The sequence below is a fragment of the Lagopus leucura genome, unplaced genomic scaffold, assembly GCF_019238085.1.
Source record: "Lagopus leucura isolate 7727_CA_CO unplaced genomic scaffold, USGS_WTPT01 Super-Scaffold_100001, whole genome shotgun sequence".
Lineage (NCBI taxonomy): Eukaryota > Metazoa > Chordata > Aves > Galliformes > Phasianidae > Lagopus > Lagopus leucura.
In genome coordinates, this window is record NW_024962262.1 from 49,026,501 (window position 1) to 49,098,307 (window position 71,807).

General features: G+C 43.2%; 2 protein-coding genes across 3 annotated transcripts in view; both read left to right on the top strand.

The window, feature by feature from the left end:
• Positions 1 to 1,472: 1,472 nt before the first annotated feature.
• Positions 1,473 to 52,888, top strand: GABRA5 (gamma-aminobutyric acid type A receptor subunit alpha5). 2 transcript variants are annotated; one of them, XM_042867385.1, is made up of 9 exons: positions 1,473 to 1,558; positions 9,108 to 9,229; positions 10,725 to 10,792; positions 10,869 to 11,089; positions 25,765 to 25,847; positions 44,346 to 44,489; positions 50,078 to 50,230; positions 51,961 to 52,172; positions 52,583 to 52,888. In XM_042867385.1, exons 1-9 carry the CDS (start codon positions 1,473 to 1,475, stop codon positions 52,886 to 52,888), a joined length of 1,395 nt encoding a protein of 464 aa, XP_042723319.1. The 2 variants fall into 2 exon arrangements, with proteins under 2 accessions (XP_042723319.1, XP_042723320.1); XM_042867386.1 differs by having other exon boundaries at positions 52,586 to 52,888.
• A 6,569-nt stretch (positions 52,889 to 59,457) lies between these two features.
• Positions 59,458 to 71,807, top strand: part of GABRG3 (gamma-aminobutyric acid type A receptor subunit gamma3) — a 289,358-nt gene continuing 277,008 nt past the window's right edge. The window contains exons 1-2 of the mRNA XM_042867479.1: positions 59,458 to 59,510; positions 62,118 to 62,266. Of these exons, the coding sequence (XP_042723413.1) occupies positions 59,458 to 59,510; positions 62,118 to 62,266 (202 nt within the window). The remainder of the gene's footprint in view (positions 59,511 to 62,117; positions 62,267 to 71,807) is intronic.

Here is a 71,807-nt window from a genome sequence, read left to right on the forward strand (position 1 = left end):
CAACAGGCCTAGAACGGCGTAGCCCAGGTGCTCTGCCTACAGAAGACGAGTAAGCTCACGGTGTCTATGCCCATCCACACGCCCATAAGCCCGCATCCAGGTGTGTGCGGGAGGACGAGGAGTCCCGCCCCGCCCACGCCTTCACTGTCCGCAGCCCCGGGCCGTGCCGTGCCGTGCCGAGACCCCCGGGGTCGGGCGCGCCCCGTGCACCCACCGCGCTCCCGCTGCCGGGCTGCGCGCGGGGGCGGCGCGGGCGCGGCGCTGCGGCGGGGCCGCGCCTAGCAGCGGCGGGAGAGGCAGCGGCGCCGCTCCCGCTCCGCGCCGCAACTTTCAGGCCAACGCCACCCCCTCGCCCTCGAACCTCGCGGGTAAGCGGCGGGACCCGAGTCCGGCCCGGGAGAAGCGGACGGACCCTCACAGAGCGGCCGCAAACTTTGGGAACGCGGGGAAGGGGCGCGTCGTGCGGGCAGGTGCGGGCGGGCCGGGGCTGAAGCGACTGCGGGGAGCAGCTATCCAGGACCCCGGTGCGGTGCGGTGCGGTGCGGTGCGGAGGCAGCAGGACGCGGCGCGGGGCAGCGGCGCGGGGGTGGCTGTGCGTTCGGGCCGGGGGAGCAAGTTGTGGAGCGGGGGTATGGTGTGGTATAGGGAGCGGGTGGCAATGGCATGCGGTTCCTTCCGGGATTTAGTGGGGAGTGAGGGGGTCTTTGGGTTTGGTTTTTATTTTTGCCTTTTTTTTTTTTTTTTTAAATAATAATAGGGCACAGAGGAAAACGGTAGCACACGATGCTGAGATCGGTGGTGTGGTGGCTGAGGCAGGTACCCGAGGAGCAGCAGGCACTGGAGCAGCTTCGGTGATAGCAGGAGGTTCCCGTGCCTTTGCGAGGAAGGTCACTTTTGACACCCCCTACCCCCCCCCCCCCCCCCCCCCCCCCCCATTTTTTTGCGAAGCCGTGCATCAGCAGCGTGGATTCCAAGAAGCAGTAGGTGTTTCTTGGCATTTTCACTGGGATTTTGGAAAGGGAAGCCGGGTAGTTAATGGGAAAAGATTGCGACGGAGCACGGGGATGCGGAGGCTGCATACAGCCCTGGGTTTGCAGACGTGGGGAAGTTGTCGAGATGGGGAAAGGGTCGGAAGCGGCACATGGAAAATGGTGACTATGCCTTCTGTGACGAACGAATGGAAAGCAAAAGTGGGCCACCAAGAATTTTCCCTGTTTTGCAGTTTGCTGTCAGCAGAAGGTAAAGCATGTCCTTGCCAGTATAGAATTTTACATAAACAGCTGATGTTTACATAAGCCTCCATAAGTTTGTGAGAAACACAGGGAGCAGAAGACATGGTGTTGGCTGAGCCCGGCCGTCCTGCTGCTCCGACCTGTGATAATTTCTCCTTTTTGCATTGTTGCAGAGTGAGACCAAAGTGAGCAGCTGCACCTTCCCCCAAGCAACCACCTGCGTTACGCATCTCCTCTGGAATGGACAATGGAACGGTCTCTGGCTTTATCATGATCAAAAACTTCTTCCTCTTCTGCGTCTCCATGAGTTTAGCCGGCCGCTTCGGGTAAGTTGCCAATTATGTTTGGATTTTTGCTGTGGCTTTTGGAAGGAAATGAAAAGCTTTGGCTCCATGCGGTGTGGAGCAGCAGAACAAAACAAGCCAGCTTTGCGTTTGATCTGAACGTTGCGGTGTTGCGAGAAGAGGGGTGGGTTGCTTTCCTGCTCCACCTCAGCATCTCATACTGCTTCTGTAGGAGGGCTTCTGTAGGGGGGGACGTGGAGAGCTTGGACGGGGCCTGGGTGATCTGAGCAGGGCACAGCACAGGCAGTGCTGCGCAGCAGGACACAGGGTGTGCTCTCGGCTGGGTCAGACTCCAGCACTGGGACATCTCGGAGGGACAGCTGAGTTGGAAACTTGCTGAGATAACCAGAAATTGCACTTCTCAGAAGCGTGTAACAAGGAATTCCGTTTCCTGATTTTGCTGTAGATGCTGTCTTGACGGTGACATTCAGAAATACTATTGTGAAATACTCCTACGATTGTTCTTCAATAAACAGAAAAGCAGAAACCCCCTAGCTATCCATTTCCCCTAAACCTAGAGATCCTATGGACTTCTCAAAATAAGAATGTGCCACTGAGAAGCATTTAGCAAGTGCCCTGGAAACGTAGGTTGGTTCTTTTTTTTTTTTTTTGTGGAGGAGAACAATTATTTATGATTTCACTAGAAGAAAGAAATGAATCCTCCCCGTGTGCTGATTCACAAGCATGCCCATCAGTGCCTTGCTAGAAGGTACAAAATGGAGATGCAAATCAGCTTCTGGTTTCAATTAAAATGTTTTTTTTCCAGATTGGAACTGGAAGAAAGACCAGAATTTGAAAGATGTCTGTCTGTACTGTAAACAGGACTGAGCCCTCTCTTCAGTGTATGCCTTGTGCAGTCCTACAGTGAGCACAGTGCCGTGTCTGAGCAGCTGCAGACCTGCACACCGCAGGGAGGGCAAAGAGCTGCAGTCCACTGTGGGCATCTTGGAATAGCTGGAGTGTGCTTTCACTGCAGCCTAGGGCAAAACTCCCACTGGGCTTTCTAGCAGAAATGGAGAGGACTAAGATGGTGTGGGACTGGTTGTCCCTTGTCTTGGCATGGCAGGGATTTAATAAAGTATTCTCACATTGAGAAAACTGTACGGGCTGTAACCCTTCCTGACCTTCCTTCATCCCAGCAGAAGGTTTCAACTGCAGTAGTTTGGCAAGACATTTTTGGTGCGGGGTTTGTCTACCTTGTAACTGCATTACTCCTCTAAGAGAAGAACAGATATGCAGTACTGCAGAACAGAGGGCCTAACTCTCCCTTTCAACTTCAGGTAAACACTGAATCCCAGTCCTAAGTAGGTATCCTCACGGCCCATAACCTGCCAGAGGACAGCTAGAGGAATCTAGGACATTTGTTTTTGTGAGTTATCCAAAAGCTGCTGTGCACTAAAATGAGATCATCATGTAACTGCCCTCCCACCCCCCAATTTCTGATCTCGTAATTTTAGTCGGGGCCTGCAGAGATAAGCAGCTCCAATTCACTGCACCACTCACACGCTGCCTTAGGGCTGAATTTTGACCCTTCTCAAAAGACAGAGGATGCTCCAGCGCTTCTGTTTCGGAGGCAGAAGCAGTTTCAGAGTGTAATTTGCTAAGTGCTTTGGGACTGACTCTTCAGGACAGAGCGGTACAATTTGCATGTAGGCTGCTTTATTAACTGCTACCATCCAAAATCTAATACTGATAATACTTGCTGTTGCTATCAGATTATTTTTTATTAGCTTCATCCACGTTTGAATTGCCCTGCTACATTTCAGTGCTTTTAGCAGTGTGCTAAACAAAAGTGATTGGTCAAATGGCCACAAATTAGACACAAAATACAGTAGGGCATTACAGATGAGGGCAGAGATTTGTTTACAGTTCTCTGTAGTCATTCCATGATTATATTAAATCATAAATACAGTGTTTGCTGACATAGCCAAAGCCACCTTTGGGGATTCTGATGCACGATGCCTGGTAAAATAAACAGGAATTATGTATCTCAGTCTCCTAGGCTACTTCAGAAATCTCAGCAAAAGTCTGTGATTAACGGTTAACATAAATGTGGAATGACTACTGAGTGCTATCCCCATCAGTAGGCTGTAGAGAAAGAAAGACTGTAGGCATTGTTGTAAAAGTTATTTAAAGAAAAGTCACTGAATCAAACTTTCAAGACATAGGTTAAAGGAGAAGAGTATGCGACCCCCACTATTCTTGTTGCCTAACAATTTTACGACCCCACTCTGCGTAACAAGTCCAGCACAGGTTGAGGCTTTTTCAGGCTTCTGTGATTTCAGCCTGGAGTTGCATAATGTTGTGAGGAGCTAAGATATGCTACTGAAGTATTTCAAGATAGTTGTCTTGAAGGTGAATATTTGGAATACAGTAGACCAGACTAAACTAGAATACAATAGAATAGCTCAGATGGAAAGGACCTACAAAGATCATCAAGTCCCACTGCCTGACCAGGGCTAACCAAAAGTTAAAGCATATAGCACTTAGGCAGTAATTTGAATCATTAGAAATAAATTATAATTGTGAAGAATGTTTTCAGATGAGATGAGAATCTGATTTCTTCCATCTGTTTGACATGAAGGGTTGCATTGAATTCAGTCGTGTTTCATGTCTGCAAGGTAGGATCATACTGCCAATAGCAAGCAGGAGGTGGGTGCTCTCCTGCCATCAGGTCAGAGGAAAAACAGAATATTTGGATTTGAGTTTCTGCAAGATTACTGTGGTGATGTGGTGATTCGTGGTGAGGCAGAGCACCTTGGGTTGAGCACCCCATGGGTAGGATCCTGTCCTGGCAGAGGGGTGCAGTGACACTGCTGAGCACCCTGCCCTGTGTGGGCTGTCAGGATAGGTGACTGCTGTGGATGAGCAGGAAGATGTCCCACATGCCTGGCCCTGTGCCGGCCCTCCCTGCTGCACACTGGCTCTTCGTTGCCAGCCCCAGGCTGCCCATGGACATCCCTCTTGACGTGCTGGCAGCACGCTCTCCCTGCGCATGCTTGCATTTTGTCATGCAGTTTCAGGAATCTGTCCGAGAGCTGAACCAGCAGGGACGGATGTTGTTGGTGTAACCACAGATCAGCTACCATCTGCTAATAATATTTGCAATTGTAGAAACATGGGAAGCAGAAGATTGCAATTAAACGTAGCTGTAGCCAACGCAACACGTCTCTGCTCGTGGTGAGACTCTTGCTGTGGCAGCTTGGTGGTTTCACATACTTTCCCATTAGCTCACTGCCCTTATCACTGAGAACATAATCCTACTATTTAGGCTAAGCATACCTCCCCTTCAGCTCGTGGCATTTACTTCACATTGGTCTCTGCAGCACTGAGCAGCTAGTTCTGCTGGTTTACGCTTGCTGAGTAGTCACAGATGCTAGGGAGCTCTTCCTCATATTTTTAAGACTAATTTTCTGTAAATTATCATATGCTTACATGGTTGTGCTCATCCATTTATGTTTTGTATCCTGTTTTTTCTTTCTTCAGTGGCTCCAGATAACTTTATGAACCCATCAGCCCAATTCAACAAATGGAAAAACGGGTTTGCTAGAAATGCTGAGAGGAGGCAGGTGGAGGTTCACCCTTCTGCCCATCAGAAAGCTGCCCGTGAGCCTGCATTTTGGCAGCCTGGAAGCACAGGGGGTGTTGGGAGGTGCTGAAATGGATGTTAAGGTGCCAGGGGGTGAAGGTGATAAAATGTTACCCCATGGGAAACAGGCTTTCATCACAATGCTCACAGAAGGCTTGTACTTAGAAGGCTGTGAAGTACAGCTCTTGGTGAATAAAAAAACGTCATTATTCTTAAAGAATCTCTAGGGACCATTGAAGTTTCATTATTTTCAGTCAGTCCTCTCCCATATTCTGATCTTTTGTGGAAGAATTGAGGTTTTGGTGCACAAATTCACAAAACAATATTGGCATTTTCAGATCTCAAGAATCGGTGACAAAGGGATGGTGAGATGCTCACTTAGAGAAATGAATCTATTTCCTTTGATATCTGGCCAGCTGACAGTATCCAGAAGTGTGCAAATGGATTCTCCACCATCTTCTACATAAACTGCTGATTTGTCTTGAGGCCTGGTATAATTCCTAATCCTATTGAAGCAAGTTCTTGTAAACTTTATTCTTAGAGAGAAAAAAATGCAGCTTTCAATCGCAAAGTACTCCTCAGTTATTTCTTTAGTGTCTCTCACTTAAAAAAAAATGTTTTGGAAAAATTGTGAAGTGTCTGTAGTCTGTTTTCCTCTTATTACAACAGAACTATGAATAGAACATGACACGATTTTGACTAGATGGCAAAAAAGGCAATGATTAAAATGGTAAGCGATGAACTCATCAGAAGAGGTAGCTGAGCATTTTTAGAGTTAGTGGATTTTACTCTGATGGCTCTTTCTGTAGCTCTGATGGCTCTTTCTGTAGCGTATGATTTTTTCAGTCACCCTGAAACTGCAATATTAAATAAATGTAATGAGAAGTATTCCTGGTTGGTTTAGTTTATGTTCAATACCGAGCTTTAAATTTAATTATCTTTGAATATTCTTAGCATCTTCGAAGGTTCTTTCCTAGGTTTATTTTTACTCCATAACTGCAAACATTCCCTTAAAAACATTTTTGGTTGCAACAAGAAGATAATGTGCTTAGCTACCAATTTTTATGATAAAACCTAGTCTTCATGCATGTGGAAATAATTGGTTTAAGATATCACCTGTGTTCTCACTACTCGTAGAGCTACAGTATCTAATATAAAACAACGTATGTAACTTTGCCAGTACAGTCTTAAAGCTCTTACGTTGTAAAAGGCAACTTCAGCATTTACATCGAAATGAGAATTGCTATTTTATAAGCAATCTCAGGAATACACACAAAATGCTAACTTTTCTGTGAAATAAAAAGCAACATTTGCATTAATGGCAAACAGTAATCCATCTACAGACAGAACTTCACACAATACTGACATTTCTCTGAAAGTCAGCATCAGATGCCGTCTTTTTCGGGTAAAGTGATCTGCCAAATCTAAATTGGATTGCTGTTTTGCAGATGAAGTGCTGACTTTTTATGAGTCTTCATCCTAGTCACTTCCCCAGCTTTTTTTATCTATTAATTAGATTTTTCTGTGAGCTATACAAAACTATACACATATTTCAGTACTTAGGGTGTGTATAGTGTTGTGGTGAAATGTCTATAGCCAAGACAGAACAAAGCACCATCAATTACTTGTATTATTGGAGAGGTTATGAGAGCTAGTTGTATTTTGTCCCATCCCTACGAAAATAGTTCAATGGAAATCTTCTCTCTGAGCTGAATTGGTGTTGAATTCAGATGTGAGCACTAAAAATAACAAGCTTTTTCAAGAGCAGAGAAACTAGTGAAGCTTTGTATGCTACGTGCCTGGCACTGTACCTTTACAATAATCCCTGCTCCATATTTGCCATCCCTTGTTCCCATCGCCCATTGCACCACCTGTCTTTTACCTCTGCAGTCCATTTCTCCCTGTATCTTTCCTAATTGCCTGCAAATCTCCTCTGTATCTCTTAATTAGCAGAGAGGAGGTGGGCTGATTTTGCTGAGGCTGTTTTTGAGCTACATACGTGCTGACTGGCCCAGTCAGCAAGCCAGAGGGAATAGATGGCTGCTGACCTCCCATTTTTACTTAATGAGGCATTAATTTAGATCGCTCTCCCCTTGTCTAGTCACTGCTTCTCGTGAAACTTGTGGAAATGAAATGAAGTTTGATCTCTCTGCCTCTCTGTCACGTGCATTGGAAAGTGGGAATGGATTCCTACGTTGATGCGGTGGAACAGGCAGACAGCATGATGCATGTCTCTTTCTCTTGAGAAAAAGGCTAAAAAGAAATGAGAAAAGTTTTAAACAGTGCTTTTACCAAAGCATTAATTATGATAGCTGGAGAATCTGTGATAGTTTCATCTCCTGTCCTTTTTTGTTAGACTGTCGCTTGTAACACTCAGTAGTGAGCTCATTCGATTATGATTGACAAACAGTGTAGTATTTGTCTTGAATGGCTTGGCATATCAGGCAGGATGTCTAATGTGTCTTTAATCATAGAATCATTAAGGTTGAGAAAGACCATTAAGATCATCTACTCCAACCATCAACATCCCTACCATTCCCACTGACCAAGTCCCTCAGTGCCACATCCACATGGTTCTTGAACACCTCCAGGAACAGTGACCATCACCTCCCTGTGCCACTGCCTCACCGCTCTTTCTGAGAATAAATTTTTCCTTAATAGCCAGCCTGAACTTCCCCTGCTGCAACTTAAAGCCATTTCCTCAGTGCCAACATCCCCTGTGCTGTGAGGATCACTTCTGGTCAAGTGTTTCCTCATGATTTGGTGTTTTTAGAAATCATACTAGCTCCTTGCTCCCCTTTCCTGAGAGGCTTTGCAATCCTTTCTTTTTTCAGCAGAAGCACACAAGATGTATTGGGGGACAGATGCACGACTGGGTCTGACTGGGAGGGGCTGTGTGACCACCAGCATGAGGCAGACCTTGTGTCCCCAAACAGTCTGCACCAAGAGTGATGTGGGTGTCAGCAAGGTCCTGTTAGTGTAAGCCTTGTGAAGGGAAAACCAGGTTGAAGTCCTTTATTTTTCTTCTTATAAATCCAGTTTTGCTAGGTAAGTATAATGCATATTTTACAAATGTTCTGCAAGGCAATGTATTCAGAGGAGTGCTTTGAGACTCTCTACTTAATTATAGATTTATTTCCCTGCTGACTATTAGTAAATAAACACAGATTTTATTTATTTTGTAAACTCTGGGTCACTCGGTCACAATGAGTTCAGATTGAGTGTAAGTGATCTCTGTCCCTTGACAGGGTGCTTAAGATGGTGTGTGGTTATCAGCAGAGTGATGTGCCCTTTGTAGCAGATGAAACATTTGTTGGCAATTTCAGTAGAGACTTAAACTTGAATCAAACACTGAGTCTGAGCAAGCTTTCCATCTGAAGCACTCATTGCTTGCTGCAGGTGAAGTATTTTTATTGATAAACTTGAGGTAAGCAAAACCATTAGTAACCACAGGATTCTCTTGAATGAAAATAAAATGGTGCTAGAAGTGCAAGTTCCAGTTGTGCTGTGGGAATCCTTGTAGGTGCTTTTCTGTAAGCCAGCTTCAGATCTGAGCCATGACACCTGAGCAGACAAGTTATGAATTAAACATGGTAATATTTTTCTGGCTTGAAGGTCAATATCTGAAACACTTCTTTCTGTAACTCACTGAAATAAAGAATTCAGATCAAGAGCAGAAGAAAACAAACCTGGCCGAAACCTTATGGAATGAGGCCCACTACATGCTGTTATTATTTGCGTACTACAAGGAGGGAAACTAAATAATGCAGAGGAGAGATGAGGAATGAAGAACTGTGGGTTTCATTCTGCAGTATTCCTTTCAGGAAAAAACAAGGAGCAGGTGAAATGAGAGGGGAGGCAGACTCTTGTCATGAAGTTTCCACATGACGCCCCATGATGTTAACAGCTTTTGATGAGTCTCTTTTCTTTCGCATGAAACAGCTTATCTCAAACGCCAACAGCACCAGGAAAAGAGGACACCAATGATAACATTACCATCTTCACCAGGATCTTGGATGGCCTGTTGGATGGCTACGACAACCGGCTGCGCCCAGGACTAGGAGGTAGCAGAGCTGGGTGGCTGTGGCAGTGAACGTGCAAGCGGTGGTCATTGACCCCTTGCCACCCTCCCACAGAATCACAGAATCATGGAATCATTGAGGTTGGAAAAGACCTCTTAAATCATCTAGTCAACTATCCCTGTGCCAACCGTATTGCCCACAAAACTATGTCTCTGAGCAGGGCACCTGCTATCAGCAGAGCCTTGACAAGGGGGATGGGTTTCATTAACCAAACAGGGCCCAGAAAGTAGACTTGTCTTTGGACAGGCAGAGCTCTGTGCAAGAATAACTGAAGGCTTTTTCTGTTGGTCGTGTGAATCATTTAAGTTGAGTGAGGAGAGCATGTATGATGCCTGCTTTCTGTGACTGAATACAGTTTGGATTTCTTTTCTCTCTCTTTTAAGGTGAGCGAGACAGGGTGCTATCAGGTTGCTGCAGGGTTCCCTAGCTGGTCAGCATGTATAAAATTATGCCAGTGACAAGAACCTCTGTTAAAAACAGAACCCCAGACCTCCTGTATTTAGACAGCTACAGCAAAGCTCTATTGATACATCATTTCAATAACCTCTACAGCAGCTATTTTAAAGCTGTAACATGTGAGTAGTTACTTGCCATCCTAACCCTGTTGAGCCCTCTCTCAGCACTCTTTCCTCCAGATTTCTCTCATCTTCTACTCATGTGTAAACCATCTGTTATGTTTCTTCCTCGCCCTTTTTTAATCCAACTACCCCCACCCCTTCCTCTTATGAGACCAACACATTGCTTTCATTCCTTTCTCTCCTTTTCCTCTCACTTTACACGGAGATGCTTGAAAATAGGGCTCAGTGCTCCCATCTTATGTAATGAACTTCTGAAATTTCTAGGAAGCTATGCCTATAGTTCTCTAGGTCTCCCTTTGGGCCTCTGCCCTGCGGACTCTTAGGCTGTCTCTTGGCATTCCTCTAGCAGCATGCTTGGCCTCGGAGTCTAAAGATTTCTTTGTCAGCTTTGTGACCAATATGCCTTTTGGCCTTTAGTTCAGGCCTCCCTCTAGATCTCTAAGGCTCTATACCAGCCTCTAGGTGTCTTGGCCTCGAAGCCTCAAGGCGCTCCTCTGGGCTTCAGGCTTGAGTCTTGAAAATCTGGGCAGTAGAACTAATTCCACCTAACTTTGAACAACTGTAGTACAGATGTCTGCCATCAAGCAAACCAGCCCGGTAACTGGAGGGAAAAAGCCTTTCCAAGGTATACTTACCCTATGGCCAATGTTGAAAGTGAGGTCAGGGGAACTGCAACCTTGAAGGGCCCGTTTCATTCCAGTGATCATAGGGAAAGAGCCTGGGCTCTCAACGGTTGATATTTGCATTTGATCAGGGATGAAATGTCTCTTTAAACATTTTCTTAATTTCAAGCGTTTGGGGATTTTGGAGTGATTCAGAAGTTGTTAAAAGAGAAATGCATCAGAAGCACGAACTGCATCTTAAAGCAATTACTGACTCAGAGTCTATATTTGTTGCAGAGAGAATAACTCAGGTGAAAACAGACATCTATGTTACCAGTTTTGGCCCGGTGTCAGACACAGAGATGGTAAGTTCTAGCACATGGCTTCCGACTCACTTGTGTTTACTGACCCTATGGTAACCTGCTTGTTTCTTTGTGCAAGGAATACACCATAGATGTGTTTTTCCGACAAAGCTGGAAGGACGAAAGGCTTCGATTCAAAGGACCTATGCAGCGTCTCCCTCTCAACAACCTGCTTGCCAGCAAAATCTGGACGCCAGACACTTTTTTCCACAACGGCAAGAAGTCTATTGCTCACAACATGACAACACCAAACAAACTTCTGCGCCTTGAGGATGATGGCACTCTGCTGTACACAATGAGGTAACACCCTGGATTCACTTATTCTTATGCAGTTTCCCGGGTAGATCTGCAAATTCAGGAGGGAAGCGTGGCACTTGCCCCACCCACAGCAGAGCCATGCAACCAGTCATTCGCAGATATTAATATGAATATCAAGAAAAGAGGAAAACGTAATCACTGCCTACAAGTACCAATTAATTTGTAGCTTCTGAATACTGCTGGTGCTTAGATATTTCCTTTGATTAAGTGAAAAACATACTCTCAACAGATTCGATGATTCTGTTCATCTTTTTTAGTGCAGATCTGTTCCCTCTTACTGTTTGTGTTTGTAGCTGCAGTGCTAATTGCAGAACTGTCCGAAAGGCCACACAGACTGGCATCTTGTTCTGGGGCACTACAGTTTGAACCCTTGAAGCTTTTGTTATTACTTTCTCTATTTCACTAATTGTTCTAAAAGGCAAATCATCACAGGGATAAATGAAGTATGCTAGAAGCGCTGAGGAGCTGTTTTAGCAAGTATTTTCCTGAAAACAAAGCTGGCAGTACACTGTCAGAGGACAAATTTGCATCTGAGTTCTTCAGGGTTCTTCAGGTTGACTAGAGGATACTGTCAGGCTTCATCATTGCATAACCTAGATATTATATATAATATCAGTGACATTAGAGGATTGTCTGAAGTTCTTCTCAGGCCAAATCCCATGTCAGTATATGGCGATTTGCTCATTAAAAGTAATTAGGCTGTAGTAATTAAGACTTTCATGTACCTTCAGCAAAGTCTTCTCTGAGAGTGTAGTCATATAGAGAACACTTGAAAAGAGATGAAAGAAAAAACCTACTACTCTAAGCTTGTCTGATAGGAGGCCTGTAGTCTGATAGGAGCACGAGTTCCATCAGAGTGTCTGGGGAGCTGGCATTAGGTCCTGGGGTGCCTAGAAATGAGGATTTTGAGAACTTGCCCCCCAGTGAAGGTAAGCACTCCTATCCTGGCTGTGGGGCTGGCTGTTTAGGGCTAGTAGAGTTTTGGGGGGCTTTAAGTTGTTAATGTTTGTTTGGTTCAGGAATTACATTTCTGTATGGAGGCACCTAAATGTTCTTAAGGTTTATTTCAGATGTTTTGGTCCTGATTATTTACTTATTTGTTATTTGACCCTATTGTTAAATCCCTTCCCTTGAATGGAACAGAGGAAAAGAGATACAGGAGATGTAAGGTATCCTTAAGTACATCCTTACAGCTTTAGATAATCACATTTGTAACTGCTCAACTGCTGAAAAAGCTAAGAGGTGATACAGGTCACATTAAAAAGAAGGAAAAAAGAGCTCACTTTCTCTTCTGCTATACATATTGCTGTTTTTTCTCATGGTTTTTGCTGAATTAGTGATCGCTGCAATAGAATCATAGGACCACTAAGGTTGGAAAAGGCCTTTCAGATCATCTAGTCCAACCATCAGCCCACCCCCACCATGCCCACTGACCATGTCCCTCAGTGCCACATCCACACAGTTCTTCAACACCTCCAGGGACGGTGACTGCACCACCTCCCTGTGCAGCCTGTGCCACTGCCTCACTGCTCTTTCTGAGAAGAAATTCTCCCTAATATCAAACCTGAACCTCCTCTGGCACAAGTTGAGGCCATTACTTCTTTTCCTATCACTGTTACCTGGGAGAAGAACCAATCCCCACCTTGCCACAACCTCCTTTCAGGTCACTGTTGAGAGCAATAAACTCCTGAATCTACATGAGGATATGCATACATGTTTAGATTAATGAAAGTCAAAATTACTATAAGAGAAACCTGTTTCAAAAAAAAAGTTGGTAACTCTTGCCTTAAAAGCAGCCCCACTGCAGCCAGGGCTCCCTTTGTGCACCCCCAAAGACTGCCACTGATGCGTTTCCTGATGATTTTTAAGCAAGTAACAGAGACACCTAAAGAAACAGAACAAGACCTGAGCAAGCTGCCGTTGCCTCTCAGCTGCTCTGTGGAAGTAGCTCTGTCAGGGAGTGGTAAAACCAGAGCCATAGGCTGTGTGCGTACCAGAGAGAAGGCTGCCCTGCTCCAGCAACATTTGGACTTGGTTCAGATGTTTTTGTTGTCCTGCTACATGTCTTTACCAAGCAACCTCGTTTTATTGGCTCATAACCCAGGAGGCAGCAAAAGAGATGAGGAGGCCTCAGGCAGCCTTACCCCCCCTTCTATGAAGAGCCTGGGGATTTGTGTCGCAGACACTCTCAAAATGTTAGGTTAGGGCTTCTTGAGATTTGTGTTTTTTGTAGGCTACAGGAAGATGCAGAATACTTTTGTAGCCTAAAAAACATGAGACAATTTTATTTTTTTTCTTTTTGTGTAGAGTATTCAGTGTGGGTGTGCATGTGTATGGAAATAAATTCCAACTAACCATGCTGTATGTGATAAGAAATGGAGCGCAAAGCTTTTTAAATAGCTTCCTTTCCACTATTGCAAGTAATAACTTTTTAAAAATAAAAGAGTTTACATCCTATTCTGTTCAAACTCACACTGAGAGGCTGCTGTGATAAGATGTGGGGAGCTGTGCTGCCTTCAGGATCATGGTCTGTCTTGGTGGGCAGTTCATCAGCAGTAGTGGTGCTGTGCCAGGAGGCAGTGGAAGAGCCTGACCTGACTGTGCAGCATGGCTGTGACCTGTGCTTAGCCCCTCAAGCAGATCTTGACAGAGATATGGCTGCTCAGTGCTGCCAGAATGGCATTTCTTGAGAAATTAGAATGCGGGGCGCAGGGCTTCTTGTCTTAGCAGCAGTGCGCTGGTGAAGGATGCTGGACCTCAGCTGGGGCATGAGCCTTGTGTTCTGCAGGTCCCACCCCACTCACTTGGCTCACAGGATCTGGAGATGTGGAGACAGCCCTCCGTTAGCTCTTCATCCCCCTCATTTCCAAGGAGGAATTGTGAGCTTCCCAGACTGTACGTAGGAGTAATCTGTGCCGGGAGGATTGGACCCTCTGTCATTGACAAAGATGCCTGAATTGCTTTTGCAACCTCGCATCTGGCTGCCTGAATGAAGAGGAGGAGAGCAGCTGAGCCAATGTTGACCCTCCTCTTATTTGACTTCCAAATATACGAGTTTGATCAGCTGAGCAAACTTTCAGCTCTAGCACTTGGCAGTACATATATTTTCATGATAAATGTGTTTACTTATAAAGAGAACTGATTTTTTTTGCATGTTGCATTCCATGATTTGTAGTCTAGGTCAGGAATTGGTAGGATATATTTTGCTGTAGAACCGCAATAAATATGCTTCTGTAACGTACAGTTTTAAAACTCTTCTGCCTGAACATAAGAACACAATGTGCTCTTTAGATAGATTTCATAAACAGCAATATTATCTGCGGAGAATAGCTTAATAGTTCTGATTGTCTTTGATTTTGGTAGGCCTTATCTCTTCTATTTTGTTGGTTTACAAATGATATGCCACTGAATTGAGTGTTGCAAATTCTTTCTCTGCCCCTAGAGGGGAGTGTTGTCTGCAGCTCCGTTTTCAATCATCTATTCCGTAAGAGCGCTGTGGTAAAGGGTCCGTATTTCACTCATCTGTATAGAAAATGGCTTTGTGAAGGCAGGCAAAAATGTTATTCTTCTGTTCCTTCAAATGCTTGAAAAATATTTAGATTATCTGAGTCGGGAAATAAATGCTATTAAAAGCATAAAGCTCATTTGTTCCTTAAAACTACTCTGTTTCAAGGACAGTGGTTTAAGCAGACCTTTCAAGCTAAGAGAATTCAACTGTCTCAGTGAGCAGCTTTTCTGTACTCAATGGGGGATGACTGTAAAAATTTCAGCTTTGATAAACTTTGCTGTAGAACACTGGAAGAATGCCTTTTTTTTTTTTTTTTTTTTTTGGCCAGAAATTGTGTGGAGCAGATGATGTTTGCCTTTGGAACATAACTGAGCTTTTGGCCAGTAGTTGATAGACAACTGAACTTGATTTTTTTTTCAGCTTTTAGATGCTGAACACTCTTTTAATCTCATGATAAGGGCTAAGCTCCTTGGAGTCCAATTCTTACGTTCAGTTTGAATGGAACCAGGCCACCTTTGCTACCTCTAGGTATCTAAACATCTGCCATAATTTGGAATTTTAACTGTCACATGGTCGTGTGTGTGATGTATGTGCAAATAGATTTCCTCTTTATTATTACAACAATTGAAGGCTGCCAGAGATTCTAGCTGTGGTTACATTTATATCATGGAATTATGGAATCACAGAATAGCTTGGATTGAGGGGGACTTTAAAATCCACTTGGCTCCAACCCCTGCCCTGGGCTGGGGTTGGTCCCACCCAACTCAGGCTGCCCAGGTCAGCCTGGCCTTGAGTGCTTCCAGGAATATGTTGCATTAAGCTGCATCTGCATAATTTACTGGCTTGAGACCGCAGACATTTGTCTGTATGGTTAAGAAACTACCAAAATCTTTTGTATGGCTCCAAAATTCATTTATCTTTACTGTTTGTGGAAGTCATTTAAAATTCAGTGTTGTGTAGATGAGCCACTTGATGGCAGCATCAGCATGCTGCTGGGCATTCTGAGTGGATGCATAGTTTGCCTAGCTGGAATTGCTAGTTCCTGTGTTAGCACTCAGCATTAAAATTGCATGTGCAAGTTTACACGTGTTCTGGATGTGTGTTAGCACACAGTCTGCTCTTCTATGAAACATTTCCATAGCAAGCTGGTAATTTCATACTGTAGATCTCTTGACTATAACATCAACTAACAGGAAGATGCAGTGCTGTTTTCAAGGCTTACATTGGGAAAGTCAGGTTTTGTTTGCTTGTTTTGATTTTTTATTTTTAGGGAAAAATAGTCATGTGAGAAATATGTGGGTTTGCAAGCACTGGTGGTGCCAGAAAGTGCCCTTTCCCAGATGGAGATTTGCTTGCATGGCCCTGAGTGAGGAGTGACCAAAAAATCTATACTTTAAAAAGAGATGCTAATCTTCAGTCAGCCTTCTAGATGAGAACATTTCTGTTCAAATTGTGCGTGTTGTTCTTACTTCAGAAGGAAGGTCTCATTTTTGCATCCATTTATATTTACAGAAAAGGATCTGGCAATGCTTTGGGCATTGTATAAATATTACTAAACTAATTGAGAGCTATTACAAATGTACATTTCCTTTCAGTGTATTAAAGACCTGCTGCCTCTGCTTTCCTATTCAAACTTCAAAAAGCCTGAAGCTCGAAGAAAAAAAAAAATAATTTCTTCACTTTGGGCTGAAGCTTGCAGAGTGGTGAAAAACAACTATGATGCCATGGACTCTCAGCTGCTTATCATCAATTCAGATTTTGACAGAGGAAGAGAAAATCGGGATATACAAAGTGAAAGGCCCTCCCCTGAGGACAGTGTATCAGCAGGATTCTTGTTTTAAGACCACATATATCAATTCTAGTTTCTCTGTTTTTAATGCACATTGCCCCATTTCTCAAAAGTTGTTCTTCAAGGAACTGAGATTTTTTGTTGCTTCAAAAATCCAGAGGTGAAATTACCCGCAGGGAGGGAAGGGCACAGGAGGAGGCTGTGATGTAACATGTTAAAAATGAGAAATTATTATCTGCTCAAATATAGTCCCTATGAAGAGTGTAGGACAGTAGCCTATTCTGCTGATAACAGAGGTGGGCAGAGCCCTTCTGAGGCCTTCATCACAGAGACACAAACTCTCACAGCAAGGGTAACATTGATTAAAAGACAAAACCCAAACTGGACCCAGTCCATCTTTGGATAAGGGAGATGTGTGGCTGGACTTTGAGGGGTTACAAAAGATCTAGCTTCAGTTTTAGCTCTGTATTGAGCACAGGAGCCATTCTATCTTTCTGTTGGGGGCAGCAGGTACAGTTTCTGTCCAATTTCTAATTTTTAACAAAGAATCAGGACAAATATCAGTTGTTTCTGCAGACAGGGTGACCTGAAACTATGTCTGTGGGTGGAAAGGAGGGGATGACGTAACAGAGGAAGGAGTGGAGTCATGCCCTTATGGCTATCCTCCAGGTATTCACAGCTTCATTGGTGACCCTGTCTTTGCCCAAATCGTTGGACAGGTCACAGGTTCTGTGAGCAGAGCTTTGGGAGTACCTGATAGGTGTGGAGGAATTGCTTTGGTTACTCTTGTCTTTTTTATCACCAAGAGAGCAAAACATTGCAGTGAACTCTCTCATCATTTCACTTAAGCTGAAATTAAAATCTTCATCTGCCAAAGTGGAAATACCATCCCCTGAAGTACAGTTATGTTTGCACTGAAGCTGCCAGTGAGCGATCTGTAACACAGAGTGGCAGTGCACGGTTGGGATCCTCCTCAGCTAATTTCATTCGTCTGTAATGTTGATGGCTGCAGCTGAGTCTCTTGGCTCAGAATTGCTCCCAGCACAAAGAAGGGAAATTTGAAAGAAGTTGGTTGTCTCCACTGTTGTAGATATTTCCTTCAGTGTGAAAGATGCTTATTTCTCTCCACTCTTTGAGGGGGTTTCTATTTTTTTCATAGCTTCAAAAAAAAAGGATCCTGGGAATGCTACTGTTGGTATCTATGATTAGTCACATGAATCCCATCTTATCTGCTTATTTCCACTGGTGTTTTCCACCCTCATGCTCATGTAGTCTGGAGGTTGGCACTGTGTAAGCTGAGAAAAGCTATGGAATGTTCTGGGCAGCAGCTGATCCTCTAGCTGTGTTGTGAAGAACTTGCAGTTTCCTCTTCATGCAACATAAAGCTGAAGGCTGTGCAAGTACAGAACATGTGAGCACACTTAAATTGGGTTCACTCCTCCACTTTTGTCTAGGTGGGTGTAGGAGGGAATATATTATACCTTAGGAAGAATAAAAGAAATCCCCATAAATTGCAATCCTGCCTTTGGTAGTTTAGATGAAGGGAAAAGACTTTGTATGTATGATAAGAGGAGAGCTGGTGAGGAGAAGGCTATCTAGCAAGGGATGCCAGAGGTCTTGCCTTAGCTAAGAGCTGGGGATCAGGAAGATGCATTTGAGAGTTTGCATATTGTATGGTTTTGGAGAAAATAAGTGTTGAAGGATTTTGAGAATGAGGGTGTTTGGTATTGATAGTCACTCAGAAATAAATGGGAAGTATTGCAAGTTGAGATGAAAGCTTCTTAGGTATAACGTGCTTCAGAATATTTTAGCAGATGAACATATTAGGGTGGAGGAAAAGATGATTCCCGAAGCAACACAATTAACATGTAGGAAATTGATAGTAATTTGCCCTTCTCTGAAGACTTCATCAAATTACTAACACGTATATCAGAATAAAATAATGCAGTAGGCTGGTTTCCTTGTGTAATGTTTCGGAGCTCTAGATGGTTTGTCTGAACCATGGAAGGTAATCAAAGATTTCAGCTTTGTGTTCAGGGCTGCCAAATCATAATCCCTCCTATCTTACCATGTGCATATCAGTCTAGATGTAAGAGAGTCCAAACACGCTGGTACTGCCCATCTGGTCTACCTCATCCCTTATTACTTTCTAAATCTGGCTCATTTGTCTATATAGAAAACAGTGCCTGTATTTTAGTACCTGTCTGTATAAATACAAGTGCTGTGTGATCTGGGAGGAAAGAACATAATGGTTGTGCATCCAGATGACCCAGATCCAAGGGAGGAATGTGTGCCATACTTACAGACAGAAATAGAAGAAATAAAGCCCCTTTGGCCAGTTAGAAAATCTGCACTGATCAAACTGTTTAATTGCCAGTATCAAAATCGGAGGGTGGGTGCACTGTGCCATGTCCATCTTAGTCCTTAGCTTCCGTCTCCTCTGGCATGTGCCACAGTTTCCTGTGCTCTCTTCCTACTCATGTACTTGGATCTTCTACTGAAGGAGGGGCCAGACAATCCCATGTGCAAACCAGGCACTGCTGTCCTTTGCTTGTTCTGTCACCAAATGGGATGATTTTTCCTTGAGAGGTAGTGAGAAGCCAGTACACAACACTACAAAAACAGTTGTATTTCTCTCAGTTAGCACTGGGCCAAACATGCCACTAAAGGGCCGTGCTGCTTAGATGATCGTGACTGAAATGTGTAACGTAGACATGGGGCAATGAGTGGCACATCAAAATGAAGTATGAGTTCATTGAGGTGTTGTTACCCACATCAACAATTGTGTCAGCTTTATTGACATTGCTAGTACTAGTTAGAATTTTTGGTTTTAATTCAAGAATTAAGTAGAAATAGAAACTACTGCAGTAGTGGAGAGATTTGAAGTTCTTCTTCATGGTGTTTAAAGGAGTATTCATCATATATAAGGAACCAGAAGGGAAAGAAAGCTTGGCTGGACCAGGAACTGAGCAACCTGATCTAGCTGTAGGTGTCCCTAAGCACTCTGTTGGTTGTTTCATTGACTTTCTAAGCATCTCTTATACTTAGAGGGTGAACATCTAACTCTGCAGCTGTCTAGAAAGTGTGCTCTGGGCATACAAAGGTAATCCACATGCAGGGAGTGGTAGAGCTTTTGAGATCAGTTCCATCCACCTCTGATCATCTCAGGATGACCTAGTCTTCCACGTAGTTAATCTAGACAATTAAAGACTTGTTCCCTCACTTCCACATAAGCTATGCTAAGAATTAGGTACAGTTAAAATGAGAATTCTGCCAGTCTCACCATGCCTATGAATTACTTACAGACAGTTCACAAAAACTTCAGTTACTGGTGTACTTATTATTCCACAAACCCTTCTCTGTGGCATTTTCAAAGTACATTTCAATGTGAAGTAAAGATAATGCATTCAAGCATCACAGAAAAATTGAAAAAGGGTAGTATCTCGGCTAAGAAGGAGAAATAGGTAAGGACTGAAGTTTTGTTTCACTCCAGCTCCAAGTGTTTGAATTCCTGTGAATCACCAATTTTCTCCCTCTGAGCTATGTTGCAGAAGATCATCTAGTGAGGGGTGAAACTCAGGATGACTTCTACAGTTATCAGTACCAGAACTGAATGTGTATCCATGTCCTAATGCTTCTTCACTGCGTTAGGTAACCCAGCACATCCACATCCACAGTATTCCGTAGAACTGTGTGGAAAGTCCTTCAGAATCATGGCAGGCCTTTGTATATATGCATATAGATATTCATATTAGCATATGTATACACTTAAGGAAAATAACGAGGCACTAGTTACACACACTTTTTCTGTAGGGATTTGAAACAAAACGTTCCTTAAAACCCTTTAGGAGTTATGGTTTGGTTATAAGAATAATGACTGGTTATGGTTTGGTTATGAAAGTGTTCCCATCACAATAGGTGAATGGAGTGAGTAGCTGCATCCTGAGTCAAGGCTAAATGAGTAATTTCACAAACCTAGCATTTACAGTTTGAAAAAGTACAAAGGACTCCATTATTCTGCTATCCATGTGAGTGCACGAGGGCTTATACTGGAAGTGCTGGTGCAGTATGAATTGTTCTGCTGAGGTTCTCTTGGAGCAAATACCTGGTCTGATGCAGCAGTGAAGTTTCTCAGTTTGGGTATGGCTTGGTTGAGGCTCAATAAACCTAGCTCTTTTTGTCATGACTGGGATATGTTGAGATCGGTTGGAGATGAGTTTCAAGTTAACATTTTGCCTTTTCTAAGGAAAATGGTGGTAGCTGGCCTCATACTGGAATGGGGACTTTGAATCTTCACACCCATTCTGGCCCGAGCCCCACAGTAGTTATAAGCTGCCAGCACAGACAAGGCCAGAGCACACTGTTAAAATGCTCCTTTAATCAGGCCAATGGCACAGAAACAGGAACTCAAAAGGCTCAGCTGTTCTGTGGTCTAGGGCAGGCGGGAGAGCTTCATAACTGAGGTACTAATCCCAGTACCTTAGAGCCAACAAAACCTCCCATGCATCAGCTTCATCAGTACCTCCTCAGTTACTCAGCACTTGAGTTAACCTCTCCTAAAAGCCTCTGGTGACATTTCCTTTTTGCTTTCTCCTTCTAAAGCTTTCTCCTTTTTCTTTCCTTTGTTTGCATCCTGGAACTAATATCTGATAAGAAAAAGCAGGTTGCTGTGGCTGTCTGCTCGCTCTCCAGGCAGGTGACTGCCCTCACCTTCCATCTGGCAGCTGTAGATAATACTCCAGAAAGTGTTTTTTGCACTTCCAATGCACCAGAGAGGTGATAACTTTGTTCAGTCTCTCAGCACTTTTCCCAAGAGCAGTAGTAGATGATACTCCTTGCATTGAGAGAAGTACATGGTGGCATCCCTGAACATTCCCTGTCTTTCTCGTCCTCATTCCTTAAATATCTGCGCTTTCAGCCCCTCTTGGGCAACCAGGGGAACAGTGAGAAGCTCCTTGCACAGCCCTGCAAAAGGGTCTTGGGGGACTGCCAATGAGCTCCTGTCTCTCCTTGCAGTACTTCCATTATATATGACTGGGTCTCAAATGTCTCAATTTTATTCCCTTGCTACATCCTAGACTGTAACAACTGTGTTAAAAGGAATGGCCTAGTGGAAGAATTGGCACGCTCAATTCTCCAGCAGAAATGTTTGAAGGTGACTTTTACAAACTGAGGAAGCCTTGCCATGAAGTCTTGCTTTATTTCTTATATGGATATTCATTTCATGCATCTAAAGCGCACCTCGTTGAAACAGAACATTGATAATCACTTTATGTTCTTAAAGAAAAGGCTAGACATAAGTTTGATGAAACTTTGATGTGCAATTATGGGTGATATGTGAAATAATTTGTAGACAGCTTTTTTCTCAAGTAGTTAAGGTGTGCTGTAGGTTTTAGCTGGTTGAACAACTTTTGGATGGCGTAAGCGTTCAGAGCTTTATGAAAGTGGAATTTTGTAGTTATTAAGAAATCAGTGGCTGGAACCAAGATTTCTTACATACTATGGATGAAACTTGGCCCGTTGAAGTCAGGGAGAATTTTACCTTTAACTTCAGTAAAATCAGAGTTTCATCCTCTCATTGTAACAGACCTTTAACAACTACTTATAATCTTGTCAAAAACTCTGTTTGAGTGAAACTTACCCCGTAGGGCTTTTATTAAGACAGAATGATAGTGGAGGAGTGAAGCTTTTAAATATTTCTACTTGAAAGAGCTGTAGTGTGAACGGTGCTGGTGTTCTGACAGTATAACCTTGATGTGGAGATGGTCTGTAGCTCAGGTGACTGCTACAGTGAGCACAGTCAGATTATTCTGGAGTGACTGTATTAAAAGGCTGGTTTATATTTACGTGCCCAGGCCTCCTTTCTCATCCTGCATTAACAGCAATCCGGGAGAAGCTGTGTTGTAATTAGCTGTAAAAAATTGAGTATGCAAGCTCTGACATGGTGCTTGAAACCAATGTGTGCAAATACCACCCCAGCTGATGTTTGCATGAGCAGACCCAGATATCAGGTTCTCTGTGACTCCTGGAGCTATGATCTGATTAAGTACCTTGAGCAGTACACCAAAGAGAAATCTGTATGCAACAACCCATACTTCCAGCCTCGCAGTCATAAGGGGTGGCTGCTGTCTGCTTTTTCTCCTGTATGTTGTAGGAAATCCAGTCTCTATGAACCAAGAGTCAGTTTTGTGGTGCTGTTTTTCAGGTTTGTACATATTAATGAAAAACAACTGCTGTGGGGTGCAGAGCTCTCTGCAGAAATTCAGGGTGATAACCTCTATGCAGTCTATCAAGATTCATGGCTGTGTTGTGCGCTACACGTTGTACCCATATCAGGAAATGCACACCTGGTAAGAGGTAGCCAGGAGAATGTTCACTGAGCATTTTAAAAACACACAAGGGCCTCAATTGTGTGCTTCTTAAATTAAAGTATAACAAAAAGGCATAGCTAGCTCACTTGCTCAAGATGGCCAGGTTAGAAGTGGCCTTAGGATTGGAAAGGTGAGAAGAAAACAAACGTACCAGTATGAAGAGGTAAAGAAAGAGGTTCCTTGCAAAAGGAACTTCTTTCAGAGAACCCGTGCAGTGAAGAGGAAGGCTGCAATCCAGGTGCACTTGCAGCTGCTAAACTCTGTTCTCTTTGCACTGGGCTAGACCCAGGAAATAGCACCTGCAGCATGCTAAGGGACACGCTGCCTATTGCAGGCTGGCAAATTGAGGGAGGGCACAGAAGTTGCCTTGGTACCTGAGACAAAATGCAGCTTCTGAGGCAGGTCTTGGCTGCACAGTACCCTGAAGCTGTGTATGTTACCCTTCCATTTATTGCAGGCAAAAATAGTTCTGGGGGTGGACTTAATTCCATTAGGTCACATTCTCTGTGTATCTTGTCTTCATTTCTCCCCAGTGTCAGCTCAGGAATGTCAACAGCGTCCCTCATTACACATAAGAAATTTTTCCAGAGGCATGTTACAATTCATAAGGCATTCAAGTGAACCAGGTCTTACTCGTGATTCTGCATTGAATCTTCCTTCACTTAGCTTCCCAGCTGTTTTGGGATATGAGAAGGAACATGAGGATTCCTTCCTTGAGATTTACAGATGACCCATGTAGAGTATTGAAGTGTTGTAGAGCTGCAGCCTTTCAAACAAAATATTTGAACCACTGGTATACAAACAGGAAATGGACTGCAGTATAACGTCAGCTTTATGATGGCACTTCGAGCAAAGTTTCTTAACTCAAGAAAATTAAATTTGCAGTACTTAGCACAGGAGATATAACAATGCACTATAAGGATGGCAGGCTGGCTTTCAAGTGCCCATTAGAGTGATTTTTATGAAAAGGATGCAGGTTCTGGACAGGATGCTGCTAGCACCAGATTGTTAAATTCATCCATGTAGCACTCTCTGTGGCTGTGGCTTCGCTGGCTCTGGTGCCCAAGGGCAGTCTCCTCTGCAGACAACTCCATATTTTAGTGATTTTGAAATTTCTTTTACAAAAATAAAGTCCAAGAGCAGTTTTGCCTAAGGGCAGATATCTCAGTCTTTAGTCATTTATTTTCCGTATTGTAGATTTTCTGTCTATTCTCACAAAATGATACATTATCTCTGTTCTGAATTGGACTTCTTTCTTTTCTTTTTACGGTTTCTTATCATTATATCTTATATTGCTGATTACTGTTTGCCTTTTTCCCTTCCTCCCTTCCTGCTTCCCAGATCATCCTCATAATGCCATTTCTAGCCCGCATTGTTATTGCATTTCTGTGTCCTTATTTTGCCATTTCCACATATTGATAGAGCTCCAGAATTTCTGTATGTTGGCAGCAAGTGGACCTCTTTCCCCCAGTTTATTGTCCATGTAGCTTCAATGCCCCAGTAAGGCATCATTGTGTTGTATTGAATTGCTGAATGCTGTGCCATCTGTACCCAGACAGATTGTTACACTTTATGATCCTTTTGGATAGGAGTTCTCATAGCAAGAATACTGACTTTGATGTGGTAGTACGAAGCATGGAGTATCAAAAGTGGGCAGTCTGGGTACACAAGGCTGCTGCAGTAAGAGAGGATGCTTTGGCATCCTGGTGGCAGGGTGTTGAGGCTTTACTTGCAGAATTTTGTTCCTCAAGGGAAGTAGAGAGGAACCAGACCTCCTCTCCTGCAGTGTCCTGTACTACCCCAGCACAGGGCAGCCTTTGGTGCTTTGTGTGTCTCTGTTCAGTTGCCTCTGAGACAGTAAAGTGGGAAAGGCATATGTGTATTCTTCATATAAAATGAGAATTGCATCCTCACCATCCCAAGCAAACCATTTGAGACATGCAGGTAGCAAAATGGCCCAATTAAAAATAGATTTTCATTGTGCTATGTACTGCATGCAGCTAGTAAAGTCAGCTTTGGCTCTGTTGATGTATTTTATATCAATAAAAACTAATATATCACGGTGCTCAGAAATGTGCCTCAGGCTTTTATTTGCATTCATCTTGATCTGCCAATCATACAGAACCTCCATAGGATGTCTACCTTTTCTAAGGCTTTTTCTGGCTCAGGAATTCCCCAACAGTAGGGCAGCACTGTTTCCCTAAATGATATGCCAGGCACAGTGTCCCAGCCCTCTTTTCTTGATAGTAATTCACAATACGTAGGACCAAATTGGTCTGCCTCATTTGTTCAGAAACTAACTGTAGTACTATATGCTTAGCTGGGTGGAGTTCCCAGAATATTCATTTTGTTGTGGCAATACAAGGCAGCGAGCATGGAGGCAGGCTGTTTTTTTTTCATTTAAAAAAATACCTATTTGGAGATGCTGTCATAGTCTGTCCTGCAAATGTAGCATTACTAAATTCACATACTTTTCATTTGTTCAAAAGTTATTTGCAGAAGGCAAGCATTGTTCCCCCTTTCGTGTGCAGGGAGTTTGGGGAAAAAAGGATGAATGAGCCTGTTAGACCCTTCTCAGTAGCTAAGATAGGAGAAATCAGTGCTTCTTTGCATCTGTGACACTCCTTTAATCAGAAGTCAGATCCCAGGTTTGGTTGCAGTATCCACAGAAAGCAGATAAGAATAAGGATTGCAGCAGGAGCCCCAGCACAGGCCTTCCTGCACATACAAATAAGAAAGAATGATGTTGCTGAAACTGCTTGCCATTGTAAAAGCCATTGGTGTGGCTGAGCAGTAGATAAGGCCCCAGACACAAGCACAGCACTCCAGCTGCTTTATCTCCCACTCGGGCAGGGGCTGCTATGCTTCAGCGAGAGCCAGGAGCTGCCAGGAAAAGCTCGCTTGTGTTGGTGCTCATGTATTACTGCGACAGGCCTGAATAGGAAGGCGTTGACAGAAACTGATGGGTTTTCTTTTTACTCCCCCACAGACTGACCATCTCTGCTGAGTGTCCCATGCAACTTGAAGATTTCCCCATGGACGCACACGCCTGCCCATTAAAATTTGGAAGCTGTAAGTTATCTTCTCAAGTGAGATCCAGAAAATTCCCCGTCTGGCTTTTTGTGTTCAGTGGTACTTTGTACAAGTCCTTTGCACTTCTCTTACTCCTCTCCTTTTAATACCACATGTATTCTGTGTCCTTCCTGGTCAGCTGAGAGCATATGGGTGGTGTGCACCCATACCGAGGGCAGAAGCCAGCCTATACATCCAGTACTGGATGTGGACAGATAAGTTGATGACTGCAGTTTTGCTTTTGTAGAAAAATGGAGCATTCATTGGAAAAGATCAGATTGTGCTGTTACGGTACTCACATGAATCAGACTGCAGTGCAGTATGTGCATTGTGTATATTAACAGAGAGCTAGAACACTGAAAGAGAAAATATCTCTCCATTTGGTTTTAATAAATCCAATCCTGTATCTTGTTTCATGATTTAGTGTACACTTATATTTGTGTATATGTACACATTATTCTAAATTGTATGCGGAACAATGATTTTTCTTCAGTTCCAAGCCTCTAATCCACCATGCTGGTTCCTTGCCAGAAGCTTACTTTAAAAATAACCTCAGAGGATCAGATGGTTATATTTAAATACAAAGCTCTTAATTAAAGTACGGATGAGGCTACTAGAATAGGCATTTTTTATTTCAGTAATCAAATGAGAGGTTCCAGGTGCAATCAGTGTCTCTAAAGACTTTTGAAAATTACCCAGCAAGGCGTTTTGCTTGTCCCTGAAGCCACCTAGCTGCAGCATTTTTCAGTGTTTTTTCAGTCATACCAATTTAGAGCCACTAATCCTACCAAGATTAAGCTTTGCCTTTATCTTCTGTATCTGCACTGGTTTAATACTGGCTATGCATTGTCTTCTTTTGATCATACTAAGAAGTAAAAACACTGCTTACAGTAATGATTACCAAATTACCTAACTTAGGATGAACTGCTTTCCCCTCCTTCTTGCAATCCAGATAAACTCAGTGCTGTCTAAACAGCCACCAGTATTTTGCAAGGTTACTGTCAGTTCAGTGTGTCTTTTACCTTGGCAATGTTAAGTTATTGAAAGGCCAGTACAGATCTGGAGGTATAATATTCCTTTGCATTCAACTTAAAAAAAAAAAAATTACACGCAAACCATGCATTGCATTCCAAACTTGAAAATGGGAAAGATTCTCACAGAAAAGTGTGATTATTTGTGTATAGGGTTAAACCAAAGCTACTGGGGAAAAAAAAAAAAAAAAGAGAAGAAGAAGAAGATCTCCTTCCTGCTGTTACATGTTATGTATTGTACTAGCAATATTATCTCATTGGAAAGATTAAAATTTTTTTTATTAGACACATGAAGGTTGACTGATTTCAGTTTGTGCTATGTTCTGCACTCAGTATACAATCCAAGTTTATTTTATAAGCTACTGGAAGTTATCTTTAAGGTCTTTTGCAGTGTCTGGACATGGAGCCTTTGCTGGTCCACACTGACAGTCTCTGCAGTAAGTAAATACATAGAAACAGGCTATCAATAGTCTTTCAGCCTTGGGAATATCTGTTATTGATCTGACAGCTCAAGACTTTATTGTAATGTAATATGCAGATGTTTGCACAAGTATCAGCCAAGAAGTCAGAGTTTATTGAATTAGCCCAGCTGTATTTGAGGAGAGTACAGTACTAATTTCCTATTTCCATCATTGCAGGTTTGCATTAAGTCATCTACAAGATAAAAATGCAGGGATGTATTATACACGAGCACAGGCCCTTCTTCAGCTTTTCTCCTTATTTTTCCCCAAAGGATTGATTTTCAATGGTTTTCTTTCCAAGAAGGATTTTGAAAAGCTTCAGTGGCTAGCATCAAATGGCTAGCCAGTAGGGTGAAGTGGAGAGGCGTGCTCACTGGTCAGTGGGTGGGAGTTCAGGGCAGCAGAATAAAGTGGCCAACATAGGATGGCTACACAGGGAAAGGGGTTTAGGGGAGTGTCAGTGCATCAGCACAGGTGGGAACAGGTTGCTATAATTCTTCAAGCAAAAAGAAAAAAGTCCCGACATTTCCTTCAATATTAAAGAGTAGGAGTGATAATCTTCCTCACAGAAATAAAGGTAAATGTTGATTTCTTATATCCCATTTCACTGGGGTTTGCTATATTAAAATATAGGAGATTTTATGGTCTGAAGCAGCATTATATGTGATGAGAATATTTTGCAGAAATAACTTAAAGCAAGGTCAAATACAGAAAAGGAGATATAATGGTATGTATGCGCACATACTCCCAACCTAGATGGCTGCTGGGCAGTTCACATACCAACTACAGAAGTAATATCTCTACGTGCTGTTTCAACTTGATGATCTTGAAGGTCTTTCCAACCTAGATCATTCTATGATTCTATTCCCTGTGAAATGTCGTGAAATGATACGCTTGCCAGAGGCCAGAAGTTAAGGACAACTACTAATGAACTGAATGGAGAAAATTTTAGATGTCTTCTGCTTTCTGTAGAGTTCCCCAGTGCTTGAAGGTGGCCAGCCCAAGCCTGCAGTGTGGTACATGATTGCTATTCCTCCAGGCTTGTGCCCCTGCTGGAGCTAGGGCTACCTGTAAAGCCACCCTGTAGGGATCTCATTTAGAGCTGGTGAGCTGGGCACGATGTGTGAGGGCCAGAGCTTTTCAAGGAAGCCCCTCTGTCCCTCAGTCAGGGTGCTGATGGGATGGCCGTGGCAGTCTGTTCTCTGCGTCACAGCAGCTTGGCATGGGTGTTAGTTTCTTCAAAATAAACTTCCCATGGTAATTTTAGCACTGACCTGCACTCTGAGTAAATTTGCAGGCCAAACAGGATCTAGTGGCACTTCCTGGCAACTGCCATGTTTTCACAAGCTGCATCTTAGACTGGAGAAGTTCCTCCTTACCCCCAAGCTATTTTTGGTGTGGGAAGGAGGAATTAGATAAGACAGAAAGGGCATTAAAGCTAGGAAGCTTTAATGTTTCACCTCTTCCACTGAGAGGCCTTAAGAGTACATTAAAGGTATGGTTGAGTGTGGTCTCTGAATGCCCATGTGTCACTGGGGAGGTAAGCATCATTATCTCCAGGGCAGCTGAGGCAGAGAAGTTAATTGACTTTTCGTAAGGCCACACAGCAAATCAATGTCAGAAAAAGGATTAGACTCAACTTCTTTGGTTGGAGGGACAGATGTCTAATCCACTAGACCATGAAGGCCTCCGCCCAGGCAACTGACTTAACTCCTAAATCTCATTTTACTCATGTGTTAATTATATCAGTTTTACCTAGCTTTCAGGGTTCCCCTGAAGATGAATTAGTTATTTGCTATTAGTGAACTGGTGATTTGACAATGTCAGATATTGGAAAGGATAATCTATTTATGGCAACGGTATATTGAAGGCACCCTGTCGGAACACATAGATCTTGTACTGAGGAATGGATATTTGCATGAATCTACTGTCCACTAGCCACTTAGTGGGGAAAAAAAAGTAGAAATCATACTCTTTTTAGAGTAAGTGGAAATTCTAATGAATATTCTGAAAATAATGAGATTCCCCCTGGCTCGCAAGTAGTGCTGTGGAAAAACAGGCCTGGCTTTTATTCCTGATGAATTTCATTTGGCTATGCAGATGGAGAAGATTGATCACTGTAGATTGCACTGAGAGTTTGCAGACTGTGAGAAAACAGTGCTAAGTAAAATTTATGGCTTCTGAAGAAAGACATTAACGCGGTTTATGTACATCTTCTCTTCTAACAGCTCAAACTGAGTCATGTTGACTTCTGCAGCTTTTGGTAGGGGAAGGGGCACAGGCTATTTCTGTGGCAGAAAACACTCAGACTGTTTTTCTCTGAGGTGGCTGAACTTGGAGTAGTGAACAGACAGAAGCTTCACCATTACCCCAGGTTTTTATTGTAGCAGTGAACTAGAGCTAGTAAGATTCTTTCTGTTCACAGACAGTCCATGTACCTACAGACACAGAGAAATTTCTCCAAAAAAGTTTTTTAAGGAACTTCCACCAGTGTTGAAGTTTCTCCATGATGCTCATAATAGCTCTGAGGTGAAAGCACCTGCAGGGTGTTTCTTGATTTTATGCTTCCCCAGACTGAATCTGTGAGACGGCAGGAGAACTGCATATGTGGAGGGACAACTCCAAAACAGATTGCAGGAAACAGACTCAGATTCCATTTTAGTAAAACATGATAGCATTGTTTTCAGCTTCACAAAATATGTGAATAATTAAATGCGGCTTGCTCAGTAAAATCTCAGGTAAAGAGATTTAATTTTGCTTGTTTAGCTAATAAATCGCAATAGTCAAGCCTAAACTGATTTTTCATACATCCCGTAGAATTGATGGAGAACTTGGAGACCACCTAATAGAAATTTCTATTATTTGCTTCTAGATTCCTTGAAACTGTGGACACGTGACTCTTGTGGGGGCTGTTTCAAAAAATCAGAAGGTTTTGATACGTAAACTCATGGCTGAAGCATACTCACAAAATCATAGGATACCACAAGAGCTGCCAGGCTTCCCCAAATCTGCTGTGGCTCTTATCTGTTGCAGGCATAGAAATGCACTGCTCCAGAATGAGCAGAGTAGTTGGTCTTGTATTGAAAGCTGTGCATTGATAGCAGAGCCTTGTAAAATGGGTGGGGCGGGTCTGATACGATTTTAGTTAGACAGTGACATGGCAGTTAGTTGTCTAGACTCCTTTTATGGCCACTGAAAGGAAGTAAGTACTTTGGTAGCGCAGCTCATTAGAACTATTTTTGATGACTCCCTAAGGGTGAGATGAATCAGATTTTAGAATTTCCTATTTCTCTGCAATACTATCTCAGATATAGATAAGAGACTTAGAAATCCATTTTTCTCTGCATAGCTAGCTCAGAATTAGATACATCTGTTGCACATTGTTCCGAAGAACTAGTTCCTGGAGATTAGTTAGGTGTTGCATATGTTCGTGGTGAGCTGTTCTCTCTAGGTATGGGATAGCATTTTATTCCCATTCTTTCAAGGGAGTTAAAAATCAAAATTCGAAACTAAAAGCTCTTCTGTATGAAGGTAACTTCACTATTTCTGCAAGTATCTTATTTGAGCTTTGTATTTCTCCTACGTTGAGGGGGTAGGTTATACCAGCAATTACTTCTGTATCCTCACAGGTGCCGCAGCACAGCCTGTACTCAATTTAAATGTGCATCTGTAGCAACACAGTCACATCCTCAGTTGACATTTTGAGCAGTCCGTGCTGCCAGCAGCTTCACCCTTGTGTTCTGTCCCAAACTGTGTGAAGCAGTGCAGCCTGAAGCTCCCGAAGGGCAGGAGACTGAGGGAGCATGGTGCTTAAAAGGAAACACTGTAATATTTGTGTATTTCAGAAATCTAAGAAGCTTTTCTCAAGAGAAATCTGTGAAAAGCTGGGCCTGGGCTGTGAGATTCATGTTTCTGTGGCAGTTATTATTATGGGACACCATCATGAAGCACAACTTAACCAATAAAGAGGTCTCTAACTTCTTACTTACTTCTTACTACTTACTACTTACTTGTCCTGGGTTGAAAAGTACCACAATGATCATCTAGTTTCAACCCCCTGCTATGTGCAGGGTCACCAACCAGCAGACCAGGTTGCCCAGAGCCATATCCAGCCTGGCCTTGAATGCCTCCAGGGATGGGGCATCCACAGCCTCCTTGGGCAACCTGTTCAGTGCATCACCACTCTCTGTGTGAAAAACTTCCTCCTAATGACTAACCTAAATCTCACCTGTCTCAGTTTAAAACCATTGCCCCTTGTCCTATCACTGTCCACCCTCATAAATAGCCGTTCCCCCTCCTGATTATATACTCCCTTGAAGTATTGGAAGGCTACAATGAGATCTCCCTGGAGCCTTCTCTTCTCCAAGCTAAACAAGCCCAGTTCCCTCAACCTTTCTTCATAGGAGAGGTGCTCCAGCCCTCTGATCATCTTAGCGGTTCTAAGTCATCAAAGTCATATCTTTTAGAGTGACAAAAGTGAAAAAGGCCCTTTCTAAAAACTCCCTAAAATTATCAGGTCAGTCAGCTTTCCTCCACCTGTAGGATTGGGACTTTGCAGAAAATGCTGGAGAGACTATGCTAGTTTCCTCCTAAGCGATTGCAATCATCGTCATTAATTTGTTTTTCAGAGCCTTTGTCTTACATTCTAAGGCCTGCACTGCGAGAATTTTAAAAATACATTAAAAATTCAGCATTTGCTACCATCCCATCCTCTGGGTGCGATTGCTTTCCTGTGAAATACTGCCTGGTTTTGGATCAGTGACTTCCTATTCTTTGTGATCATCTGTTCAGAAGCCGGTAGCTTTTCCCCTTAGGTTCATAATAGAGTTGAAAAGAGAGGTCAGAAAGAACAATATTCTGAAAAACCTGCGGTCTTCCCACAAATACTGAGCTGCAGCATCCGTGGACTTGGCTCCCTTCCAGCCCAGAGGGCCACTAGGATCATGGTTAATAAAACTGGTTTTTGTATTGGTAAGGTGTGCTTCCCTGGGGCTCCTTTTTAGAAGGAAAAAGCTTTACCGGCATTGGCTTTGAGCTCAAGAAATAAAAAGTTCAGGCAGGGAAGCAGCTGGTGTGGAGATACACAGCAGCGTTTTTATCTTGCCTGAAAGAGGTCTAGACACTGTTGTGGCGGAGCAGCATGGAGATTCAGGTGCTTTGCTGTTGGTACGAACATCAGCATGTACTTCCCACTCTGGAGATTTCAGGCTATATTTAAAGGCTGTGCAACTGCCTGATTACGGGAAAGCCGTGATTCAAATTGAGTTGTCAGCAGTGGAAAATAACATGCAGATACTCTCTGCTTCATTGGCTTAAGGCATCTGTAGCTCACAAATGATCCTTGGGTGCAAACCTGCTAAGATATTACGTGGCCCGTAATGCCCCAGAAAGCACACTGAGGGCTTACAGTTGCTGACTATGGATCACGGGTTTATGCCACTGGCAAGTGGGATATTATCTGTAAATGGAACAAATGGATAAATACTACACTACTGCTTTACAAGGCAGGTTTTTAATGGCTGTTGCTTTCCAAGGTGGCCATTTCCATGGCTTGTAAATATTTCATAAATGCTTCCGAAGTCATTCTCACGGTACTGATGTGAGGCAGGTTGGTCTCCACTGCCTGCGTTTTGCAGGTGGGGATGGTGTAGGCAAAGAGCAATTACAGTCTCTTCTGAGCAAAGATAGAGTGGTTCATTACCTGCTTTTATTGCCTCTGTCGTTATGGGTCCCTGGGTTCAATTAGAGTCTCCCAGCGCTAGTGCACTACACTGATGACAAAATGACTTGCATATGGTTTTGGGGAAAGAAAGAGAAAAAGCTGCAAGACACTGCTGAAAATTTGGTTTCTGGCAGCTCTTTTCTGACATCTTGGTCTCTCATCAACCATCAGTCCTCCCTCCAAATTGCCGAGTCCATTTCAGCCTCATCCCCTGTACCGAAAGCTAGGTTAGCCCAGACTGCAGTGTAGTGCAAGCTGCAGTTTAAGCTCAGCAAGTTTCTTCAAAAGAAGTTGTTTGTGCTGCACTTGGTGAAGAAATTAAAAAGGGAATGCCTGAAGGGTTGGCTCTTTTTGCCCGTTCCCACACCATGTCCACTGAAAGTCCGCTCACGTCCGGCCTGTACTACCAGCTAGCTGCTTTGCTGAAGGCATCCAGTATTAAATCTGTCAGCAGAGATGGGATACTTCTCTTCTAAGTTTGTATTTACAGCTGAGCTAACCACTCTCACCCTCTTATGGTCAGGGGGAGAGGAGCAGATATTTTTAAGCTCAGGTTAATCTCCTCCTAAAGCAGATGACTAAAATAGGTCAGCTGATGGCTGTAGATAAAGAAATGTGCACTTGTGTACAGGGAAGACAAATAGCTGAGTGCCTTTGGGCCCAGGTCTCTGTGGGCAGGAGGAAAAGGTTCCCAAAGAAGGGACATTTTAGTGCGGTGACAGACAAAACACAAAATGGCAGTTCCTCTGATAAGGACAGGCTCCTGATGGAAAGGGCTTTTTTACCCTTTTTACCACTGAGGCAGCTTGAACCGGTGGCCTCGAGCAGTTCTGTGCTCATTAACAAAATGCTCCTTTTGTACTCCATAAGAAGGGAAATGAAAAAGCCTTGGTGATACACAAGTGAGAGGTGCAGGGACGGGGAAGGAAGAGAGAGCCTGCAGCAACCCCCTTCGAGGCTACTCTGTGACACCCCCCATAGCAGCCTATATTCACAGGCTGAAAAGGCTAAAGTCTCTTACTGAAGGTCAACCTCCATCTTAGTGTTGGGCACAAAAATGGAAGGTGTACTGCTCTCTCTGCACACCAGCATTCATTTTTGGGACTGCAGATATCATGTATTCTGCACTACTGACCTGAAGAGCCCTGGAGCAAACACTGCTTTTCAGAGTTACGAGTAGCCTCACATGCCTGATGTTTTCAATCATACTGCAGCACGGGATGGTATATAGAATAGCAATACGCTTTCTAAAGGGTCGACTCTCAGAACTCAGGAAAACCCAGCTAAGTTTGAGTCTTCAGGCTATCAGCAGAGGATGGAAATGGGAGGATCTTTTTTCTGATGTCAGAGACTTGGGAGTTTTCCCACTTCTGAAATTTACATGACTGCAGCATCAGCATAGGGAATAAGTTCTGGTGACTGATCTCTGAGCAGTGTTAAAGTGACTGAATAATAATATTTCAACCTACTGCCTCCGCCTGCCTACTGATTATACATGCACACAGTGTTATTAGTGTAGCAGTACTTCTGAGAGATGTAAATGTCTTCATTAAGGGATTGGCTTCAGAAAAAAAGGGTGTATATTTAGTTCTGCAGGTAGTTCCAATTTTTGATGGTTGATCTCAGATCGTACGGGTTCATAAATGGTGATGTTCTCAATAGTAGATCAGTAGATGTGCTACTTATGATGGGAGGGGTCCTTGGTACCACTGATGGCAGTGGGAAGAACTGTCATTCATTGTGATGAAGTCATGGTTTCACTCGGTGAAGTTAGATTTGGCCAAAACCACCATGTTTTTGAAAGCACCCTTCAAAACAAGATCAAACTGAATCTTCTCTAAAATTCACTCCGTTTTTCTCAAAGGAAACCTTGGTGATGTTCCTGGAGAGCTGACTGCATTATGTTTGCTGATATTAAGTGTCAGCTTGCAAAATGAGCAGACCACTGCAACAGAGATTGCTTACAGAGTAAGGTACTGTGCAGTGTGAGTAATGGTGTCAGTTACACTTTGGAGAATACTTTTATTTGCTTAGCAAAAAATAAATTAAATCTCTAGCATCGTCCTCATGACTGTGCTGTTTTATCTAATGAAGCAGTTAATACACCTGCCTAATACCACGACTGCAAATTCAGAGTTCATTAAGTGTTACTACAGCACTCAGAGTAGTTGGCCAATTTGGAATTACCATATGCCTGGCATACAAATACCTGCGTAGGGTCAGGGAGGTCCCAGGATATTTTAAATGTTTAATTGTCATCCCAGCGCATGTTGCTGCTCTGTTGCTGTAGTCCTCTTGCAATAGGTTTTTATACCAGCCAGGAGAAAAATAAAAGAAGGCATCAGGGCCTTCTTTTGACCCCTTCTATATGAAAGACAGTTGTGTAGTCACCATTACTTGTGGTGCTAGTTCTAGACTGAGACAGCTGCCAATAAATTCAAAAATAAAGGAAGATATTGTAAGTACTGAGGGCAGTGAGAGGAAGAAACGGGTTGGAAGGCAGTAGGCAAAAGAAGGAAGACATCACTTGCTCCAGATGAGAGCAGCCACTTTGGGAAGATAACCTGGTGCCTCAGAGCAACTGGGCGTACAGCAGCCCCACTGCAGTTCCTGTGTAGTCACCCCTTTCAGCCCACCTAAGGCAGCATCCCACAGCAAAGTGTGGCACAATTCCATTGTCCTGACCTGCCTGTCTGCTGCCTTTCGAGATGCTCCAGGGCATCCCAGCGTGATGTTTTCTCTGTTTGCTTCTTTCTTTCTCTGATTGGAGCCGGAGGGCCAGTTCTCCCAGGGCACACAGCTCTGGTTGTTATGCTGTGCATGGTTTTTAGCCCAGGTACATGCACTGTCAGATTTCACTACAAGGCATCAATTCGCTGTTGCAATCTCTGCTTAGGGAACATCTGCACCACTCAGACTGCTGCCCCGTTGCTGTGTGGGCACGCAGGATGGGCAGTGAATCATCAGAGTTGCCAGCGGTGGTGGCAAATGTGCACACCTCTCAGAGGGGCAGTGCTCCAATGGCCAAACTGTGCCTCCACAATGATCCGGGAGGGAAATTGTGTGCTGCTCTGCACAGCTGCTAGCTCAGAGCTATTCTTAAGCTGTGTAATAGCATCCTGTGAGGGTACTGTGCCTGAGTGAATTATCACTGCAACTGTTTGTTAGTATTCATATTACATTCATAATTGGTATGCCTGTGATTTAGTGTACCAGCTTGCAAATAGCTAATTCATTGTATTAAAGCAGTCACTAGCCTTGCCTCTGCTAATCATGAATCACACCTTCAAAATTACAAAGTTTCTTTCAGTCAAAGTCATGAGGAATTTTTTTTTCCTTTTCATTATGATTTGGAGCTCTAAATAGGGTCACATTTAGAGTTTTCCCCTCTGAACTGGAAGTTCTAGAATTAAACAGTACTTGCTTTGAAAAGCTGGAGGAACATCATAAAACCCGCTGTCTCAAAATGAATTTCACAGTCGTCTTCAGTTGTGTATTTCTCACCACCTTGTGGGTACAGTCAGTGTTTCCATTTAATTTCCAAGCCACAGATATTTCTGTCACATTCCTATTCCCACCTTTTCCAGAGGTGACTTATAAATTGCATTCTGAAACAAAGTCATTTCTATCTATCTTAGGGCCTTATTTTTTTTAGTAATGATCAGTAAAGGTATGTTACTGTTTCTCAGTAATGAAGTCCCTTGAGACCTGTCTAGCACATTTCTGAAGACATCCTATTCTATTCCCTGTGGAATGTGAAAAGAAAACTGAATAAAACTTTGCATTGGGAAAACATATAAAATACTGCCCATATTATCAAATTATGTCTTTATTGTAAATTTAGGAATGACAGAAACAGTGATCATTTTAGTAAGGCTGAACTTCTTACTGACTGTTTTACAGCGGATAGTGTCCTATTATCTTTTCTCACTGGCTTCACACAAGAATTGCTTTAAGTCCATGATAGTAATTTTCTCCTCTTTTGTTTCATCTAGGTGATACTGTGTCATTCCAAAAAATATTTCATTCTGAATTCTTCAGTTTTTCTTACATTTGGAACAGCTGTTCCAAGCTCCTGATCTTAGTGGAATGAGTTCAGGTGCAGGACCACAAATATGATTTAAAGGCTAGAGCATCTTTCATATGGTGAAAGACTGAGAAAGATGGAAGTGAGAAAGCTGGGAAAACCTAGAGGGGAGAAGGCTCAGGGGGCTTATTCCATCTGTGTAAATACATGATGAGGGGAAATGAAAACGAAGGAGCAGGGCTCTTCTCGGTGGTGCCCAGAGACAAGACGAGACAACGAGCACTAATTTGAAAAGGTGGAATTCTGTCAGAACACAAGAAAACTCATTTTTACTGTAATCATGGTCAAACAGTAGAACAAGCTGCTCAGGATGGTTGTTAAGTCTCCATCCTTGAAGACAGTCAAAAGCTGTGTGAACATGGTCCTGGACAGCTGGCTGGAGGTGGCCCTACTTGAGCAGAGGCTGGACTGGATGATCTTGAAGTTCCTTCCAACCTCAACCATTCTAGGGTTCTATGTGATTCCAATTTATAATCCTTTGTATTTATATATGTTATGCTTCATGTCTGTGACACAAATTCAGATAATTTGTGCTGTTAAGATGCTCATGGTAGTTTAAATAGTCAGTCTTAATTTCGATGATTTCAGGTCTCTAACTTAATTTCTGTGACCCTCAAATTCCTTTGAGAATAGTGGAATTTATCACTACACTATGAAAAATTCTTGATTTTAGGCTCTTAATCATTGAATATGTGAATACACATATCTTAGTATTTTAGTATTAAATTTATCTCAATAGCTTACTTTTTTAAAAAAACCTATTTCCCCCAAATCCAGACTATGCGTATTTAGCACTGTCTTGCTGTTTTTATATTTAAAATTACATTTTTACTAGGTTTCTTCCTATAGAGTGCATGGAGTCCTCATTTGTACATCAATTCATTCTTACCAACTTAATGTAAATGGAAATTCCAATTATAGAGTTCAAATCTAGCCTCAGTTGTATAGACACAAGCACTGACAGATGCTGTATAATAAAGTAAAAAGTGTTCATGCTCAAGCCAGAAGAAACCCAGCCTGAATCTTAGAATTCAAGCTGATACATTATGGCTTATCAGCAGTACTGTTTTACTCCCTGCAGAAGTCATTGTCAGACTGTAAATCTGAATCTCTACCAAGTTATCTAAGAGTCTCTAAAAGAGTCAAGCACATAGACAGATCATAGAATCACAGAATGGCCTGGGTTGAAAAGGACCACAATGACCATCTGGTTTCAACCCCCTGCTATGTGCAGGGTCACCAACCAGCAGACCAGGCTGCCCAGAGCCACATCCAGCCTGGCCTTGGATGCCTCCAGGGATGGGGCATCCACAGCCTCCTTGGGCAACCTGTTCCAGTGCATCACCACCTCTGTGTGAAAAACTTCCTCCTAATGACTAACCTAAACCTCCCCTGTCTCAGTTTAAAACCATTGCCCCTTGTCCTATCACTATCCACCCTCATAAACAGCTGTTCCCCCTCCTGATTGTATGCTCCCTTGAAGTATTGGAAGGCCACAGTGAGGTCTCCCCGGAACCTTAAGGACCTAAGAAATGGTGTCCTATGTGGAAAGCTGATACAGGAGAAGTCTCCCTGTTCGTGGGTTGCTCATTTAATGTATGGGGGGTCCTGTGCACCTCACGCTGCTTCATTCATAAGAATGAGCATCTGAATATTTCCTTTTTATCCTCTTAGAATCCTTTCTGTAATGTTTTACCAAAACTGTAGCAGAAAGACCTTGAAAGGAAACAATGAATCAACATGAGCAGTTGTCTCAAAGTGGCTGTTTCAGTTCATATATAATTAATCCAAGTGAAAACAAGGCAGCCTGCATTGCCAAGATGAACGGCAGGATTCTTCTAGTTCTTATCAACTGGCTGCTTGGCTTTGTTACGCTGGTTCCTCCCTGTGGTTGTGGTTGCTCACCTGCCCTCTGTTCACAGGTGTAAGAAGGACCAATTGCTGTTTGCCTTGCCAGGCATATGAGAGTAGGAAGATAGCAGAGTGTGTGAGAGAACAGGAAAGTAGGGCTTTATGGGTTTTATATTTCTGTTGGGCGTTAGAGTGGAGAAAAATAGATCCACTCGTGAGTAAACAGATATGAGAAGAAATGACTTCATTTCATCATTCTGTTAGGTGATAAGTCTGCAGCCATTTATCAAATGCCCACTAGAAATAAATGTCTCCTGCCATTTTCTTGCTTCTAATTATATCACACCTCTGTACATTTTCACTTGTTCATCTAAACTGGTTCCTTTTTGTCTTTTGAAAGAGTGAGCTTAGGCAAGAAAAAAAAATTGAATGAGGCATCTGACTTTCTTTGGCAAGCCAGCAAAATAATGGTAAAGAACACTAAATTAATTATTGGATTTATAATAACAGAAGAAGCTCACTTTCTCAAATTAGAGTGAAAGTCAAACAGCCTCACTTGTATGTTCAGTGGCTTTGAATTTGGGTTTGCTTTTACGACAATACCAGCAGTGTTCTTCCAGTTTTCTAACCCAAAGCATTTACTACACTTTCCTGTCACTCTCTGGGTGTCTCCTTGCTCCCCTGTGTGCACCATGTAAAGGTGGTGAGGACCTTATTCCCTGCTCAGCAGTAAACCTTTCCTGTAACCCTAGAAATCAGGAGCTGAGATTTGTCATTTAGAAATTGAAAACCTACCAGAGCTTTACTTAAACAGAGGGAGGTTTTTACACAGTTTGGTATGACAGTGAATAATGCCATCTCTCCATTAGCAACAGCTCTATCCCAAAAGCCACATGACATTATTCGAGACTACTCCCACACATTCAGCTTTCAATATGACTGTGCCTAATTATACTGCATGGGTAACCAGAAGCAGGGTTGGAGCTTCTGGTAGGCAAGTTTAGGATAACTAGAGTTTGATGGCAAAGTATGGCAGAAGGTAGGAAGACACATACCTAGTACAAGGACACAGCTACCAAAGATTTATATACATGACCAGAAAAGATATGATCAAGGTTCAGCTGCCACACCAAGGGATTTAGGGTAGCCTATTCCTGTCAGAGCTATAACTTTCTCACAAGGGTACTTATGGACTGAGGGGGTGGCTGCATCTTTTACATTCACATTCTTCTTTTGGCATTTTCTCAATTCTTCTCTTTCTCACAAGGAAGCTCAGATTCTCATAGCCTGGCCCAGAGTGAGGAAAGGAGGCGTTAAGCCAAAAATCCTATACTACAGCCTTTTAAAAGACAGACTTTGTTTTCTTTACAGTTGCAAAGAAGATAGATGGAGAGGTCATGTGCATGATCCTGTCTAACAGATTATCTATAGACAGCTTCCCTTTCCTGCTGTGATTTCAGAAGAAGCCAGCCTCACAAAGCATTGTGTGTGGGGTCAGGCCTGTCTGCATGCATTTGGGTGCTTCCTGGCTTCTGAATTACAGATATATATATATATATATATATATTTTTTTTTTTTTAAAGGAGGAGGTGCTAAGCTACTCCAGGGCAGGAGCCTCCAGGCTTGCACTCAGACGTGTGAAGCACCCAGTAAAGGCTGCAGTTTGAAGCAGACACTGTTTTAGGACAGTCAAAGATAGGCAGAGCTAAAAAATAAAGCGTCTGAATACTTTTTAAGCCTCACAAGCACATGTCCCAACGTGGTCTTACTTTCGATGGAATTTGGTTACAGGGCTTTCACCAGGAAGTGTCTCATTGAGCTTGTGTGTCATTGGCAGAAAACTGGACAAATTTTCCCTGAGATGCTCACAGTAGCAGTGAACTCCTGATGTGAGATACATATGGATGATACCAGCAAAAAGTCCAGCATCCTTTTTAGCATGGGAAGTGATATAGGTAAAAATAAAATTCTCTGGGAATCCCTGTCTGTCTACACAAATCCAACATTTACAGGGGCTTTCAACATATGACCAACATATACTAGACAAGCACTTAAAAATAGAGTATTCTGCAGCAGTTTCTTGAAGTGACCCATCCACTTGTACATCTCCAAAGCAATCTTTGGAATTATTTACAGAATGCTATGAACTTGTAATCATCTCTGAGATGGGGAGGGTATCTCATGTCTTAAGGGAAAGGTGAAATTCCATCACTTTTTGTTATGCAAATATTTTGCAGTAGGGAAGAAATTCCTTTGTAGCCTTTCAAAACAGATCATGAGATATAATTACAGTAATTTTACTGCACAGCTACAAATACAAGCACATGAAAGGCGTGTGGGCAGTCCTGCATGGCTGCATGGCTAATAAGGATGGAGGATTCATAGATGCTCAGCTACCAAAGGTTGGATCGACTCCAGTCGCAAACACAGCAGCAACAAGCTACTGTCAGAGATACGATGAAAAAGATCTCATCCCATCTTTATATTTCTAGTGACAGTAATCTATAATCTTGGAAGGTTATCCTCTGTTTAATTCCCCCACCCTTCCCCTACCAGGAAATTGTGTCCTATTCTTTCAGTGCCTGAATTTTTCTTTTCCTTTTGTCAGTAGTATGAGTTTTCCCTGTTCTTGGTTTCTTTTATGTGTACAAGTATTTATACTTGGCGATTGAGTCACATCTCAGCCTCTTGTCAGTGAGCTAAATAAGTTGAGCTCCTTAAGCTTCAAATCTTAAGACCTGTTCCCAGGCCCTGGAGGTACTTGTAACCCTCTTTTGAACTCTTTTTCTTGCTGTCCTTATTATTTCCATATCTTTTGGAGGTGTGAATGAGAACGTGAGATTAGGTGTAAAAGGTCAGACCAAAGATGTATCCAGACTAGAGTCCTTCCTCTGCTAGCACTTCCTAAAGATTGCTAGGGAAGATTACTGAATGGAAAAAAATTACCAAATGGAAAAAATGCTTTCCTCCCTGATACCTACTCGAGTATCCAAGTGATCTGCAGCTCATTGTGCTGCGAATGCTCTTAGCTTGATTCAGGATCACTTCCTATTTTCTATTTCATGTTCATAGCATCATAGAGTGACTTGGATTGGAAGGGACCTCAGAGATCATCTAGGGAGATAAACTCCCTATCGTGGGTAGGGCTGCCACCACCAGATCAGGCTGCACAGGGCCCCATCCAACCTGGACTTGAATGTTTCCGTGGGTGGTACATCTACAGGCTCTCTGGGCAGCCTGTGCTGGGGCGTCACTGCCCTCTCAGTGGAAAATTTCCCCAACATATCACAGAATCACAGAATCACCCGGGTTGGAAGGGACCCCAAGGATCATGTAGTTCCAACCCCCCTGCCTAGCAGGGCCACCAAACATACACATTCAGATCAGGTTGCCCAGGACCCCGTCCAACCTGGCCTTAAACACGTCCAAGGACGGGGCATCCACAACCTCCCTGGGCAGCCCGTTCCAGGGCCTAACCACTCTCCTAGTAAAGAACTTCCCCCTAACATCCAACCTAAATCTTCCCTCCTTCAACTTAAAACCATTTCCCCTAGTCCTGCTGTTATCAGCCCTTTTGAAGAGTTTACTCCCCTCCTGGGTGTAGGTTCCCTTCAGGTATTGATAGGCTGCAATGAGGTCACCCCGCAGCCTTCTCTTCTCCAGGCTGAACAAGCCCAACTCCCTCAGCCTGTCCTCATAGGGGAGGTGCTCCAGCCCCCTGATCATCTTAGTCGCCCTCCTCTGGACCCTTTCCAAAATCTCAATGTCTTTCTTGTACTGAACATCTAATCTAAATCTTCGCACTTCTAGTTTAAAACTGTTCGCCCTTGTCCTATCGCTATCAGACCATGTACAGAGTTGATTTCCCTCCTGTTTATAAGCTCCCTTTAAGTACTGGAAGATCGTATGAATCCAGGGACTGCCTTAGCATGTTTTTTTTTTTTCCCCATTACAGTGCATCAGTAACTTACATTAAACTGCTCTCTGGGAAAATTTTTAAGTCCTTAAGGGAATCACAGCTTTCTATGACAGCTTACTGACTCCGGCAACCAAAAACAACAGTGCTGGAGATAGTGCTTAGTACACAAGACCCTTCAAACTAGCCACTTGCCCATGCCTTTCAGGTTCTTATCTGGAAAAGCACTGCATATTATCTCCCACACAGGTTGTGTTGAACATGAGTTTTTCTAGAAGAAACATTCTGCACTCCCAACTTGCTAGTTAGAGTTGCAGAAGGTGAGATATTTGTGTTGGACTCCTTCCAACCCTGTCTGCATTTCAACTCCCGCTGGGAAAGTAATCCTTGCTTTCCAAGAGGTCCATGCAGTGGGCTCCAGCCTTGTATAATATGTCTGCAGCAAAGTTACCCGACAGCTTTCAGTGATCACGGTGCTCTGAAAAGTGCCAGATCTACTTGATTAAATATAAGTATGCAGTCAGCTCCTGGATTTTTTTTTTTTTTTTTTTGAAACACCATCATCTTGAAAAGGAAAATAAAACAAAAAACATTGTTGACAATATTTCTGAAAGAAAGCTGAAATTCTTTCATAACAGCATAATTACTCCAGGTGTTAGGGCTTTAAAAATAACAGCACTACTACTGAGGAAGGAATGAGTTGGCAGTCCTAAGGCTGCCTTTATTTCCAAGGACTTCCAAGTGGGTGAAATCTTGTCATGTTTGCATCTCCAGGGATGCAGGTGTACTCCCCCCCATCACCAATCTACTTCTCTCCTCCATGCTGTCCCACTCCTACGTACTTTCTCTGGACTGCAGACATGCACGCACACACACAGCGGCACAAGCAGACATCCTAGCATTTTTCATTCACAGGCAGACCCTAAGCACAGGACGTAGCTCCTCCTCTGTATGTCCTTATCCCAAGCCAGCACACGCAGCAGACCCTGTGCTTGTCCTGTCACAAAGCGCATCTTGTCCTGAAGATGAGGCTCTGAAATTCCCCCTTGTCCAGACCCTGTAGGTGCATGAGTGCTTTTGAGGGGGAGCTTCAGCAGATGCCTTTTGCTGGGGTTTAGGAGCAGACAGCTAGCTGAGAATGTCTGAGCTGCTCTGAGCTGCTGGAGTGTTTGTGATGGATTATATTTATACTTCTACTGGTTCAGCCTTTGACAAACCATCCTATGCATCTGTTATATTAGAAGGCTTCAATCTAATATTTTTTGAGCTTGGCATATGGAAACATGATTATGTCATCTTTATTTGTTTTTATCCATTCAGTCTCACTCCTCCATTCTTCCCTCTCCCCACCATCTATCATTTAAAGATCCACTAAAACATTACATGATGGGCTTTACTCATCACTGTCTATTTTTCCCCTGTGTCAACAGACGCTTACCCCAATTCTGAAGTGATCTATGTGTGGACCAACAGCACCACAACCTCTGTGGTTGTGGCTGAAGACGGTTCCCGACTTAACCAATACCACCTGATGGGACAAACTGTGGGAACTGAGAACATCAGTACCAGTACAGGTGGGCAAGATATTTCCGAGGACAATGGGGATGTGTTTGTAGAACATAGGATCCTGGGGAGAACAGGACAGGTTCCTGGCTTCCTGGCAGTGGCGTTACAATGGAGAGGGCTGCATGCTGACTGTGAGGCCCTTCACCAGGTTGGAGAGCCCTGCAGCCCCCGCTGTTTATGAGGAACACTGGGAATGCTGTAAGCAGCCAGTTGGCAGCTGCCTTTGCCCAGTCTTGCCAGCACTATTGCTGGAGTGCTTCCCTGGGGGAGGAACCACCCACAGGCAAACACCACCTACGCACTTGATCCGTTTCAATCATCGCTTTAGAGAGATTTGCCTGATGAGGCCAATGCGGGGGGGAGAGGGAATGGAGGGCAGGTGGTGGCAGTGGCGTGGCCATGCTGCGTGTCTGGGGACCCCGTGGCAGCAGGAGGGGAGAGCCAACCCTGAGGATTCCCGTTCCCTGCCCAGCTGGATGTGGAGGCGCCAGATGTGGCAGCATTAGAGAGGCAAAGAAGGCTTAATCCTGGCCTGGGCACCCACGTGAGCTGCCCCCCTGCTTCGTAAGGCTCCCATGCAAGGGCAGCCCTGGGCCTGGGGGAGTCGAGGCTGGAACAGGCATCACGTGGACCTCATAAGACGGAGGCTTAAACAAGTTACACAATGCATTAGTCTACTGCAAGATCTGGGTGGAGCGGGGGGCACCCTGCAGCCAAGAGAAGTGCAGTTAGCACTGGGAAAGCCAGTCAAATTGCCTGGTGTCTTCTGGAGATGCATCTCATCTCTGGTCGAAAATGGTGAGCTCTGAGTGAGGGCAGGACTGTAGAGGATGAAGTGTAAATTAGATTAAGAACCCGTTACTGTCCATGGAAAATTTAGTTGTGAAAACAGGCAGGACTACGCTCACACACAAAGTTAGTGGAATTAAAGCATCAAGGTGCATAACACTTTCTGCTCAAACTGTCCCAACGTGCCCAATAAAGAGAGAGCAGCCAAGTTTGCAGCTTGCTTTTTGAGCATAAAACAAAGCTGAGGAAAACTTCTCTCAGGCAGCTTGAAACAGAACTACCATGAAACAGAACCATCACCTCCATCTTTCAGAGCTTATTCCTTCCTTTTTCCCTATTCAGAAGTCACGGAGCTATTGCTAAAACAGATTCCGAAAGACAACAGACACGTGTAGACAGAGTCAGGGCAGGCACCGTGTAGAAAAAGGACAAATAAATAATGCTCTCTCCAGTTAAAAAGCAAAGAAAGACACATTTTTCCTTACCAGTTTACCATCATGGCCGCGTTGTTCTCTGGAATGAATGGCAGCTCCCCTCTTGCCTTCATCATGGCCAAGAAAAAGATCCAGAGGACGTAGCGAGGCATCTCCTACAAGCTTGTCCTGCTCCTCAGAGCAAGAAAACAACCCAGCCCTGGCAGTGCCTGCTCCAGTGTGTCAGCTCCAGGACCCCGCCAGCGCGCAGCTTTGCCTGTGGGAGCTCCCAGTACTCCACAGCCCACGGGTATGGGGCACTCTTCAGACAAAGCCCGAAGTTTCTGCCTGGTAGCCTCTTCCCTCCTGTATCCTAAGATTTAGGCTAATAAATGCTTGTTTTCCGACGTCAAGATTTTATATTAATGTCCTGGGTTGCATCTGGGCTGACTGGATTCTGATTGCAGGGTGGATCACAAAGAGCAGGACACAGATTGTAACCGGGGATTAGCAAAATACAAAAATCCGATTTTGCACAGGGAAAGCATCAGTCAGCAGTGGATTTTCTGGACTTCATCAAGCTCGTGGTAGGCCAGTAATCAGGGTTACTTGTGAAGGGCTATCTGAGACATTTCTTCCTTCTATTGCATTGTTGAACTTAAAAAACAAAATAGTTGCTGCATAAATCTCACTGGTGGGATCTTTTATGGTTTTGTTTGTTTGTTTGTTTGTTTGTTTGTTTTTTGACACCCAAGTCAAACTGCATGGCCTTAGCAGTTGCATAGGTGAAATATTTGCATATGTCACAAGATGTTTGTGCTTCTCTGTCTAAAAGATTTCTTTTTAAAATGGAAATGCTGGCCCTACACAAGTCTGTTGGGATTGTGCTGATTTTGTACCCAAGCTGTTAAGTTTAGCTGTCTCCTCAGAAAAATATCTTTGCACTCCCAATTCACCAACCAGTTTGGAAATCATGACCACGTTAGTCATGCCACAGAAAATGGCTCTGATATATTCCACCTGTGTGGTGGTTTGTTGAGCTAACATCCCCAAATATTATTCCCCCTGAGATGATATTTGTCGTCTCACACTGCTTCCAGCAGTCCCAACATCTGCTGTGTCCTGCTGTTGCAGTGCTGAAAACACTTTGGGTCCATGTGGATCCTGCTGGTGTCTGCAAATGATTGCCCAGTTCTGTTCCCCAGATCCAGAATTTCTCATCACTCACTTAGGTTCTGCAGTGCCATAAAACAAAACAAAAACCCACTCCTTTCTTTTCTGCCAGCTGGAGCCCAGGCTATGAAATATCCAAAGCCTAAACAATAAAAGAAGCATTCAGCCCTTCATTCTGCGCTGAACAGTTTGATTTTTCCTTGAGATGAAGGTTTCATGTGCAGCACTATCAAAACAGCACAGGCATCTCTTGAGGACCAAAATGTTCTGGATGTCAGTGTGGACAGGGACTGCTATGTCACAGACCTGGTGTTGGGGTCATGCCAGAACAGTTGTTGGTACACCTGAGCCTAGGCAGATAAGGTAAACAAACAAACCGAGGGGCTGGCCTATTTTTGTTAAAAAAAAAAAACCATTGAATTGCAGCACAGTGATGTTGGAAGAATGCAGGAAAGATCCTGAACGTTTGTAAGCACCATCTCCAGAACTCCATCGCCTGGATACTGAAAAGCCATTGCAGCAGCTTTTAAAGGCAGCACAGTAGCAGAGCTCTGTGAAGAAATGCTTCATTCTTGAGCTTTTCATCAGTGCTAGATTTGTTATTAGAGTTGTTTTGGCAGTGGTGAATGGACTCTATCAGGTGCAGTATTTTCATCTAAACGTGCTGCACAAACCTATAATAAAAAATTAGCTCTTGCTCAAGAAAGCTTATGGTCTAAGAATAAACTGCGGCCTTACAGAAGTAGGAGGGAGCTTTGCCACAGAGCCAGGATTTTATTCTCCATAAACAAAAGGCGAACTCAGGCAACTTCTAGAATTGCTTTAAGCAGTGGTCCCAGGACTTAAAAAAACAGCTGTGGGGTTTTTGCCAGCCCCAGGTCTGCTGGGGGAGACATCCTTCATCCTTCATGGAGGCATTCTAGAGACAGCATGGAAAATAGAAGATGGCAGTTGGGAGAAGAGGAAACACAAAATCAGGTGATATCATTATTTCAGTGGAGACAAGAGCTCTGGTAGGTTAAAGAACATGATAAGGTGAGAATCAGCCACAGAAGATGGTCAAAATGCAAGTGCTTATTTTCTGCATTTTTAAAAAGGAAAATATGAATCCTGTTGCTCTGGTGAAGCTGTGTAGATTTACTTTATTCCAGCTCGGAAAGCATGCTGTCAAAATCAATAATGCACATTGTCACTCCTTAGTGAGCAGGGAGAATGGGACTCACACACATCACAGCGCAGCAGCAGCTCAGAAGCAGATTACCGGCACGTAGATCCTGCTGCTCCTGGTATATTTTTTTGGTAATCCATAAACTGAATGCTCCTAAATAAAGAACAAGTGGGGTTTCTCCTGAGTCTGAGGTATGTTCAGCGTCCCCGGTTCAAAATTACACCAAATGAAAGGGAATTAGACATCACTTCATGAGGATTTTCTCCTCAGTTTCACAGCATCCCCTGTCCATCTCCACATCCCTCATCAGGGAAACGTTTCACCAGAAAATCAGACTTCAGAAGAAAGCCATAAGACAGAGATAGGCTGGCAGGTAAGGCAGCCTGTGCTATCCCGGTCTTTCAGCCTAAAATCCTCAGCATGAATCAGTTTGTAAACTTCATGCAGAACAGATCTGAGCACCTCAGGCAGCTATACCTGCATAAAACCTCTCACTGTAGACCTATTGTCCATTAATTAGCCGTATTGTCACTTAGCAGTAATCTGCCAAATCTAACCACTTAGCAGTGCTGGCTGCAACTCACTGCAATTCACTCTGTAGAATCAGTCTGTTATGTATTTTCCTGTAGGGGCTGATCTATGGAGGATAACAGCCTATTCTTGCAACAAGAGGTTATAGCCAATCATTTAGCTTAAGTAGTTAAGGTCTGCATTCAGCTCATTCTTTAGAAAATATGAAATACACACCCCAGAATTTCCAGGATCTGAAAAATTGGTAAGTCAAAAGGTTGTTTTGTTTTGTTTTGTTTTACTCTCACAGTGCAATATACATTTTGGTGTGGACATTCCTCTGATTTGTCAGTATCCAGCTGAAAAATGCATGCTTTTAGATTAATTTGATGTCAGTATGAGTGGAGATCTGCTACGGCCTGGAGGAGTTTGATTGGCTTTTTTGATTGGCTTTTATTCTTATATTTGATTTTAACTCCCATTTTTCCAGAAAAAATGGGAGAGCTGCTCTCAGTATGCTGCTCTCAGATAGCAAGATTTTGGCTTTGGGGAGCTGTTACCATCAATGAAAAGCCTTCAGTAACAAATATGTGGTTTCACAGGAACAGTCTGAAAGAACTGCTTGAGTTGTTTTTTTTTTCTGAACCGTAAGGGAAGGTGACAGCTGGTCTATCTGCTTCAGAGTGCATTTTTTGAGGATTGTATTGAAATTCAAAGGGCCTGACAAAAGCCTGATTAAGGCAATGCTGTGAATTTGGCATATAAAAAAGACATGGAATTTAGCGCTGCTGTAGCAGCTTTTAGCGAATTCCCCCCTGCAGTCAGTATAATATTAATTGCACAAGAGAACAAGACATGGCACAACATCTGTCCAGAAAGAGATTATCTTTCCAAGAGCTAAAGCATAACAAATTCCAGGAAAACTCCATGCACCAGAGGGTTGGTTTTGTTTTTGTTTGTGTTTCTAGAGGAACGGTTTAATGGCTTTGAAAATTCCAAGCGACAATATCAGTATCAATGGGCAAAGCATCTTGCAGCACCAACATTAGGACAGTCACACAGTCACTAAAGTATGGGGCATGGGGAATGTCGGGATCCAAGCGATGGGTCGGCATTAACAGTTCCCTAATGAGGTTAAGTCCTGCTGCTAAATCAGGTTTCTAAGTGTAGGAGGCCTTAATCGTTCTGACAGGACAGTTTGTGGGACCAAGTCAGAGCAAGGCAAGAGTGAGGCACTGTCAGCAATCCAGATTTGTCATGCCTATCAACACCAGGGCATGACAGGTACATGAAAGTATGGCAGGTTTTTGGTGCAGTAGTCATTAGTTGCTGTCTTCTGCTTTTGGGGACTGAATGTGAAGAGCAGCAGTATGTAGCAGCACCTCTGTCTCTTGGTATGGCACAGGACTGACATCCAGGCATTTTTCATGCAGTTAAGACTGGCTGAATGGTAGCCTCACAATGGGAGAAAGGGGGAGCTGCTGAAAACCTCAAATCAGTAAGCCTGCTTTACTTTAGCATGTATGCATTTTTCTTCCCCTAGGCGAATACACCATAATGACAGCACATTTTCATCTGAAAAGAAAAATCGGTTATTTTGTCATCCAGACATACCTTCCCTGCATTATGACTGTGATCTTATCACAAGTGTCGTTTTGGCTGAACAGAGAATCTGTCCCTGCTCGGACCGTCTTTGGTGAGTACCTCGCCCTCTTGCAGCATGGGTAAGGAAGGGGCTTGTTTGTGGAAGTGATCTTCTATAACAAACCCACAGTGCTTATTTTTGCTTGCAGTGTTGTAGGTGTTCCTGTGTTCTCTTCCAGTTTAAACTCAAAATCAATTTCAAAAAAGTGTGGGCTTTTTGGTAAAATTGTGACAGAAATCGCACTGTAATCAGTTCTGTGAAGGCTGAGGATGGAAGACTGAAGGAACAGATTGTTGTGATTTGTGGGTTCTTCTGTCCTACTCAGATAAAATATGTGATGGTTTAGAACAAAAAGCCATACACATTATGATAGTGCATACTCTAGTCTAAACAGATTTCACTTCAAAACATTGTGTTTATCTGTGTTTCAAGATGTTTATCCAGGAAAAGCATGTAGAGGTTAATTAGTGACAATTATCTATATTACCATCAAACAAATTAATGATTTTGCATTTAGAAAATGTATATTTACTACAGACAGTATCATGGAAAAATCCTTTGGGGTCTCTTACTTACCACTAGAAGGTTGCAAAAAATGAACAGAATCCTAGCAGAAGGTTGTGACATACAGGATTCCCACTAGATGAGAAACGAGGGGAGTGGGAGCTACAATGTATGTGGAACTTTGATCAAGTGTTCCTAAAAGAGCCATTCATCTGTAGGAGCCTACTGAAATCAGTCAGCACCTTTGATCAGAAATCAGTTCAGCAACCTGTATGGGGGGAATACTGGTGCCAGCAGCTCACTGCAGGCTAGCAGTGCTGATTTTACTTACCTTCACAAAGGTGTAACCAAGTGCTCATTCTCATCCTGCTGAGACACCCCTCCCCATGTGGAAGCAGTGGCAGCTCTGTTGTCTGCTGACTTCTGTGGAAGAGGGAGCCGCAGTCAAGGGAATAAATAACAACTGGCAATTACATCCATACAATCTCCACGTGGGAAAACAAAAGCCATAATCCTACTTTGTGGTGGCAGTTACTGCTGAATGGGTCGATCGCTGATTTTATAATGTACCAGTTAACAAGTAATGCTAAACATACATACCATGCATTGACAAAATACCAGTGAGATTTTGGGTTGTATAACATTTGTATTTGTGTTATCCTTAAAATTATACTTTTAAGTACACTGTAACTAGAGCTAACCAGAACATCACATAAATAAACAGCTGAGGACCAATGCTTTTATTTTTATTTCACCAGCAAAGTATATCATTCTTTCTGACCAAAGTATGCAAGCACTGATTTCCTTCACGTGGCCTTCCTAATTCTCCTGCTGAATTGCAGCCCTCTCATAACTTCCTAATTCTCCTGCTGAATTGCAGCCCTCTCATAACTTTTAGGAATCTTGTAAGGGCTGCAAGCATATGAACAGAAGGGGGAAAGACTGTTTACAAGGGTGGATAGTGACTAAACAAGGGGGAATGGTTTTAAACTGAGACAGGGGAGGTTTAGGTTAGATATTAGGAGAAAGTTTTTCACACAGAGAATGGTGATGCACTGGAACAGGTTGCCCAAGGAGGCTGTGGATGCCCCATCCCTGCAGGCATTCAAGGCCAGGCTGGATGTGGCTCTGGGCAGCTGGTCTGGTGGTTGGCGACCCTGCACATAGCAGGGGGGTTGAAACTAGATGATCATTGTGGTTCTTTTCAACCCAGGCCATTCTATGATTCTGTGATATCTACCAAGCTGATCTCTGCCTCCTTATTTTTTTCTTTACAGGAGTGACAACAGTCCTCACCATGACCACCTTAAGTATCAGTGCCCGCAACTCTTTGCCAAAAGTGGCCTATGCTACTGCCATGGACTGGTTTATAGCTGTCTGCTATGCCTTTGTATTTTCTGCATTGATTGAGTTTGCAACGGTCAACTATTTCACCAAGAGGAGTTGGGCATGGGATGGCAAAAAAGCCCTGGAAGCTGCTAAAATCAAGGTGCTTATCTCACGTGTCTTAAGTACCTAAAAGAAAAAGCAGTTGCACAGTGTTGTTCACATAACCTCTAGCATGGTTGTCACCTTCTCTGTGACAAAGGCATTTTGGCTGGCACTAGGCCACAACCTCCCCAGCAGCAGGGCCAGTGGCCCTGACAAAAGCAGCTGCTAATGTGCTCCATGGGTTCAGGTCCAGCTGGCCTCCCTTCATTACCTCTGAAGTCAGGAAAGTTTAGCTTGAGTAAGGGCTATGACATTGAGACAGAATCAGCTGTTTGGGACTCAAAGGCAGAGCAGCCCACAGAAATTTGTTTTAGCATGATGGATTACAGTGCTTAGGTATGGAAGTTTGCATCTTGAGGACGTTTCCACTTTCTGTTCCTGCAATCTAACATTTTGGTCTTTTCACAGAAGAAAAAAGAGCGCCAGTTGCTGGGAAATAAATCAACAAATACGTACAGCACTGGGAAGATGACCCCTGCCCCAAACATGCCAAAGGACTCGGCCCCTTCCGTCATCTCAAACGCTGCTCCTGCTCCAGTGAAGTCTGTGGAAGAAAAGCCTGCCGAAAGCAAAAAGACTTACAACAGCATCAGTAAGATTGACAAAATGTCCCGGATAATTTTTCCAGTGCTGTTTGGAACTTTTAACTTAGTCTACTGGGCCACATATTTGAATAGGGAGCCTGTTATTAAAGGTGCCAACTCTCCAAAATAAACTGAAGGACTGTAAAGCCACACGTGAGCCATACTTACAAAGCAGATGCTACCAAGGAAAATTTGAGATCCAGACCACTTTCTACATTTGGGCAATATTCTTCAGGAAGTTTTTTGCATGTTTAATAATATGTACAAATAATATTGCCTTGATTGTTTCTACATGTAACCTCAGATGTTTTGGAGACGATTATATTACTTACAGCAATGGATCTTTATAAAAGATCAGAAGACATTGAACATGGCTTCTTTGCTGCTAAGTATCTTGCATTGATAGTTTACAAATAAAATAAGTTATATTTTTTAACTGTTCAAGTGTACTACATATCGTGGTTTTTATACTTCAGATGTACAGTCATACAATTGTAGGCTTAACCTCTATTTTACAGAAGAGCTCCACTGTTGTCATCTGATAGGTTACTATGAATAATGCCAGTTGTGAATGTGCCAAATTATTAAATGTAGGGCTATGTTTGAGCACCTTTACTGGTGATAGGTAGTGCATTACTCCACAGGAAAACAAAACAAAACAAAACAAAACAAAAACCCACTCAGCCCTGTTTTCATTAATAAAAATTGATATGATGCATTAAATCCTAATGGGGCTATGCTGATTTTCACTGCTTTTGAGCCTCTAGCTTGCAGTGAGGGAGCAAGATGCTACTCTTGTAAATAAAGGTGGTGGAATCTTGCCCTTAAAATAAAATAACGTTTGGTTTTTGCATTCCAAGGGAATCTTCTCAAGTGGTTTTCAGTATTTATTCCAAAAAATAGAGATATATTGCATGAAATTAACATAGATTAGGAATATATTTGTGCAAATAAAACTTTTGACAATGGCAGTAGACAGTTTTATTAAGGTAAAGTAACTCATGTGTGGAGGTTTTCCCAGAAGGATTGTGTTATATTAGCAGAGACAAACAGTAAAGAATTACAGTAATTCTGAAATAATTAATTGGTTCCCACAGTGAAAACCAATCAGACGATACTAAGGTGTGTGATCAGGGAAAAAAAAAAAAACAAAAAAAGGAAAGAAAGGATGTGCTTCATGACAGCAAGGTATTTCAGTGGCAATTCTGACAGGAAGGTGTTTGTACTGTCCATCTGAAAATTTTCTATAAAATGCCTTGCTGCTGCCAATGTGTTCTGCTTTCACAATGAATGAGAAAATGCAACCTGAATTTTCAGCTCTTTCCTCCTTGGCATCTTTCTTTGTTCCAGAAGCTTTTGTAATTTAATCTTAATGTTTAAATAAAAAAGGCGTTCAACACTTAATTGCAAAATGTCATTCTTTTACCGATTATCATTTTAGAGACCAAAAAAAATCACCACTGAAGCTAGAAGAAGGAAAGCACATGTATATGTAGTGAAGCAATGTTTGTGCACAGTACATCCTCACTGTTACTTGGAAAGGTACGTGCTGAGTGAGGACAGTGAAACAGGATGTTTCAGAACTAGATGCTATTTTGCCATGGAGCATCAGCCTTGTGTTCTGTTTGGGACAGAGAGTAGAACTTGGTGCTCTGCAACATTCCCTTTGCATGTCACAGCTCTCCTCAGACTCACACAAGGTCTCTTCTTAAGGGTTGTGTTTCTGAGTTTCTATACTTGCAAGCAGTGTCATATATGGATGCCCTGTGCCTCTTACTTATCATGAACAACCTCCTCTTGGCTGCTTTCACAAAAAGTAACTGTCCTGGCCAGACTCTTGTCCCAGCCCTGGGCAGCTGCTCTGCATGTGTCTTTCTGCAAAAGCAGGCTGCTGTGCAGGGACACCCAAGCAGCCCTTTAGGTCACACGGTACTTGTGGCAGTGGCACCCAAGTGCTTCTGGGACAATACAGGGGCTGTACTTACTGTGTGGTTGAAAGCTATATGCAACCTGTGAATCTATAGAGGACACTTTTTCCAGAGCCATTTTGTCTGCCCTGCTTGATGCTTGTTGTTTTTGCTCACGCCCAACTCTGACTCTGACCCTACATGTCTCAGCATCACTTTCCAGTTTCCTTTGCTGAAGCTCTGAATCCAGCCACTTTCATGCCCATGTGGAGTCTCCTTGCCTCCACTGACTATGGAATGACCTGCGGACAGTGAAGCTGCACGGTTGCAGGATCAGGCCCTTTACTTTAGTAAGCAATGTATTGAAGTTTTCCTGATGTGTAACGGGACTGACAGTTGACTGCCAAAGTTATGACACCACACAACATTTTGTCACTTCCAGGGATAAATATCACTTCCATTTATGTTAACTATTGCTTTCTGCATTTGAAGGTAAAAGCAGAGAATAGCGGTCAGGGCTTGTTCTGTTATTGTGGATATGCCAAACCATGTTGAAAATTCCTGAAGAAGCTGTCTGCCTTTCATTTCCCAGATAATCACACGCATTCTAGTCCTTGCTGAGAACTGAAGTGACAGAAGAAGCAGCAGTGGTCTCCCAGCGAGTGCTGCTGCCTGAGCAGTAGGAGATATCCCACAGCTTGGGAGGTGTTCCACTGAGCCCATCAATTCCAGGCTGGAATGCTGAAAAACCACAGCCTTATGTTGCCTAACACCCCACAACTGCAATGGAACACCAGGGTGGGCTCAGCAGTGTCAGGAATTGCACTGGCCTGCTGGGCTGCCCCTGCATGGAGCCCAGTGCTTCGGGCACGGCTCCCTCCCAGCTCAGTCACAGCCAAAGGGATTAATGAGCAGGGATTGCTTTGTCGAAGGGATTTTCCTGTAATGAGTTCATGAGAAAGAGTTGAAAAGTGATTTGTCACAACAATCCAGCACTGGAGTGTAAGTGCATGCAATCCTATTGCCAAATTTCCTCACTTGTACCTATGAAGAGTGAAAGAACAAGTCAAATACAACGGAAAAGGTTTCTATTTCAAATATTTGAGCTGTGCCAGCTGATTCTGAGGATGAATTCAGGCAACAATGTGTTTTCAAATCATAACCCTCCTCAGTTACCTTGAATTGCTTTCTGGTTTTTTGTAAACGGAATATGCTCTCTGTGGGATAACTAAATGAATTTGTACAAAGCTAAGAAAGAAATGATTTTATGAAATAATCCTCCCTCTCAAAAATTCTTGCTTAACATATAAATTAAACCTTCAAGGAAACTGAATGAAAGTGCTCTGTTACTCAGGCAAGATGAAGGCAGCATTTGAACAGCTATTTGTTTTTTAAATTTGGAGATAATGGCTTTTGCAATAAGGATATGTTTCCCCTAACACCCTTGCTCCTCAGATTGGAACTGGCAGTTCAGAGGAACTTATATGGCTTGAAAGCAGTGCTTGATCAAATTGCTTGAATTCTTTCTGGCTTTTTTGTGAAATTTTGTTTCACTACATCACTGAAATATGGCCACTGGGGTGTAATGGTGTCTCAGACTGCATCCTCACCTCACTACTTTTGCATCTTCTGCTACTTGGACATTCTTCTCTATATGGACGTTTCTTCAATTCTAAGTGAAAAAGAACGAAAAGAGGTTAGATGTTACAAAGTCCAAACAACTTAGAATCATAGAATGGCCTGGGTTGAAAAGGACCACAATGATCATCTGGTTTCAACCCTTTGCTATGTGCAGGGTCACCAACCAACAGACCAAGTGCCCAGAGCCACATCCAGCCTGGCCTTGAATGCCTCCAGGCACAGCCTCCTTGGGCAACCTGTTCCAGTGTGTCACCATCCTCTGTGTGAAAAACCTCCTCCTAATATCTAACCTAAACCTCCCCTGTCTCCATTTAAAACCATTCCCCCTTGTCCTATCACTATCTACCTTTGTAAACAGCCATTCTCACTCCTGTCCACATGCTCCCTTCAGGTACTGGAAAGCAGCAATGAGGTTTTCCTGGAGCCTTCTCTTCTCCAAGCTAAGCCATCTCAGTTTCCTCAACCTTTCCTCATAGGAGAGGTGCTCCAGCCCTCCTCTGGACCCGCTCCAAGATCTCCACATCCTTCCTGTACTGGGGGCCCCAGACCTGGACGCAGCACTCCAGATGGGGCCTCACAGGAGCTGAGTAGAGGGGGACAATCACCTCCCTCTCCCTGCTGGCCACCCCTTCTTTAATGCAGCCCAGAACACAGGTGGCCTTCTGGGCTGCAAGCATGCACTGCTTGCTCATGTCTAGCTTCTCATCCACCAGGATCCCCAAGTCCTTCTGCACAGGGCTGCTCTCAAGGTGTTCTTCTCCCAGTCTGTAACAAAGCGGAACTCCAGCTGCTCACAACAGCTTTGGTCTCACAGCACCCTCACTTAGCTTCTCGCTCAGCACAGGCTGCTAAAGCCCAGCTCTGGCCAGGGAGTACTCAATCTGTGAGCCCTATTCCCTCTCTTTGCATTTCCCCCTTGATTATGGGAACCAGCTCCCTGCATGGTTGCTGTTGCGACAAGAAGTACCACAAAGGGTTTAGAGGTTTTTTCACCCCAGCATCCCTCGGGGTGAAAATGCAGTCACACAACAAAAAGTAAATTAAAGAGCGGATCTACTTCATTGTGCCGGAGAATGTAAACATTTTAGTCTCATTACAGTGTGTAATAAAGTGTTCTTTTATTAAAATGCGTGCTGGGTAATTATAATCCTTGAATACGTAAGTTGGAAAGGCAAGAGCAAGGTTTAAAGATAAAAGAATGCGAGTAGGAAGGAAACCATGCTCAGCAATACGGTGCACCGAGGACAAGAGAAAGGAAATCTTAAGCATCGCCGCCGCTCCACAGCGGGTGGAGGCCGGGGAAGCCCAGCAGGCAGCCGCTTCCCGCCGCCGCTCTTCCCAGCGCCGCCACCAGAGGACCCCGCTGCCGCCGGGGGACGCGGCGGGGGCGTGGGCAGAGGCGGAGCAGCACCGGGGAAGCCGCCCCCGGCAGAGCGCTGCGGGGGCTCGGCCCGGCCCGGCCCGGGAGGTTCTGTTGAAGCCGGGGTGCGGTGCTTGTTCCTCACCTCTTCCTCCCGCAACACCGCTGTTCCTGCGGGCCGCTCGCATCGGCAAGCCCGGGGTGCGTGTAACGGGGCTGCGGGTACCCCCGGTTAACCCCGGGCAGAGGGAATAGCTGCTGTATCATCTGATAAAAAGAAGTTTTAGCTGAAAAACGCCCTGGGGTGTAGGTCTGGGAATTGCCTGGCTCGCAGCGGATTTTCCCTAAGCTATCTCGTTCCTTCAATAAATAACTGCGGGAACAGAGATCGCTCCCCAGCGAGCGTTTCTAGGCATCGTGCGGAAGCTGTGCTAAAAGCAAATCGCCTCCATCCAGCAGAACTTTTTGTTTAATGTAATATCATAATTAAAAGCAAATCCCCCGGAACTTGGAAATGATGCCTAACGGGATAGGAAGCAAAGACTGATGCCCCTGAGATTTCGAGTCCCAGTGAGCCGCCCGCCCACAGCACCGTAGCAGGGCTGCTCCCAGATCGCTGTAACCAGGCTGGATGTGGCTCTGGGCAGCCTGGTCTGGTGGTTGGCGACCCTGCACATAGCAGGGGGGTTGAAACTAGATAATCACTGTAGTCCTTTTCAACCCAGGCCATTCTCTGATTCTATGATTCTGTGAACCCCGGTGGCACTTTGTCATCTCCCAGTCTGACAGTGAAGGGGAATCTCTCGTATTACCCCGCACCCAGAGAGGTCAAGCCGCCAAAAATCACATCCTCGTTGTTCGAAGCAGAGCGGAAAGACACAACATGTCCAGAACCAAACTATTTTTTGCCCTGAACACAGTTCGCTGCAATCACAGCAGAAAATCCTAATTTATCCCAACGATCCCAATATAAATCCGCGCAGTCCGATCGCCCGCAAGTCCGAGTGTACGTTCTATCTTAAAAATACACGTCTGCGTGCATCTGTATCTCTGCATCTCACGGTGCACGCAAACTTCTCCATACACACGTCCACACGGAGCCTTACACCAACGCGCTGCGCAGCGGCTCTGCCTGGGGAAAGCTGTGCGGGAACAGCACCGCCCGCTCGTCCCCGCCCCGCCCGGCGCAGCGGGATGCCCGCGGGGCCGGCCCATCTCCCCACGGCTTCCCCGGCACCCTGGGGACCGAGGGAGAGCGGGGGCACCGCACATTGCCGGGGCCGGGGCGGGAGGCGGCCCCGCTGCCGAGGAGGCAGGTACCTGTTGGGCAGGGCGGGGCGGGCTGCGGCCGCCGCTCGGTGACGGGGTGGCTGCGCCCCTTCCCCGCCCCAGCCCCGCGGCCCGGCGGGGCCCGGGCTCGGCAGCCCGGGGGGTACGGCCAGCGGCAGCCGGGCATCGCGAGGGGCCGCCCCGCTGCCGGCTGCGGGAAGCGGCTCTTGGCGGAGCGCAGAGCTGCACCTGGCCCGGAGGGTCCCCGCCGGGGTTTCCCCTCAGCCCGCTTCTTTGCCTTTTTTTTTTTTTTTTTTTTTTTTTTTTTTTCCTCTCCCTACTTCCCCCCTCCCTTTCCCGGAGCATTGCGAACGGGGGTATTTTCTTCGGGGTATAAAGCTGAGAATAGACGGGAGGAGAGCCTCAGAGCTTCACCTCGTTTCCTCATCCCCTCTCGCATGCGAACCTCCTGCAACATCTCCTTCCTCCTGCTCCTCTCACCTGGCCGCCTCTGCCCAGATCATGTCCGCTAAGCTCCTGCTGGTTTTCTTCCTCCTCTCAGTGTTCCACGCCCGGTAAGTCCGCTCCCTTTTCCTCCCGCACCCCTCCGGCTCCTTTCCTCTCCGCGCCCGCGGCTGTCCGGAGTTCTCCGGGCTCTCCCCGCTCCGCTCTCCCCTCCACCGCGGGCCGCTCGCCAGCGCTCCGTCCCGATCCGGCCCGGCACAAAGTTTTCCCTCCTCGAGCCGCCGCTCCCCCGCTTCTCAACCCCGGGGCCGGGCTGAGGCGGGCGAGCCCCGCTACTAGGTGGCCGTTACCCGCCGCTCTCGGGATTTTCCAGCTGTACATCTCTGCGGCTTGCACTTTGCCGCTGGTGTCTCCTCGCAGCATCAGAATTAGTGGTCCCTGAAGAGGAGAGTGCAGCTCTTCTCCCTTCCCAGCTGGGAATTGGTCCCCCATCATCCCGCGCTTCTTGCTGTGGGCAATGGGAATGTGCGGGGAGTTTCGCGGTGCCCGTATGGCTACAGGGGACTTGTCAGCCCCAGATGCCTTCCAAGGAGCCTCGTGGTGTGGAAGCAAAAGCAAGGGAAGTGGAACTCTTAAGCAGGAGCACCAAACACCGTGAAAAAAGCCTGTTTGAGGTCTTAGTCTGATTCACTGTGAAACCTCTCCCACCTGCAGCCTTGATCTATAGAGGAGGCAGGTAGGAATTTGCATCATTTGGAGGTGCTCTCTAGGAAGTGCCAGCACTAGGGGTTTAAAAGCCCTGTTAGAACTCGGCTGTACTGGTGACAGGTTTTAATGGAGCTGCTCCCGCAAATGGGAATTGTGATCCGATGTGAACTCGGTTCTCATTTTCACATACAGCCTGAATGCCTCCAGCAAAGTTGTGATGGGTGCAGCAGGCAAAAAGAGATGATCCTGAGCTCCTTTTCTATCAGTAATTCAGCACCGTTGCGGTGTTTCAGCTGAAGAACATCAACCATGTGTGCTAGGAGATGATGCCTCCTCTGAGAACGGTTCTGTAATTGCAATGTTAAAACATATGGTTTGCCTTGAACCTGGGGGAGAAAGGAAAAAACAAAACAAAGGGTCCTTTAGGGTCTTTAATGTCCATTGGGTGAACAAATAAAGGAGTGCTCATCTACTTAAAAATGTCCTCAAGTTTTCTGTACTTCTGGCACTTGATTATACGAGCTCTCTCTGTGGAAAGTCAGTAAAATCTAGATTTCAAAAATTATTTTCATATAGAAATTATACTTAGACACCTGCAATTTATGAAGTCATATTAGGTGATTCATGGCTAATCCTGCAAGGCATGTTGGCTGTAGAACAGTTTCAATTAAAAGTTTTGTTGAAGGCTCAAATATAGTGGGTCTATAGTGGCAATGTTGCAGGTTGATGATGCTCTGTGGTGCATTTGTTGGCCTTTTTTTCCATTACTATAGGATGTCTATCAAATCTTCTTGACACCTGAGGTATTGTAAGAGACAGTGGTGTTATTAAGGGGAGAGACTGAGAGAGAGAGATAAAAGAGGTTGCTTTGATGGACATAGCACATCCCATTAATAGACAGTGCTGATACCTCTGAGTGCTGCTTTGCACCTTGCATAATTACTGACATTGGTGTGAAAATGCTGCAAAATGATATCACATTGCCAGGGCAATTGCAGGTCCAAGCAGTGGATGATTACTGCTGTGGGTTCCACCACAGAGGTTATCTTTTCTCCTGATAACTTCATCTCAGTTTAACTGTCATGGATTTCCTCCAGCAAGAGACAGATCAAACAGATTTGGTTCCTAAGATACCAAAAGATACATCTCCAAATCAACATTTTACTGTTCATGCACAAAGAGCTGCTCAATGAAATTAGTCTCATGTGAAAATAGCTTCAGCTGTAATTTCTGGGCAACTGTACTTTTACCACGTTTGCACTGCCGTACTTTGAAAATAAAAATAATACCACCTGTGAAGGAGAGTCTCAGTGTTTGGTGTAGTGCTGTTTTGTTTTTTGTTGTTTTTTTTTTTAAATGTCATTGAAATCACAAGGAGACTCTGGAATTCCAATTAATTTACAAAATGTATTTGTGCACTTGTGATAATCCATCTTATATGCAAGGAGAAAGCTCTTAATTTTAAGCCTTGTAATACATTAAACTGAGAGTCGAGCACTGAGAATATAATAATTTATTAATAGGATAAAATGATCAGGACGTATTAAAAGATCTGAATTTTTAATACTCTTATTAGCCTATGTGCAAGAGACGGATCCGTTTTCTTGATGGATTCATGAAGTAATACTGTGAATGTTTGCTCTTTGAAAGAATATATTGTAAATGTACTGGGTAAATATGCAGTCAGGATAGGTTGGTGTAAAATGCTAAGGTACAAAATACTAGAGAGTAAAAAATTATTCTGACAGCTGCAGTAACTCACAGGTAACAGCTTCTTCGGAGTCTGGCAGAAGACCACATCCAAATAATTGTCAGTTCTGACCCATTCTCAGATACCTAGCAGATGTTAATTGGAATGTCCTGTTGTAAAAACAGCTTAAGGCTGAGTATATAGACACAGTTGAGGGAAAGATCAAAAACTTAAGAAGACTGTGCAGATTTACTCAGAATGTAAATTTAGATTTTTAGTTATGTAAAATAACATCCATTTATTTGATTTATTATTGCAGTTCCAGAAAGGTTGAAGAGGATGAATATGAAGATGGAACAACCAACCAAAAATGGGTTTTAGCTCCAAAAACACAAGACACAGATGTGACCTTGATACTAAACAAGCTGTTGAGAGAGTATGACAAAAAACTACGGCCAGATATTGGATGTAAGTACTCCCTTCTGCACACAGAGGAAAAGTATCTATAGAGAAGACACTGTATTACAGTTTGGTTATATATTTGGGAAAGTGGAGATTAATTGTCTTTGGCTCAAGTTCATTTCCAGGTCAGCATTTTCTAAATGCTAGTTCTCATGGGAAGATGTGGAGGTAATTTGTCATGCTAAACTCTATTTTGCATGCATAGTTTGTGCAGCGATATGGAAAGACTAGTTCGAGGTCTTTGGCAGGAGAGCAAACATACTTTGAATCATAGAATCATAGAATCATAGAATCATAGAATGATTTGCTCTTCTGTCATCCAATACAGATCCAATACAGGAGTATGGAAAACTCAAGCCACAGGTTCTGAGGAGTGACAGAAAAAACTGAGTGTATTAAAAACCAAAAAGTAGGACATGGCAAGAGAAGAATGTGCATCTACTCCCTGTAAAGTGTGATCACAAAAGTTACATTCCTCAGTGCTTATAGAAAGGCACTTAGACTTGTTTTTGTAAATAAGGCAACTCTAGATTTTTTTTTTACCCTCCCAATCCAGAAAACACTCTATCTCCAAATAAACCTGACAGAATGAAGCGCCTCATGTGCAACACTAATACATACAGGGATATATTTAGATATGAGGTAGTAGATATCTGCGTAGATCAGAGTGGCTTTAGCACAACTGCCGTTCCGTTTGATCACATACAGTTTGTATGACAGAAACCAGAGGTAATTTATAATTTACGCTAATTGCACCTTCTTGCATACATTTCAGAATAAACAGGGATCAGAGAATGCTGAAAACAGCCACCTCAGATAACTTGCCATTGCTAATTTTTAACAAAGAGATTAGAGAGAATTTCTGCCACTGATTAAAACTGAAACCACTATTTGGTGATTGCACGCATATTGATATACTTTGTAAGTCATCCCTTTGGGTGAGTGTAGATGGAAGTAAGAGCCTTCTGTAGATATTCCTCATTTGAATTATTTTTGCACAAGAATTCCAGACAAAGAAAAAAAAAAAACAAAACCCAAAACTATACCACACTGTGAAAGAAAGGAGCTTAAATTTTATTTCATAGCTATTAATTTATTTTCCTGTAGTATTTAAAAAGATCATATTTGACTGGTGTCTTTATTTCCAATGCAGACTGACATGTATGTTTTTCATACTGGATCTTGAATATCTGGTGGAGAAGTGCTTTAATGCAGTTCCCCCACCCATATCAACATCTGGAAGACGTTCTCAGATAATTATTTTATTTTATTTTATTTTATTTTATTTTGTACACTGTGTCCTCATATCACTGTCTTCAGGCAGAGTAAATTATGTTATGCCTATGTGGGACAAAGTAATCATTCAAAGTCCCCATGTCAGTTGCCATAAAATTACAGAGGTCAGACGTATCCTGCAGCACTGGAAAATCGTTGTCACTGAAATAATTCCTTTTGTCTCTCCACAAAATTTCATAAATTCTGTTGTAGTGAAGAGAGTTAAATTACATAGTTCTTCATATATAGTACCAAACAGACTTTACAGTTCTTGACTACTTCCTATCTGTTTCAATTAAGGTATCAGTCCAATGCCATTTTTCTCTTTGACAGGAATCTGGTTATTTCTGAACTTGTGCTGAGCATTGTTCAGATGCTAGAGAAGTTACTTCACCTCCTGTCTTCCTTCCCTGGTCCCTTTTCCCTCCTCCTACCTTTGATGTAGATAAACAACATTGCCCTTTTGAAGCTAAGGAGCTGCCTCATTTGTCAAGGAGAACACCATGGGAATGTTAGAGAATCAGGCGTTATTCCCTGAATTGCCAGCTGGTTACTCACACACAATCATACCTTCCTTTCTGTCTGAGAGAAGTTATCCTCCAGGTTAGATGATGGTCTTGTCTTGGCAACAGAACAGTGTCCATGCCGCAAAGATCCCAGTATCAATATGTTATCAGTTAAAGGGATATTAACAGAAGCAATAGGCACAGAGCATGTAGTAAGAAAATGCATGTTTTTTTGAATTTATAAAAAGCATGGAATGGACCAGTGGAGGAAGAGAGAAGTAACTTTCAGAATCAAACAGAAATGCAGCCTGTAAAGGACAGTGGGGGCTAAATCTTGGTCTAACATGCAATCAGCTACTCATTACAGGCAGCACTTGCATTGCAATTTAAATCCATAAACAAATCTGCTGTCCCACAGGATAGAGAACTCACCATTTCATGCCACATTACTCTTCCCTCAGTTACCTGAGTGCACTGTTTCTGATATCGGTTAAGTTTAGCAGGCCTTCTTTCTGAACGTAGTCAGAAAAACCTAAAAAAATTATGTACTTCTCTGGACTTTCACAGTTTAGGATTGCAGTTTTTAAGTGACTTGGGAACATGCTTTTGTAAGCCAAAGGCCATGGGTAGAGAAAAACTTTGACAAATGAAAATGCATGCTGGCCCTGGCAGTGACTTCTCTGCAGTCTTACATCCTTCCCAGGGAAACAAATGCTCTGGCTAGCTCGGTTAAGTCCAGGCGCTATCTATCACTGTACAGGACTATTATGAGTGCCCACTTGGCCTACCATGAGCACAGAGTATATCAGTGTTATATTATCTCCAGGCCATTAGTGAATGGAGTCCTGTGAACAGACCCTCAGCCATTCTTCTTCCTCCTGCCCAACCCAGCCCATTTAAACCACTGTAAAGAGTGTGTAGGTCAATGCTGAGAAGCCAGAATAGAGCTTGCTCTCTTCAGAAAAGGAATATCTTCCAATACACTTGGACTTGGTTTTCATATCAATGAGTGTTGGTCAGAATATATGCAGAGATTTATGTTCAGCTGGTAGCACTGGGCAGTACATGCATCATCTTCAAACTTTCAGGACTGGATTTTGAAGGAGAGATTGAACAGCCCAAGTATTAGGTGAAGTAGTTTCACTGTGAAGGATATCAGCTATCTGACACATTAAACACATCTAGGTAAAAGGAGCCTTCAGTCTTCAGACATGAAATTAGTTTTCCACCAGCAGGGGAATGTCTAACTGCATCCACCTTGGGAACACACTTGTCAGAGTTCTCATCTTCATAACTATCAGAACATAGGAAAATTTTCATTATAAGAATAGCATCTGGTGGTATACCAATAAAACACAGAATGTATGTGCCTTTTGGAACTGAGGGGAAGGAAAGGGAAAATACTTCACACTGAAGAGATTACACTGGTATACTGATTAAAAAGAAGAATGTTTTATGGAGACAAAGTATCTTAGCATGATTGTCAGCCACTTTTTACCAGTTAGAATTATAGGGCTGACAGTTGTGGCTTTGTTGCATGGTATAAAAGGAGCCAGACCAGCATAGCAGGTAATCCATTCTGAACTGTGAAGGCATTACCATCGCTTCCTTATGTGGAAGATAATATGCAACCTTCTTTTCTTTTTCCTTCATTTATTGTGAAATTATACAAACAACCTATCAAAAGAGTTAGCAGATAAGAGATTCTGCTAGTGATACTAGTAGGAAAAAAACCCTCTCTCCAAACCAGACTTAAGATGCAGTGTTCAATTGGAGCATGAAGAACATTATGTCTGAGGAGCTGCCTTTCAGTGGCTAGTTTGCTTAGCTCAGGAGAATGATCTTATTTCATTTTGTTCGCTCAGAAGCACTAACTAATGTTGTACAAAATTTATGTTGTGACAAGTCAATAGTAATATTAATAGTCATTCATAACCTGAACTAAACTTTGAGTTCCCATCTTAAACTCAACCTGCTAATTTCCAAAGAACACAACCTTTCCATAAGCATCTTTAGCAAGGAGTCACTTACTTCAGCACATTTGATTTCAGTGAAAAGGATATTCTTAAACTAACCCTGCAGTCTGATCAAGTGCTCTTCAGCCTTCTGGCAATTACCTGTGCTTTTCCCCAGCTTCTGAAATACCTTTCTGTCTTAGTTTCAGCTGAGATGGAATTTTTTTCTTTAAAGTGTCTGATATGATGCTATGTTTTGGTTCTAGGAGAAAAACAAGGTTGATAACACACTGATATTAATAGTTGCTGCTAAGCAGTGTTGTATAGAGACAAGGCCATTTCAGAGTCTTGACTCATACTAACAAAGGACTGGGAAGGGACAGAATTAGGATGGCTGACTTAGACTGGCCAAGAGGATATTCCATACCATTTGACATCATGTGGAAGGAGAATTTTGAAGTGAGTGGGAGTTCATCTCACTCTCTTCTGCTCGCTGGGGACTAGTTGGGCATTGGTCAGTAGTGATCAATTGCTTGTGCATCACTTGCTATATACTTTCACTTATATATAGAGAGATAATTATTCTTTTCCTTTTCTCTGTCTTAGTAAATAGTTTTATCTCAACCCAAAAGTTTTGTTCTTTTTTTAATTCTCTCTTCCATCCTGCTGGGAAAGGGTTAAACCACAACAGTCATTTTGGTGCACTATGTGGGTCACAAAGGGTTGAGATAACAGCAGATCTGACTGGAGTGTGTTAACATGGGGTGTTAAGATGGTTTGATAATTGCTGGTCATTATGCTAATTTTTTTCACTATTAATAAAGCTTTTTGAGACAGGGAAGGACATAGTCCAGCAGATCCTCAGCCTCCCTTTTTCTTTTACATTTATGTCTTTCTCTAGACTAGTTACAGTAGGTCTTGGGAATTTTGAATATCCTTGGGATATTCAAGCCAGTGCGCTTTTATTGTTATGTATCATGAATGTATTCCAGGTTACGTTTAAGATTAAACAATTATTCAAGAATATCACCCAGGGATCTGTCTCGAGGCAGGAGAGTAACGAATGGCAGGGGGTATGTGATGGTACAGGCAGGTGCCTACAGCAATGTGCTCTCCTACTGATTTGAAATTTTACCTCTGAATAACTGCAGAATGCTGAAAAACTAGTGGAATAGGTGGAAAAGGTCTGAGGTAGCAAACCTTCTAGACTTTATAGAGAGGCACAAATCACTGCAGCGTGCTGGGGCCTGGCCTCTGCCTACCCAGCTCTGTTCAAAACTATTCAGCATCCTCAAGGGGAAGAGAACTTTTGGATCTGATGACAGTGCAATGGACCCTCCAACTCCTGTGATATGGACTGGCTCAAAGGCAAAGATTTTGAAAAATCTCCAGAAGAGAAGGTGACACATGCTGAAGAGACTCCACTATGTAATAAAATGCCAGTAAATGAGAAGAAATATGCCTTGTTCAATGATGAGTTGGGGTGAAGCTATGGAGGTGGAAGGTTGCTGTGTGGAGTCCTAGATGACGAGTTGCAGAGGCTATTGAAGAAAAATGTAAATTGAGCCAATTTGCAGAAGTGAAAGACATCTAGTTGACTTCAGGCATTGCTGCTGAGAGAAGTGGCCAGTGCTCTATTTCTACACTGACTCATGGATGATGGCAAATGTCCTATGGTAGTTACAACAATGGAAGCAGATCAAATGGCAGCACAGAGGCAAACCCATGTGGGCCACTGCATTGTGGAAATATATTGTTGCCTGGATAGAGAACATAGTTGTAAAGGATCATCACGTAGATTTTCATGTACCCAAGAGTTGTGCCACTGAAGAACATCAGAACAACCAGCAGGTGGATCAGGCCACTGGAATTGAAGTGACTCAGGTAGATCTGTACTGGCAACAAAAGGATGAACTATTTGTAGCTTAATGGGCCTGTGACACTTCAAGTCACCAAGGAAGAGATGTAACCTATGGATGGGCTTGGGATCGAGGGGGTGGGCTTTGCTATGGATGCTATTGCACAGGTTATTCGTGAATGTGAAACTTGCTGTTGCGCATTCTGCAAGCCAACCTGATAAAACCTCTTTGGTACAGAGGATGGCTGAAATATAAATACGAGGAGGCCTGGCATGTGGATTATATCACAGTCCCACAGACTTGCCATGGCAAAAGCCACATGCTCACAATAGGTAATATTCAAGCCACAGCACTTTCCCAGAGCACAACAAGACTAGAACGAGTTACACAGTTGCCAGGTACAAACAGTTAGAACTGCTGTCCTTTGCCTTTCCCCATGGTGCTCCTATTGAGAGAAGCATTGTTGGGAAATTGGTAATTTCTCTTTTAGCGTTTAAAAAGCCTAAAAAATCAGTACAGATGTTATTTCCACTGAGTTTTAGGCTGCCCCAATGGTGTTTACTTTTACTTATGCTCTGCCAAGGAAAGTTAAATACTTTCAATTAGCTTCTGTATCAGAGACTGAGGTAAAATAATGCTGCTGAGAAAAAAGACAACCAGAGGGGAATACTGTCAAGCGTACTTAAACTGTTCAGGGCAACTGAAAGTAGAGTGTTATCACAAGTATTGGTAATAAAGCTGAAATAAGACAAAAACCCCAAATCAAGGAATATAAAGTTGAAAGACAGAACTTCCCGTCCCTCTGAGTCACTTAGATGACATCTAGTCAGACATGAGGCAGAAAAACAAATGAGAGACAAAACAGTAATGAATGATACTGATTTTACTGATATTCACTCAAAGGGCAGAAAAGAGTAGCTTGCTTTTCCTTCCTTTTTTTTTTTTTTTTTGGTTCTGCTGCAGTAACTAAGATTCCTCTGGAATTCTTCATGTACAAAGGCTGCTCCGAAAGTAATGCCTCCTGTTCTATTATATTGGCCCACAACATTAGAAGTGGATGTTTGTGGCATGACAGTAGATTTTGAACCTTCCTGCCATTATTCCATTCCATGACAGATGGCAGCAGAGAGGCATTCTGTCAAAGTGGTGTCTGATAGGGCAGTGCACGTGAAGCAAAAGCATATCACTGACTTCCTCCGTGTGGAAAAAATGACACTCACTGCCATGCATTAATGCTTGCTGAACGTTTATGGAGACCAAGCAGTAGATGTGAGCTCAGTGAGGTGCAGTGGGTGGTGTGTATCAGCAGAGGTGATGGCAAGAGTAGGTCACCTCCTCTGGTGCAGATTTTTATGAGTGCAGCATGCAGGCTTTTGTTCATAGCTGGCAAAAAGTGTATAACTAATGGTGGTGACTGTTGAAAAACAGTTGAAAAATAGTGTTTTGTAGCTGAGAATTTCCTCTATCAAACAGAGTTATTATACTCTTTGTATGTGTTGTAGTTTTTATGGAAATAAATAGGAGGCATTACTTTTGGAGTGACCTATTTCAACCCTACAATCTCTACTGTATTTATTGTCTATTCACAATTCCAAATAAATTCACTTTACAGTGTATAAGTATATATTTTGCACACTGTCATACCCCTCATAATTTAATACCCGTGTCTTCTAACTTCACAGGTTCAAGCCATATTGAGGGCCAGAATGGTTTTATTAGCTCCCAAACTGCCTCTATAACTCTTACCCAAGTTCTTCAAGACAAGAGTGTTCTCTCATAAACAGCTGTGCAACTCTCAATACCTTGAATAGTTTTGTACAAGTGCAGCTAGCAGAAATATGTAGGCTCATTTATGTTGGCAAACACAGAAAGTTTTACTGTGGTAGCTGGGCAGACTTTAATAGCAGATCCCAAGCAGTTAAAAGCATGCAAGGAGCAGATCTGTTGAGCAAGTGAACACATCTTTTATTCTGTTGCTATATAAAGGTGCATTTTCAAGTGCACCTTAAGTGACAACTTTAAGTTCTGAAGCTCTGAGAACTCTTTTTTTTTTTTCTTTCTGACCTGTCTTCCTAGTAGGTCTTGCAGAAATGCACCCTAAAGAGCACCACAGGCTATTACCACTGTGACTGTCAAGCTGTTTTTGCTAGCTGCTGATTGCTGTACCTGATACTTTTAAAATTAGCTCCAGCAGGGTTTCCCCATATGTGGTGACAGAGGGTTGCTTATTGCCTCCTGGATCAAAATATTTTCTAGATCATAGTGCAGAGAAAGCTGTGAATTGTCATGCAAGGTAAAATTGCTACTTTCTGGTGCAATTCTTCTTTATGTTAGCCTATAAGAGTTTTTAGGAAGTAGTGAGTGAGATAGTTGTTTCAGACAGTTATGCCTGCAGGGCTAAACAGTGTGTAAAGGTACTACAGAATGAAGGTGAGAGTAACTTATGCTTGTATTATGTTACCTCTCAGAAAGGAAAAGCTATAGTCCTGGCTTCAAGTTCTCTACTTTTGATCACTGCAGAGGGTTGTGGAGGCTAGTCTAATTTAAGCTTATGTTGAAAGAAATCTTGAATAAACAGTTAGTTGGGAGTGCTTTGATCAGGACTTAGGTAGTAGTAAGACTGCTGTATCTAGTGAGAGCTCATGAAGTGAAAAAGAGCATAAACAGAAATTGGGAATCTCTTAATTCCTATTGATGCTTTCTTTTCTCTTGGGAAAGGAAAGTGAGTTATCTTTATTCAGGAAACTTGGTTCAGTCACCAATCTGGAAATCCATTAGCTGCCCATTTCCATGGGTATGGAGTAAACAGGAAAACTATTTTAGTGCCCATGCATTATGTAAAAGCATACCTATCTGAGGAGAGGAATGTTCCTGAGAAAAGTGTTGCTATTCGATGCAGACAAGAGCAATCTCTATTCTGTGTGGGAGGGTAGAAGGGATTTCTCACTTGCCTGCAGCAGTTTTAGTTCTCTAGCATCTCTAGTAATTGATACTTTCTTCTGCAAATTTTACCATTGATATTTCTTTGAATATTAATAGCAAGGCTTATAAATGATGCGTAAACTGCTTTACTGTAACTCCAAAGCCCAAGTTTTGGACTTTGAAGACTAAAATCTGTGTATGAGTTTTAAAAGATGACATAAAAAAATAGGTTAGATGCATCTTTAACACATAGTCCTCATCTGGTGCCAATATAGTCATCAAACATAGGTTCTTACAAAATCTTGCACAGGAACATTTCTGATTAGGATATGCTGTTGACAATGAACTTTTTTCTTGATGTTCTGCTTTTCTAATTTCTTAGTTATTGAGATGAGTAGAAGAGAATTTCAGAGATTAGTTGCTCACCTTATGTGGCTTATAGCTTCTCTGCTGGTGGGGGAAAAACTGTGCATTTCACATCTCCTCTTGGGTAAAACTCTTGTGAAACATACTAAAAGATATCTAGAGAAGTTTTATTTATTGTGGTGACCCTGAGGCCCTCAAATGTAGTGTTTCTACTTAAAAAGAAAAAGGAATGTGTCCTTATTTATTTACTTACGTTTGTTATTGGAAAGTGTTGTTTTGGTTTTCTGGCAGATTACTTACTGAAATGGTTTGAAGCAAACTAACAATCTCATACTGAGTATTTTTCTTAAGAGGCACTGTGAGTAGGAAAGTTTGGTTGACAGTTAATGTTTGCCAAATTCTTCAGCTAACTGTCAGACCAAAAACTATTTATAGCAGCTGCTTGTTCTAATTTTTTTAACTTAAATTCATCTAAGAAATCTGAGATGAGATCGGGAGAGCGGTATACAGTCTCAGGAAAGCATCAGTTGAAAAGTAAGGGTCAGGAAAAATCTGGGAATTGTCAGATGAGAAAGTCCATTTTCAATCTCTCCTTACTTCTGTGATTACCTTGACAGGTAATCTAGCTCTTCCAGGTGCAGAAGTGCAGTTTGAAGTGGATTTC

What these genes read in the sequence shown, in the direction of transcription:
- GABRA5 (XM_042867385.1), top strand. Translation starts at nt 1,473, where the DNA reads ATGGACAATGGAACGGTCTCTGGCTTTATCATGATCAAAAACTTCTTC. An exon ending in GCTGCGCCCAGGACTAGGAG is followed by an intron (nt 9,230 to 10,724) that starts GTAGCAGAGCTG and finishes TATTTGTTGCAG; the next exon opens with AGAGAATAACTCAGGTGAAA. An exon ending in CCCTGCTCGGACCGTCTTTG is followed by an intron (nt 50,231 to 51,960) that starts GTGAGTACCTCG and finishes TTTTCTTTACAG; the next exon opens with GAGTGACAACAGTCCTCACC.